General features: G+C 38.5%; 1 protein-coding gene, 2 non-coding genes and 1 pseudogene across 3 annotated transcripts; 1 reads left to right on the forward strand and 3 right to left on the reverse strand.

Annotated features, from left to right (window-relative positions):
- Positions 1-18,543: 18,543 nt before the first annotated feature.
- On the reverse strand, positions 18,544-18,615 carry TRNAM-CAU (transfer RNA methionine (anticodon CAU)). Its single transcript has one exon. It is a non-coding gene; the product is annotated as a tRNA-Met (tRNA).
- A 16,271-nt stretch (positions 18,616-34,886) lies between these two features.
- TRNAM-CAU (transfer RNA methionine (anticodon CAU)) lies at positions 34,887-34,958 on the reverse strand. Its single transcript has one exon. It is a non-coding gene; the product is annotated as a tRNA-Met (tRNA).
- An 858-nt stretch (positions 34,959-35,816) lies between these two features.
- On the forward strand, positions 35,817-45,358 carry LOC145016821 (dynamin-related protein 4C-like; annotated as a pseudogene).
- A 3,790-nt stretch (positions 45,359-49,148) lies between these two features.
- LOC145015217 (putative serine/threonine-protein kinase PBL23) lies at positions 49,149-51,441 on the reverse strand. The gene is made up of 5 exons (XM_078973664.1): positions 51,064-51,441; positions 50,782-50,963; positions 50,503-50,692; positions 50,000-50,394; positions 49,149-49,669 (listed from the first exon to the last, which is right to left on the reverse strand). Exons 1-5 carry the CDS (start codon positions 51,176-51,178, stop codon positions 49,433-49,435), a joined length of 1,119 nt encoding a protein of 372 aa, XP_078829790.1. The 5' UTR covers positions 51,179-51,441; the 3' UTR covers positions 49,149-49,432.
- Positions 51,442-72,089: the final 20,648 nt, after the last annotated feature.

Genomic DNA, 72,089 nt, shown 5'->3' on the forward strand with positions numbered 1-72,089 from the left:
CCAACTGCCACTACTCTTCTTGATCAAATGAAAAGACAAGCACATAAGCACAAGTGTACTTTCAATGAGGTTAAAACTCAAGTCACTACTTATTGGGGTGATCAGTTTATTGTGAATTTGGATGAAAAAACATGCACATGTAGATAGTGGGAAATTAGAGGCATGTTATGCTCACATGCAATAAGTTCAATATGGGACAAGATTAAACATGGAGCAAAGAATGTTCCTGAGTTGGAGCATTGGGTTCATCCATGCTACTCGCTAGTTATATGGGTAGAAGTGTACAAACATAAAATTGAACCTATAAATGGTAGATTGATGTGGCCCAAATCACCATGCCCAACTAAGTTGCTTCCACCCAAACATGTTGTTCAGGTATGTCTTCATATATCAGTATAACTACAATTTCTGAAGAACAACAATTTAATCTTATGTACATTTGTAGGTGGGTAGGCCTAAGAAGAAAAGGAAGAGGGCATATGATGAACCTGCTACATATGGGCATAAACTGTCCAAGAAGTGGACCACTGTCACGTGTGGAAAGTGCAACAACAAAGGGCATAATTCACGAACTTGTAAAGGACAAGGTGGCCCTAATGACAAAAGAATTGGAGACACAGGAGGAAAGAAGTAAGGATGGGGGTGTTGTTAAATGTTAGGTATTTCGATGTAATTTGCAACTTACGTTTATGGTTGTGTTAACACCTACATTTATGTAACAAACAATAGTTACTTTGGGCTCCTATTTTTGTATGGTCATGCATGTTGATCATGAATCTTTGTAGACATTGGTAAACTATGAAACAATGTGAAGTGCTTTTGTCATATACAATATGAAACGACCCAAAAACACGACCCAAAAATTTTTGTTTTTTTTTTCAATATAATCTAAACCATAATATACGTATCATAACATAAAACATACGCGATGTATCCCCAAAACATAGTAAAATATTGTGCGGAAAACTGTATCATACAACATCCATCCAAAACATCAAAAGACATCCCCAGGATAAAAAGCTATGCTGTGGTGTGTGCGATGCTGTCACCCCGAGCTCTTCCCTTTACTTGCGGAAGTACCTGAAATTGTAAGCACGAAGCTTAGTGAGCTCCTCCAAAATACCACATACCATACAATAACGCATAAACACATATTGGGCCTTGTCCCCTGCCTCGGACCGAAGTCCGGAACTAACTGCATCGGACCGAAGTCCGGAACTGACTGGGACCTTGTCCCCTGCATCGGACCGAAGTCCGGAACTAACTGCATCGGACCGAAGTCCGGAACTGTCTGACTGAACGTGGCATAGCATAACACATCAACTAGCATAACACATATACGACATGCTACATCGGGCCGTGGCCCGGAACACATAGTACTTAACACATAAAACATAGCACACAAATCTCGTTCGAACCACGAAGGCATCGAACATACCAACTACTGCATCGGACCTAAATCCGGAAACTACTGCTAACTGAACGGGCCGGCATTGTGGCCTTAGACCCGTTCCTACTGGAAGGAAACTCACCTCGTAAGCTGGCTGCTGAGTGTGTGGCTCGGGAAGCTAACGGCGGCTGCTCCTGAATCTCCTCGGCTACAAGTCCATAAACACACTCAATCAAATACTAAACACTGCGCTTGGGGTAAAATGACTCTTTTACCCTCGGTCAAAGTCAACTCTCCTTTTGGGCTGACTCGCCGAGTCCTACTCTCATTTTTCCCCTTACTCACTGCTACTCGTCGAGTCTGGCATCGACTCGACGAGTACCCTCTTGATCCAAGAACTCAGACAATCTTCATCCGACTCGCCGAGTCGGATGAACAGACTCGACGAGTTGTTCTTGATCCCAGGAAGATTGCCTTGGACTCGCCGAGTTGTATGAACAACTCGTCGAGTCCCTCCATCACTGAGTCTACCCTCAGCTCGCTGAGTCCACTTCCTGACTCACCTCGTCCACTCGACACTGATAAAACTGAAGGACTCGGGACTCGCGACCCGACTCGTCGAGTCGCCGCCATGCAACTGATTTTTACTTGATTTTGTTAGAATCCAATGCATACAATTGATAGATCTGAGTCCAATAAGCTGTTTTACCACGTAAAGTAAAAACAAAAGTGTGACGGACCGGAAGAACGACTCGACGAGCAGGTTGGGCTTGCTCCAGAGCCGGGTAAAACAGCTTGAACTATTGTCCTTGGGCATTCCCTTTTAAAGTGTCCCATTTCTCCACACTCGTAACAGGTTGGGCTTGCTCCAGAGCCGGGTACCTGGTTGATAGGTCGTGCTGCTGCCTTACAGAAACGAGCAGTGTGCCCCTCTCTGTCGCAGTTTTTGCAATGCATCTTTCGGCAAGCCCCAGTGTGATGGAAGTTACACTTGTTGCATTTTGGAAGTGTTCCAGCGTATGGTTTCATGGGAGTTGGTGTGGTGAGGGTTGTGGCAGCATGAACAGCAAGGATCTGTTGCTTCCTAGCGAGGCCTTGGGTTGATTGGTCCTTCTTGTTGTCCCAAAACTTTCTTTCGTTGTTCCCTCCTCTTGCTTGGGTAAGGGTGGTTGTCATAGTGTCATGGTGGGCATGATGGTCAATGAGTTGTTGTGCTAACTCCTTGGCGCTGTTGAAGGTAGTTGGTCTTGAGGCGAGCACGCTATCTTGAATTTCGGGGGACAATCCCCAGAGGTAACGCTCCAACTTTTTGTCTTCCGGGGTGACCATAGCAGGACAAAGGAGTGCTAGATCACAAAATCGGTTGGTGTAAGTTGTAAGGTCGGAGCCTGCCATTCTGAGATTCCATAGTTCTTGCTCCAGCTTTTGCACTTCACCTCTTGGGCAATATTCCTTCAACATCATCTTCTTTAAGTCCTCCCAACTTAACGAGTTAGCCACTGCAAGCGTAAGCGACTTAACTTTGCCGTTCCACCAAGTGAGAGCTCTTCCGATGAAGGTGAATGTCGCGTACTTGACTTTGCTCGCTTCGGGGCAAGCACAAATCTCAAAGATTGCTTCGGTCCTCTCGAACCATTGAATTAATGCGAGGACACCCCCACTTCCATCGAATGAATCGGGTTTGCCATTTGTGAAGTCCTTGTAAGTGCATTCCCTTGTGCGTCCTGCACTATTCCCGTGGTTAGGGTTTGTGGCTCCAGATCCAGCACCACCAGTGCTATTTGTGCCAATTTGTGACATTGCAGCTACCACGGCTGCTGTTACTGCAGCTTGGAACATTTCGGGATCAAACTGGGGAGGTGGCGTTGGAGGTGGTGGCGTTGTGCTGCCCGAAGGTCTGGGTCTTTTCCTTGGTGGCATCGTTCTGTCATGAGTTTGCAAAAAGGAAAACTGATCAGATGGTAAGTTCCTACTAGTAAAGACAAGTCAGTTGTTATAGAATTTGATTTTTCCTGCGTTATTCTTCGATTTAAGAATTCCTTATATATAATTCATAAAGGAAGTCCATATTAATGAACTTCACGAGTTAGTGGGTTTTGTGGTCTCTCTTAGATTTTTCGCGAGTGTGCTCAAGGCGATTGGTGCGGATCGTATGTATTCTTGTATTTGCATCAACCTCTGCGATACTATGGAGAGTTGTTCTACCCTGAATCTCGTTTCGGGCAACTCTATAGACTAGGATTGGAGAAAAAAAAAAATTATCTGCTGAGTTTCCTTCGTTTATGTTGTAGAAGCTTCGTTCTCTATTAAACGACATATGTTGGTCTTGTTCTTTGCTCCAGGTTTCCAAGCACTCTACCCAAGGAGGCGTCGGGCCTTGAAAGCCGGTCAAGGGTTGGGATTCGGAACAAGAGTCATCGGGGTTAAGTTCTCCACTTCAGGGTCGGGGTCAGAACCATCAGCATAGCCTTCAGCTTGGTGACCATCTACAGGGGTTGGGTAATCATTCTCTGGCTCCTCTCCGAGCCATTTGGTATTATCGTGGTTAGGGTAGTACGGGTCGTCGTGTGGATGGAAATCCAGCCATGATATCTTCGCGAGAAATGGGGATATAAGAAATAATTAAGCAAAAGTACTAATTGGCTAATTATACGATGATCTTTATCAGGTACTTCAACAAATTGTTTAGTGCATACTAATTATATGTATTCGGGACAGGATAGACCTTCGAATAAGCGACCCTAACTCTAAATCCCCAATCCAACGAGAACAGGAAGTAGAGCAAAGATCCACAGATTCTAAGTCTATGACGTCCTGGATACATAAAATTTTAATGTATCCACTAAGCAACTATTGACCTATTGATAAAGATCTATTTAGTTCTCGCAGATGTAATTTTAATAATGCCAAAATACCCCTATGGTATTCCATTGTGGTAGTGTTGGTAAGTTTTTAGACTTGTTGCCACATCACAACCATTCTTGGGCATATGCTAATCACTCCTCGGACCAGCATAGTTGATCAGGCTATGCTATTCCCAAGACTGATCATACATCCCCAGGCTTACTTGTGATATCCAACAATCATTACTTTTGTTTTGTCCTAAAATAATGCTGACCTTAGTATGTATGCATGCATGTATACTTTTAACAAGAGTTATTTATTCTTAAAGGTATAGTGGTTTTGAAATCTTAAAATCAGAGACCTTAGTCCCAATGCATTTATAGTTTGTATATCTTATGTGGTTCGATATACTTAGTTCACTATAAACAATGCTCTGATACCAATCTGTCACACCCCCAAACCAAGGATGGCGGAAACGTCTGGGGGTGGAGGACTTCATGTACAGTATCACAACAACGTGTATAATAGTGCTCAAAGTAAAAACAACCACCATATATATAATTGCAAAAGTTACACCAAAGTATATGTTTACATGTTTCAAAAGCAATTACATTATGATGACAAAATAATTTGTTGACGGTTTAGCGTCCCATCCTCAAAGCGATGAAGTTTTCCTGTTTCACTGATTTCCTGAGAATACAAGTAGTTTTAAAGAGTGTCAACACAAAGGTTGGTGAGTTCATAAGAGTTTTGTTTGAAGTAGAAACCGTTTTTCCTTGTAAAATCGATTTAGTTTGATTTCCAGAAAATCCAATATTTTCTTAGTTAAGTATGAATAGAAATAATCCTACATGATGCTGTAATGAACCCTAGAGTAATCCGTAGAGTTCCTCTATAATCGTCCAACATATAAAGTTATATAAGGCTTAACTTAGATAAAACGTTGAATATAGTGGGTCTGCCCTAGGTCCACAACCCAACGAGGAACAGGAGATGAGGCGGGCACCACCAATTCTAGGCCAATCAAGACTAAATTCTTATATGACTCAACATATACGCTCAGCGACTATAGTTGAAGTCTAACAATTTTAGAGGAAGTGTAGTTTTAATATCATAATAGCTTTGTATAGAGACCCGGCACTTTGTATTTGTACCCCTTTTTGTATAGAGACCCGGTACTTTGTATTTGTACCCCTTTTTGTATAGAGACCCGGTACTTTGTATTTGTACCCATAGAGATAAAAGGTGATTTTAAATCGACATAAAACTCATTTAGGTTTTAAAAATAAAATCCCGTAAACTTATGGATTGTTCCCTATGTGAGCCGTTATAATCATACTATGACTATGTGAACCTGCCACGACGTTCTCAGTGTCGCGAAAAATGAAATGACATTTGTCACCCGTAGACCTGCAGGTCCAACTGTAGCTAGCAGCAAGGTGTGGGGTGTCAATCCCAATATAGATCTATATACAAGTATCACGTTCTCCCTCAAGGAGATTCTGATTATAACTACCAGGAATTATATCCCGCACTCGGACGTACGGGGAGAGAGAGAGAGAAAAATAGAGAAACTCACAATATAGGATAACAAGTTTACGTGAAATGTGTGTGAATATAAAGATTTCTTGTATGAATGTACCCTTCTTGTACGAGTGCGTAGAGTGATGTATCATAAACTATACCTATTATAGTTTATCTAAAATGTATGTACTATGTATGAACTCCTTTATGGAAAAGTATTAGTGTTGTGAATTTATTGAACCATAGCTTAATAAATTTACGTGAAATGTGTGCGAATAGAAATCTTTCTTGTATGAATGTACCCTTCTTGTACGAGTGCGTAGAGTGATGTATCATAAACTATACCTATTATAGTTTATCTAAAATGTATGTACTATGTATGAACTCCTTTATGGAAAAGTATTAGTGTTGTGAATTTATTGACTATACTTTTTATAGTTTAATAGCACGTGTTCCAAAATGAATGAATAATATTTAATATGAATGTTTTAGTTTCAGTTCATAATGATAAACTAGCAAGGAAACACATTCAAATATTAGAACTTATGATTATACACTTTGCTCAACATAATACAAAGTGTTATGATATTTACATGCTGTTGGCAAAATTTAGCAATTCTGCCCTGTTTTGGAAAAATCATAGAAAAATCATACGAAGTCGAAAACTAGATCCGTAATTTCTGAGAGTTCACAAAATGTGTCTAGTTTGCTCATAATTTTTATCACAATTTATAATGACCTCTAACTTGGGTGAATAAGTCCATAATCACAGACTGGTCCGGATTGTTGTTTGAAATGATAGGCAGTTTTGTAAAAATCACCATAAATTGTAGAAAAATCGTATGGAGATGTGCAAGTAGCCATTTTAAAGCTAAAAACTTGAACTATTTGCACCTTGTATAGTTTTGAAAACAAAAGTGTTTAAGATGCCCAAAACAGTCTGTGAATGGAGTTGAACTTTTCTGATGAAGTCTGTTAGAAAAATTTAGATATGTTCTTAGTGTTTTAACTTGTATTCCCCCCCTGAAAACTTGAGAAAACATGAAAATGTAGGGGTATGAACTCACCTTAAGTGATTCCAGTAGGTAAGTGTTGAAGAAGGAAAGTGTTCAACCCAAGAACACTTGAAGAATCACTTGAAGAATCACTTGAAGATTCGAAGATCTAACACAATTATGAGAGAGTTTGTCTAAGATATCCATGATTTGAGTGGAAATAAATGAGATAATCATAAAGAGAATGGATTATGCTTACCAAATGTGGAGGAAAAACTCAAGATCAGCCCTTGAATCTCGAATTTCTAGAGAGAGAAAGTGAGAGAGGAAAGAGTTTGATCTTCTTGTGAAATGAGAGCAAATGAGAGAAGTGAGGAGAGAGGATGAATAATCAGCCCTCAAAAACGTGGGAAGGAGGGATAATTGAGTGGAAAAGACATTGATGTGACCTAGGTAAGGTGGAGAGGTGTGGTTAGTCAAAGAGTGGGTGTGGGGTGGTTGCTTGTGACTTTGGATAAGGCAAAGTCAACACTCCACCTTTAATAATTCATCCATTTGATTTTTATTATTTAAATAATGATTTTCATCAAAATATGTTTAAATTATGAATATTTAGAGTTTATTATGTTAAAATATAATTTCTGGAGAAAATCCCGCTTTAAAATCACGAAAAATGGGCTTAAAATGTTAAAAATATCAAAAATGGGCTAAAAATGGCAATTATGCGAAATCTGGCCGAGGCTCGGCCTCTTATGCTGAACCGAGAGAGAGAGGGAGGCGGAAACCGAGAGAAGAAGAGAAGGAGGGAAGAAGCCGAGAGGGGAGAAGGGAGAGGGTAGGAACCGAGAGGTGGGAGGGGACAGAGAGGCGCGCGAACAGAGAGCGAGTTAGCGAACAGAGAGGCGGAGGCGGACCGAGAGGCAGAATAGCGGACAGAGAGTGGGACGGACCGAGAGGGACCGACCGCTCGGTTGTGAACAGTACTCTCGGTTCCGGTTCTTGCTTCTTGGGCTCGGTCTCGGTTCGGTTCAGCATCAGGAGGGTTCGGCTCTACTTTCGGTTTCGGGTACTTGCTTCTTGCTCTCGGTTTCGGTTCTCTTGGCCACCAGAGGCTCGGTCTCTGGTCTCTTGGCCACCAGAGGCTCGGTCTCTGGTCTCTTGGCCACCAGAGGCTCGGTCTCTGGTCCTAAGAAGCCTCTCATTCCGGTTTCGGTTCCTAAAGCCTATTTTTCTCGTTTTCGCCCCGTTTTAAGCCGTTTTTGACCCGGTTAAGGGCCGGAATGACCCGAATGATTCCAAAAAGTTACGGGAAACTTTTGAGAGAGATTTGGGAGAGATTTCTCACACTTGGAGAGATTTGGGAGAGATTTGACATTCTTGGAGAGATTTCTCATACAAAGAGATATTTGAGAGAGATTTCACATACTTAGAGGGATTTGGGAGAGATTTGACATTCTTGGAGAGATTTCTCATACAAAGAGATATTTGAGAGAGATTTCACATACTTAGAGGGATTTGGGAGAGATTTGACATTCTTGGAGAGATTTCTCATACAGAGAGATATTTGGGAGAGATTTCACATACGTGGAGAGATTTGGGAGAGATTTGACATTCTTGGAGAGATTTCTCATACAAAGAGATATTTGAGAGAGATTTCACATACTTAGAGGGATTTGGGAGAGATTTGACATAGTCAGAGATAGAGTGAAAACGATTGAGAGGGGATCCATGTGTGACAAATGTGAGTGTCCGGCATCGCAATGCATGGTTCGTAAACCCTGTTAAGCCCTGATTAAGGATCTTACACATTCCCGATGAGTATGCATCATTGTTTTATCAGTTTGGCTCGCCACGTAGTACGGTTTTTAGGTTAAAGAGATCTAGTTGTACGTACTTTTCGATTCATGTTTTCTTATTAGAGTAGCGACTTGTTTAGTAGATACTGAGCGTAAGTCCAAGTACACAAGGGTCAGTTGAGCTGACCGGTTTGACTTGTTGACTTGATTTGACTTTGAATTGACCGGAATTTGACGGTTGTCACATCATCCCCCCGTTAAAGGGAATTTCGTCCCGAAATTTGCACTTCGAATGGGGATCTAGGAATTTAGAGGAAAGATGGGGATGACTTTTCGTAGTACAAGAATTTGATTATGGCGAGGAATAACTCGCCCGATTTCACATGATTACTACTATGCATGCTTTAATCGATGCTAGATTTATCATATAAAGAATTTCGGGATTTAAATGTCGATGTTAGAAACACGTACTGATATTTGCGGGCAGTTCCGGAGTGGTTTCTCCCTCGGTGATTGCAAACACCCTCCCACCACCACCAGCATCTCTTGTCCTTGGGCATTCCCTTTTAAAGTGTCCCATTTCTCCACACTCGTAACAGGTTGGGCTTGCTCCAGAGCCGGGTACCTGGTTGATAGGTCGTGCTGCTGCCTTACAGAAACGAGCAGTGTGCCCCTCTCTGTCGCAGTTTTTGCAATGCATCTTTCGGCAAGCCCCAGTGTGATGGAAGTTACACTTGTTGCATTTTGGAAGTGTTCCAGCGTATGGTTTCATGGGAGTTGGTGTGGTGAGGGTTGTGGCAGCATGAACAGCAAGGATCTGTTGCTTCCTAGCGAGGCCTTGGGTTGATTGGTCCTTCTTGTTGTCCCAAAACTTTCTTTCGTTGTTCCCTCCTCTTGCTTGGGTAAGGGTGGTTGTCATAGTGTCATGGTGGGCATGATGGTCAATGAGTTGTTGTGCTAACTCCTTGGCGCTGTCGAAGGTAGTTGGTCTTGAGGCGAGCACGCTATCTTGAATTTCGGGGGACAATCCCCAGAGGTAACGCTCCAACTTTTTGTCTTCCGGGGTGACCATAGCAGGACAAAGGAGTGCTAGATCACAAAATCGGTTGGTGTAAGTTGTAAGGTCGGAGCCTGCCATTCTGAGATTCCATAGTTCTTGCTCCAGCTTTTGCACTTCACCTCTTGGGCAATATTCCTTCAACATCATCTTCTTTAAGTCCTCCCAACTTAACGAGTTAGCCACTGCAAGCGTAAGCGACTTAACTTTGCCGTTCCACCAAGTGAGAGCTCTTCCGATGAAGGTGAATGTCGCGTACTTGACTTTGCTCGCTTCGGGGCAAGCACAAATCTCAAAGATTGCTTCGGTCCTCTCGAACCATTGAATTAATGCGAGGACACCCCCACTTCCATCGAATGAATCGGGTTTGCCATTTGTGAAGTCCTTGTAAGTGCATTCCCTTGTGCGTCCTGCACTATTCCCGTGGTTAGGGTTTGTGGCTCCAGATCCAGCACCACCAGTGCTATTTGTGCCAATTTGTGACATTGCAGCTACCACGGCTGCTGTTACTGCAGCTTGGAACATTTCGGGATCAAACTGGGGAGGTGGCGTTGGAGGTGGTGGCGTTGTGCTGCCCGAAGGTCTGGGTCTTTTCCTTGGTGGCATCGTTCTGTCATGAGTTTGCAAAAAGGAAAACTGATCAGATGGTAAGTTCCTACTAGTAAAGACAAGTCAGTTGTTATAGAATTTGATTTTTCCTGCGTTATTCTTCGATTTAAGAATTCCTTATATATAATTCATAAAGGAAGTCCATATTAATGAACTTCACGAGTTAGTGGGTTTTGTGGTCTCTCTTAGATTTTTCGCGAGTGTGCTCAAGGCGATTGGTGCGGATCGTATGTATTCTTGTATTTGCATCAACCTCTGCGATACTATGGAGAGTTGTTCTACCCTGAATCTCGTTTCGGGCAACTCTATAGACTAGGATTGGAGAAAAAAAAAATTTATCTGCTGAGTTTCCTTCGTTTATGTTGTAGAAGCTTCGTTCTCTATTAAACGACATATGTTGGTCTTGTTCTTTGCTCCAGGTTTCCAAGCACTCTACCCAAGGAGGCGTCGGGCCTTGAAAGCCGGTCAAGGGTTGGGATTCGGAACAAGAGTCATCGGGGTTAAGTTCTCCACTTCAGGGTCGGGGTCAGAACCATCAGCATAGCCTTCAGCTTGGTGACCATCTACAGGGGTTGGGTAATCATTCTCTGGCTCCTCTCCGAGCCATTTGGTATTATCGTGGTTAGGGTAGTACGGGTCGTCGTGTGGATGGAAATCCAGCCATGATATCTTCGCGAGAAATGGGGATATAAGAAATAATTAAGCAAAAGTACTAATTGGCTAATTATACGATGATCTTTATCAGGTACTTCAACAAATTGTTTAGTGCATACTAATTATATGTATTCGGGACAGGATAGACCTTCGAATAAGCGACCCTAACTCTAAATCCCCAATCCAACGAGAACAGGAAGTAGAGCAAAGATCCACAGATTCTAAGTCTATGACGTCCTGGATACATAAAATTTTAATGTATCCACTAAGCAACTATTGACCTATTGATAAAGATCTATTTAGTTCTCGCAGATGTAATTTTAATAATGCCAAAATACCCCTATGGTATTCCATTGTGGTAGTGTTGGTAAGTTTTTAGACTTGTTGCCACATCACAACCATTCTTGGGCATATGCTAATCACTCCTCGGACCAGCATAGTTGATCAGGCTATGCTATTCCCAAGACTGATCATACATCCCCAGGCTTACTTGTGATATCCAACAATCATTACTTTTGTTTTGTCCTAAAATAATGCTGACCTTAGTATGTATGCATGCATGTATACTTTTAACAAGAGTTATTTATTCTTAAAGGTATAGTGGTTTTGAAATCTTAAAATCAGAGACCTTAGTCCCAATGCATTTATAGTTTGTATATCTTATGTGGTTCGATATACTTAGTTCACTATAAACAATGCTCTGATACCAATCTGTCACACCCCCAAACCAAGGATGGCGGAAACGTCTGGGGGTGGAGGACTTCATGTACAGTATCACAACAACGTGTATAATAGTGCTCAAAGTAAAAACAACCACCATATATATAATTGCAAAAGTTACACCAAAGTATATGTTTACATGTTTCAAAAGCAATTACATTATGATGACAAAATAATTTGTTGACGGTTTAGCGTCCCATCCTCAAAGCGATGAAGTTTTCCTGTTTCACTGATTTCCTGAGAATACAAGTAGTTTTAAAGAGTGTCAACACAAAGGTTGGTGAGTTCATAAGAGTTTTGTTTGAAGTAGAAACCGTTTTTCCTTGTAAAATCGATTTAGTTTGATTTCCAGAAAATCCAATATTTTCTTAGTTAAGTATGAATAGAAATAATCCTACATGATGCTGTAATGAACCCTAGAGTAATCCGTAGAGTTCCTCTATAATCGTCCAACATATAAAGTTATATAAGGCTTAACTTAGATAAAACGTTGAATATAGTGGGTCTGCCCTAGGTCCACAACCCAACGAGGAACAGGAGATGAGGCGGGCACCACCAATTCTAGGCCAATCAAGACTAAATTCTTATATGACTCAACATATACGCTCAGCGACTATAGTTGAAGTCTAACAATTTTAGAGGAAGTGTAGTTTTAATATCATAATAGCTTTGTATAGAGACCCGGCACTTTGTATTTGTACCCCTTTTTGTATAGAGACCCGGTACTTTGTATTTGTACCCCTTTTTGTATAGAGACCCGGTACTTTGTATTTGTACCCATAGAGATAAAAGGTGATTTTAAATCGACATAAAACTCATTTAGGTTTTAAAAATAAAATCCCGTAAACTTATGGATTGTTCCCTATGTGAGCCGTTATAATCATACTATGACTATGTGAACCTGCCACGACGTTCTCAGTGTCGCGAAAAATGAAATGACATTTGTCACCCGTAGACCTGCAGGTCCAACTGTAGCTAGCAGCAAGGTGTGGGGTGTCAATCCCAATATAGATCTATATACAAGTATCACGTTCTCCCTCAAGGAGATTATGATTATAACTACCAGGAATTATATCCCGCACTCGGACGTACGGGGAGAGAGAGAGAGAAAAATAGAGAAACTCACAATATAGGATAACAAGTTTACGTGAAATGTGTGTGAATATAAAGATTTCTTGTATGAATGTACCCTTCTTGTACGAGTGCGTAGAGTGATGTATCATAAACTATACCTATTATCGTTTATCTAAAATGTATGTACTATGTATGAACTCCTTTATGGAAAAGTATTAGTGTTGTGAATTTATTGAACCATAGCTTAATAAATTTACGTGAAATGTGTGCGAATAGAAATCTTTCTTGTATGAATGTACCCTTCTTGTACGAGTGCGTAGAGTGATGTATCATAAACTATACCTATTATAGTTTATCTAAAATGTATGTACTATGTATGAACTCCTTTATGGAAAAGTATTAGTGTTGTGAATTTATTGACTATACTTTTTATAGTTTAATAGCACGTGTTCCAAAATGAATGAATAATATTTAATATGAATGTTTTAGTTTCAGTTCATAATGATAAACTAGCAAGGAAACACATTCAAATATTAGAACTTATGATTATACACTTTGCTCAACATAATACAAAGTGTTATGATATTTACATGCTGTTGGCAAAATTTAGCAATTCTGCCCTGTTTTGGAAAAATCATAGAAAAATCATACGAAGTCGAAAACTAGATCCGTAATTTCTGAGAGTTCACAAAATGTGTCTAGTTTGCTCATAATTTTTATCACAATTTATAATGACCTCTAACTTGGGTGAATAAGTCCATAATCACAGACTGGTCCGGATTGTTGTTTGAAATGATAGGCAGTTTTGTAAAAATCACCATAAATTGTAGAAAAATCGTATGGAGATGTGCAAGTAGCCATTTTAAAGCTAAAAACTTGAACTATTTGCACCTTGTATAGTTTTGAAAACAAAAGTGTTTAAGATGCCCAAAACAGTCTGTGAATGGAGTTGAACTTTTCTGATGAAGTCTGTTAGAAAAATTTAGATATGTTCTTAGTGTTTTAACTTGTATTCCCCCCCTGAAAACTTGAGAAAACATGAAAATGTAGGGGTATGAACTCACCTTAAGTGATTCCAGTAGGTAAGTGTTGAAGAAGGAAAGTGTTCAACCCAAGAACACTTGAAGAATCACTTGAAGAATCACTTGAAGATTCGAAGATCTAACACAATTATGAGAGAGTTTGTCTAAGATATCCATGATTTGAGTGGAAATAAATGAGATAATCATAAAGAGAATGGATTATGCTTACCAAATGTGGAGGAAAAACTCAAGATCAGCCCTTGAATCTCGAATTTCTAGAGAGAGAAAGTGAGAGAGGAAAGAGTTTGATCTTCTTGTGAAATGAGAGCAAATGAGAGAAGTGAGGAGAGAGGATGAATAATCAGCCCTCAAAAACGTGGGAAGGAGGGATAATTGAGTGGAAAAGACATTGATGTGACCTAGGTAAGGTGGAGAGGTGTGGTTAGTCAAAGAGTGGGTGTGGGGTGGTTGCTTGTGACTTTGGATAAGGCAAAGTCAACACTCCACCTTTAATAATTCATCCATTTGATTTTTATTATTTAAATAATGATTTTCATCAAAATATGTTTAAATTATGAATATTTAGAGTTTATTATGTTAAAATATAATTTCTGGAGAAAATCCCGCTTTAAAATCACGAAAAATGGGCTTAAAATGTTAAAAATATCAAAAATGGGCTAAAAATGGCAATTATGCGAAATCTGGCCGAGGCTCGGCCTCTTATGCTGAACCGAGAGAGAGAGGGAGGCGGAAACCGAGAGAAGAAGAGAAGGAGGGAAGAAGCCGAGAGGGGAGAAGGGAGAGGGTAGGAACCGAGAGGTGGGAGGGGACAGAGAGGCGCGCGAACAGAGAGCGAGTTAGCGAACAGAGAGGCGGAGGCGGACCGAGAGGCAGAATAGCGGACAGAGAGTGGGACGGACCGAGAGGGACCGACCGCTCGGTTGTGAACAGTACTCTCGGTTCCGGTTCTTGCTTCTTGGGCTCGGTCTCGGTTCGGTTCAGCATCAGGAGGGTTCGGCTCTACTTTCGGTTTCGGGTACTTGCTTCTTGCTCTCGGTTTCGGTTCTCTTGGCCACCAGAGGCTCGGTCTCTGGTCTCTTGGCCACCAGAGGCTCGGTCTCTGGTCCTAAGAAGCCTCTCATTCCGGTTTCGGTTCCTAAAGCCTATTTTTCTCGTTTTCGCCCCGTTTTAAGCCGTTTTTGACCCGGTTAAGGGCCGGAATGACCCGAATGATTCCAAAAAGTTACGGGAAACTTTTGAGAGAGATTTGGGAGAGATTTCTCACACTTGGAGAGATTTGGGAGAGATTTGACATTCTTGGAGAGATTTCTCATACAAAGAGATATTTGAGAGAGATTTCACATACTTAGAGGGATTTGGGAGAGATTTGACATTCTTGGAGAGATTTCTCATACAAAGAGATATTTGAGAGAGATTTCACATACTTAGAGGGATTTGGGAGAGATTTGACATTCTTGGAGAGATTTCTCATACAGAGAGATATTTGGGAGAGATTTCACATACGTGGAGAGATTTGGGAGAGATTTGACATTCTTGGAGAGATTTCTCATACAAAGAGATATTTGAGAGAGATTTCACATACTTAGAGGGATTTGGGAGAGATTTGACATAGTCAGAGATAGAGTGAAAACGATTGAGAGGGGATCCATGTGTGACAAATGTGAGTGTCCGGCATCGCAATGCATGGTTCGTAAACCCTGTTAAGCCCTGATTAAGGATCTTACACATTCCCGATGAGTATGCATCATTGTTTTATCAGTTTGGCTCGCCACGTAGTACGGTTTTTAGGTTAAAGAGATCTAGCTGTACGTACTTTTCGATTCATGTTTTCTTATTAGAGTAGCGACTTGTTTAGTAGATACTGAGCGTAAGTCCAAGTACACAAGGGTCAGTTGAGCTGACCGGTTTGACTTGTTGACTTGATTTGACTTTGAATTGACCGGAATTTGACGGTTGTCACAGTCAGGCTAGAACTCGCCGAGTCCCTCTTGAAAAACTCACTATAATTACCAATAAATCAACATACCAGGAACGGGTCGTTACACAATAGCATTTTTGTTAAGTTGTTGTTCTTGTCGAATAATATTTGGGATATTCAAAGTTTATGGACAAATGGAAACAATACAACACACATAAGCCATGACACAATAACCTTGTTATGAAATTAAACCATTTGATTATACAAAGACTATAACATTAAGACAACATTAACCACAACATAATTTCCTGCATTCAAACTCAAAACAAACACAAACACTACATAAACCATGCTACAATTTCTTGTCTTCAAACTCACAATAAGACCACCAGTACATTAACCCTATGACCATGACAATACTTCCTGCATTCATACACCACATTCAGACGCAACTTCAACCAAGCTTCAAGTAACAAATTGAAAAAAGACCCCAACTGAAGAGAATGATTAACTTTTACATTCTAGCTTTCATGATAGCTTGTTGAAGGGATTCTTGGAGCTTGTTCATAGACTTGAGTAACCCATGTATCACTTCCACCGATCTAGGGCACATGGGCTCATCAAACCACCCAATCCAACCACACATTCTCTCATTACGAAGATAAGACCAAAATCGACTTCCATGGTTGCAATATGACCAGGAAGTGACAATGGCAAGATCACGATTTCCACAAGCACATGTTGGCATTTTCCACAACTTTCTTTCTCTAACAGAGTAGTGATCGATTGAATTGGGAGGAAGAACAAGAAGAAGTAATATATACATTAATAAATTGTTCAGAAAGGGTCCTTTAGGGTAAAATGACATAAATACCCTCATGTGCAAGTCACATGGGGGCAACTTAACGTTGGAATGGATGGACATCCAACTCGGGGACCAAACGCATGCAACTTATCGTCCGTAGGTACTATTTAAGGGAAAATAGTATCGTAGGGACTACATTAAGGAAAAAACCAAAACCTAAAGGACCATTCACGTAATTTGCTCTAAACTAAAATAACTATGCAATAGTAAAGTATTAGAAAATATCAAACTTGATTGTATTAGAAAATATGTATAACAAAATATAAAAAAATATAATAAAGATTAAAAAAATAAATAATACATACGATTTTTGTAAACTCATGGATGGGTTCGGTTTATGCCACAAAACTAAACCGAAATGATAATACCAGTTTTTATAAAAAAAAATTAAACCAACTCCGTCTATTTTTGTTGGGTGTTCTGTTTAGTCGGTTTTTCGATTCTTAATTCGGTTTTTGCTCATCCCTAGACAAAGAGAAAAATGTTATTATGACTTAATATGGTATGTGAAAAAGGACGATAGATTTTAAATTTCGTATAAATTGTCGATTTGTGTTCTCCGTACATGTAACATATATATATATATATATATATATATATATATATATATATATATATATATATATATATATAACACGAAATTTATTAGAGAATGGCCAACAGGAAGCTAGACCACCAAAGAGTACATGAGAATAGAAACAAAAGAAATAGAAAAAACACAAAGTTGTAGAAACTAAACTAAAGCAAAAATTAAGAAGATGATGTTTAACATAACAGAAGAGCAAATGTAAACGAAAGGCAATGAAAAACTAGTAGAATCCGATAGTCTAATACTTCAAAGACTTAGTCACCAACATTGGTTAGCAAAGAAGGGTAATTACATTCCACTCCAATACTGCAGCAAATGCATGATCCATAGAGAAAAACGAGGAAAGATCTAGCATCAAACATTAGGTTTTCACTATGCGATCTCTGGCACAAATATCAGAGATCCAACATGTAAAATCATGTGACAAGGAAAAAATTGTCATTAGGGGCTTAATTATGGTATGTGAAGTGGATGAGAAATTTTAAATTTCAATATAAATTGTCTTTTTATATTATCCATATATGTAATGTGTGTCAAGTTTTTTTTTATTGTGAAGATCGTGATAAGGGTAAAAATGTAATTATTGCTTAATTTTGGTACCTGAAAGTGATGGGAGGCTTTAAAGATGAACTTTACCTCTCCCCTTTTAGTGAACAAGTTGGTTTTTAGCTTCTTGCTTTTTTCATTATAAATCAACATGCATTGTATGGAGATAAATGAGATGTTTAACCATAGTGTTGAATGAAATCCTGTGAAAAGATAATGTGAGCTTAAAAGTATGTATAATTTCCTATCATGTTAGAACACTATTTACATGAATTTGAATGTCTTTGAAGATTGTGTGCATTCATAAATCCTTGACAATTTAGTAGACGAGTTATTAAAATTGATTAAAATTAGAACATTTAAGTTATTGGTAGAAATTCTTGGATTTGAGTTTTTTAGTAACATTAATGTTTGATTCGTAAGGGCTACCAAGTTACAGTTTTACCCCTTGGTGTTTTGCTTCATGACCATTATGAAGGAAAACCTTTCTCATAACATAAAAGGATGCAACACCTTTATTATAATATGAGACATTTATATAGTATTTGATAAGAGAAATCACATCTTACAGGATCACATAAGCAAGAAAAAAACAGAAGGTTACAATCTTGACCTTAGAAGCGAACACACACACAAAAAAAGACATCACTTTTTACTTTTGTATGTTCACAAAAAAATATTTTTTTTCTTTTTCCCATCATCAATTGGGGCCATTAGTGGTCTAATGATATATATGTGACGTAAATGATATTTAATCTAATGATTATTAAAGTTTTTAATAAGTCCGATATTATATCTCAGAAAAGTAGTCTACATTAGCAAGTAAAAAATCAACAGAAAGTAAAAGGGCAAAAACAGGAAAAACGGAAATAAAGGGTAAGTTGAAAAAATATAAACAGATGTGGAAGCTTTTCTCTTGTATCAGAGCCAGGTTTCGATCCTGGGACCTGTGGGTTATGGGCCCACCACGCTTCCGCTGCGCCACTCTGATTTGTTGATAAATATGTCAAACTAATAATAATAATTAATAGAGAGACCTAGTGGTTCAGTTTTTTTCATCGATTAGTTTCACTGTTTTTGTTAGGAACATTGTTACCATTCTTATTCCATATAGTATACCATTAATTAAATTCCTTTCCGATATTAATTTTTTATATACCAAATTAAAGGCTCAAAATTTAGACTTCTCTCATGGATCTTAAAGAAAAACTAACGTGCCAAATTTGTAGGGTGTAGATGGAAAGAATGTTGTTACTTAAGTTTCCATTGATGAAACTAATGATCTAATATTCTAATTCCATGTTTCGGGTATGATCTTGTATCTTATCCCAATAAATTGACCCGACACCATTTTTTCATGAGCCCCAACTCCAAATGGCAGTACAACAAAAGTGATTTGTAGAAACAAATTTTTTCGTTTCTAGATGCTGTGATTTGTTTCTATAGGTTTTGGAAACAAAATTTTGTTTCTATAATTGTCGTTGCTATAGGCTCAATGCTATAGATTCCCTCCTCTTATAGAAGCAAAACTTTTGTTTCTATAGCCTATTTAATTTTCATTATTTTAATACTTTTCTAGTCAATAACTTGTTTTTTTATTTTTTTTAGAATCTCTATTGATACAACATTTTCTTTCAACATAATCATACTTCAGGTACAAAGTTTTGTTTCTATAGATTGTTTGTTTATTACTCTGCAAAAAAAAAAAAAAAAAAAAAAAAAAAAAAAAAAAAAAAGTTTCCACCGCATGTTCTAAATAAATATATTACGGTTTTTTTTGTCAAAATTTTGTACACAAATATTTTTATTTAAATATCCAGATTTTGTACCAAAACGTTTTAATTATATTTCTAGATTTTATCCTAAAACATAATATCATCCATTAAATCAAAAGCTATCAATGCTAATACAAAAGTTAACATCGAGTTTCATATAAACCAGCTAATGTATTAAAAAAACGAAATCATGCAATGTCTAAAATGTGAAATTACTCATCATCGCTAGTATTTTCTTGGTCATTTGTTTCTTGAAATTGACGAAATCTTAGTGTAGGACCATTGAATTGCATTGGCTTGGTAGTTGGGATTTTGATCTCCTAAAGCTTGTTGCATTTATTGCATGCTATAATACATCATTCTCATCACTCGTTGCATACCCAACATCTTCTCTTCCATTGCAACAATTGTAGATGTTGAAGATGCACCTTGATCAGTAGTTGTTTGACTAGGCTCGAGGTAACGAGATACACTTTTTAGCTTATGGCCAACCCCAAGATTATAACAACGACCTTCCCCGAGAGCATTTCTTAGGAAAATAGCCTCATCCACCAAAGATGATCAAATAGTTTGTTGTTGTGCCTCCAACTCTGCTAAGATCTCCCCCTACATTATAGGTGCATGAATTAATTGGTAAGTAATAATGATGGAAAAATAAAATCACATCCAGAATACATCATTCTCATCACTCGTTGCATACCCAACATCTTCTCTTCCATTGCAACAATTGTAGATGTTGAAGATGCACCTTGATCAGTAGTTGTTTGACTAGGCTCGAGGTAACGAGATACACTTTTTAGCTTATGGCCAACCCCAAGATTATAACAACGACCTTCCCCGAGAGCATTTCTTAGGAAAATAGCCTCATCCACCAAAGATGATCAAATAGTTTGTTGTTGTGCCTCCAACTCTGCTAAGATCTCCCCCTACATTATAGGTGCATGAATTAATTGGTAAGTAATAATGATGGAAAAATAAAATCACATCTAGATTAATTTGCCAAAAAGAAACCATCATATAAATATTTGTCCAAGTTTTATGTTCTTAACCCATTTAGCACACCAAATCAAAAACAAACAACAACTTAAATGATATATGTTGAGCTTATTATTAGAAAATAAACAAATGCCAATATCAGTACAAGAGTTAGTTTGAACAGGTAAAAAAGACAACAAAAGGGTAAACAACTAACAATAGGCTAAGCAGCTCATGAAAGAAAAAACCTTAAGATGTGTCTACTCCTAAGGGAAAAATGTCAACAAAAACCAAAGATGAGAATGCCAACCACCTAAACCACACCAGATGACTTTTCTTATGTATGGAGCACATACTCCAATAATGAACTAGAGAGAATGTATCAACAAGCAGAATGCATTCACACTAGTACCAAGGGCAAAATGAAACATCTCAAAAATGCAGACCAAAAATTCCGTTTTCAAATCATTATTAAAACCATAAATCATCCATAATCATAAATAAAATTGTGAATCATGTATCATAAAGTATCACAATATCTGTCACATATCAAAATCTCATATCAAAATATTAGAGTAAAACTCTCAGGCTGAAGACTGTGGTGTGTGATATGCGATCATCCCGAGCCCTTCCCTTTGCTAGTGGAAGTACCTGAAACCAAACCTGAAAATCCTAATAACGAAGCTTAGTGAGCTCCCCCAAACTACCACATAACATACATATATAACACGCAACTAAAGAGATACATGCCTGCCCACACTCATGGAGATACGGGCCCCACCCACACTCCGCTAGCTAGGAGATATGGGCCCCACCCACACTCCACTGACTCTGAGATACGGGCCCCACCCACACTTAGCTACTTTGAGATACGGACCCGCCCACACTCGGCTACTATGAGATACGGGCCCCGCCCACACTCAACTGTTATGAAATACGGACCCCCCCACACTCAGCTATTAAATAAACATACATGTATCACACAAACATGTATAACTAGTTCTATCAGTCAGACGTATATCTATAATCGAACTAAACTGTGAGATACGGGCCCCGTCCACACTCGGCTACTACCATATCATACTACGAGTCGGCCTTGGTGCCTTAGACCCATCCCTATTGAAGGGAAACTCACCTCGTATGACTGACTGCTGAAAACCTGAGTGAGGAATCCCTGTCTGCTACTCCAGCGACTCTCCGGCTACAATTTCCATAATAACACATAATAAAAAACTAATAACTCTTCATAGGGTAAAATGACCATTTTACCCCTGGTTAAAGTCAACACACTAGTCAAAGTCAACATTCTGGTTTGACCAACACGCCGAGTTCTATCGAGATGTTCAGTCGCGACTTGGCTCATCCACTCGTCGAGTCCCTCCACAGACTCGTCGAGTTGTACCTAACTGAATCGGGACAACACGACATCACTCGTCGAGTTCCATTATGGACTTGACGACTCCTTCTATCTGTTTGGCAAACTTTACGGATTAAGCCCCTATCTTCTAGATCCAAGGTTCTTAGTTCGTTTGTCCACTAGAAAGGCCTTTCTAAGGGTAAATTTTCCAACTTTACCCATCCATAACTCTTCTAAAAGGGTTTAGATAAAACCCTAATTCCTATAAGACATGCACATTGTCCAAAAGGCCATAGAGCCTCAAATACATGCATAAAAACCTAGATCTAGGGTCTTAACATATGTTGGACCCATAAAGTTTCGAGCTTTCCTTCCATACATAGCCTTTTAGGGCTAAAAGACCATAAACTTGCTCATATGCTTGCATGGGGATTCCATGGTCATAAAGTTTGCACCTTTATGCCATGGAACCCTCCCTAGATGCTAGATCTGAGATATGAGACACTTGGGACGTCCCAACTCCAAGGACCAAGGTTCTTGAACCAAAACATTCATAAAATGGAAACAAATAGATCTAAGAGAAGAATCATCAAGTTGGAAACTTGATTACTAGAAAATGTAGCTAATGGAGTGTAGTTCCTGGATCTACTCCTTCCCTCTTGAGTCTTTTATCTTCTACTTCTTCCATAAGCTTCAAAATGCACCAAATAACACTCAAAATGGCAAGAAATAGCTCAAGATCACTTATGGTGGATAAGGGTTTCGAATTTAGGGTTTTGGAGATGATGGAGGCTGAACTGGAGGCCAGATATGATGCTTAAATAGGGTGCAAACCCTAAGGATTAGGGTTTCATCCAGCCTATCCTACTCGTCGAGTCACGGCTATAACTCATCGAGTAGCTCACTAAAACCCTCGTATACAAACTACCTTCTACTCGACGAGTCAGGGCTACCAACTCGTCGAGTCGTTCTTTCAAAATAATATATAAATACTTAATTAAACGTGTATCAGGAAACCAGATATTACAATTCTCCCCCACTTGTCTTAGACTTCATCCTCGAAGTCTACTGTATCTGAAAACAACTCTGGGTAGTGCTCCCTCATCTCCTCCTCGAACTCCCCAATCCACTCCGAGCCCTTGCGGTGTTGCCACTGCACATTCACTAGCTCGACCCTCTTGTTCCTCAGCTCCTTCGTCTTGCGATCCATAATCGCCACAAGTCTCTTAATGTAATTCAGGTTGTCATCAACCTGAATATTTTCTAAGGGTACAACTGCTGAATCATCTACCAAGCACTTCCATAGCTGGGGAAACATGGAATGTGTTGTAGATCTAGCTAAGCTCTACTGGGAGATCTAACCGGTAAGCAACCCGAATCATCCGTACCAAAACCCTAAACGAACCAATGAACTTGGGGCCTAGCTTGCCCCGCTTCCGAAATCTGATAACACCTTTCCAGGGTGACACTTTCAGGAGGACCATGTCGGCCACCTGAAACTCCAAATCCGAACGCCGCTTGTCGGCGTAACTCTTCTGCCAACTCTGAGCAGTCTGGAGCCTGCTCCGAACCTGCTGGATCTACTCTGTGCTCTTGAGTACTTCCTCCGTACTCCCTATGACCCTCTGACCGACCTCACCCTAACAGATTGGGGTCCTGCATTTCTTCCCTTATAACATCTCGAAGGGAGGCTGGTCTATACTGTTACGGTAATTGTTGTTATATGAAAATTACGCTAACGGAAGATACGTATCCCAACTACCACCGAAATCCAAAATGCATGCTCGAAGCATGTCCTCGAGAGTCTGAATCGTCCTCTCACTTTGTCTGTCCGTTTGGGGGTGGAAAGCGGTGCTGAAGTGGAGATGAGTACCCATCTCGTTGTGAAACCGCTTCCAAAATATGGAAGCAAAATGGAGATCTTGGTCTGACACCACCGAGACAGGAACTCCATGACATGCCACTACCTCTTGCACATAAATCTCAGCTAGCTTCTCGGCCGAGATGCTCTCCTGGATCGGTATGAAGTGAGCGCTCTTGGTCAACCAATTCACGATGACCCATATTGAAACGACTCCACGTGCGGTCCTGGGAAGCTTAGTAATGAAATCCATGGTGATATCCTCCTATTTCCACACGAGAATGTCTAACGGCTGCATCTTTTCGTGAGGTCTCTAGTGCTCTACCTTGACCTTCCTGCAGGCCAAGCATCTCTCCACGTACCAAGCTACGTCCCGCTTCATGCAGGGCCACCAGTAATTGGGTCGAAGATCTCTGTACATCTTCGTCACCCCCAGATAGATGGAGAACCAGGATTTTTGGCCTCATCCATCAATATCTGTCGCACTCCGCCCCAGTACGGCACCCAGACCCTCCCATGCAGGGTCAACAGTCCCCTGTTTTCGTAATTGAAGGAGGCCACCTGACCTTTAATCCGCTTGCACTTTTGGCGCTCCTCCTTCAGGCCCTCGACCAGCGCCTCTTCGATCTGCTCCAACAATGAAGTAATCATTGTCATCCTCAAATAGATCTCTTAGATCGGGGCCTCTACCGCCTTACGGCTCAGGGAATTTGGCATTGCCTGGGTGATAAAGGATATCACAATCATAATCCTTAACCACATCTAACCATCGACACTGCCTCATGTTTAGATTCGGATGATCCATACGGTACCTCAAACTCTTATGGTCCGTGTAGATGGTACAACATACCCCATAGAGGTAATGCTGCCAAATCTTGAGGGCGAAAACCACAACCTACAGCTCTAAATCGTGCGTCGGATAGTTAGCCTCATGAGCCTTCAGCTGCCTCGACGCATAAGCTATCACTTGACCCCTCTGCATCAGAGTTGCACCCATACCAATGATTGAGGCGTCACAGTAAACTCAAAAGTTATCAACTCCGTCTGGCAAGGTCAGAATCGGTGCCTCGCATAATTGTTGCTTAAGCGTCTCAAAGGTTGCCTACTGCTCAAGTCCCCAACGAAAAACTACTGACTTGTCACACCCCAAAACCGAGAATGGCGGAATACGTTCTGAGGTGGGGGACGTCATGTGCACTATCATAACAATTGCATAATAGTAAAAACAAGCAACAACAACCATTGCATTAATATAGTGATGGTAAATACAAAAGTGTTCTGTACAATTAATGGACACCAAAAGTATAAACAAAAATAAAAGATGAGTCTTGTATACGCTCCATCTTCTCAAAAGCTGCACCAGTACTTGTCTATTTTTTACCTGAGAATACAAGTTATTTTGAAAACGAGTATCAACATAAAGCTGGTGAGTTCATAAGAATTTATTGTCGTTGCTTGTATAAAAGTGTTTACAATCATGTAATATAAAAGTTGTAATTAATGTTTTAGAATAGTAAAAATCCCTAGAAAATCCTATACTTTGCAGAATTGAGCATTTGTAAGTTAAATCCTTCGAGTGCGTAAAAGTATTTCCATTGAAACTTTCAGTTGTAAAAATAAGGTAATAAATTTCATTCAAGTAACGTAGATGAGGAAAAATATTGTCGGCTGGCTGTAGTAGTGTTGCAAAGTTCAATTAGTAATATATATTTATTTACTTCGGGAAGTTAGTTTGGACTTTAATTCTTAGTGTGTTAATTTGGATATGGATGTAATCTCTCATGTAACCAAACTGAGTGATAATAGAGAGTCCGATGACCTTCCCGGTCATACGTAATGTAGCGATGTTTTGTCACCCCTGGGCCTGGTCGGCTCGGGCTATAGTTAACAGTCGGGATGTAATAGTGTCCGTCCTGTATAGATCTATACATGTAGTGTTGCTTGCATTCCGGGAAGCTCTGGTTACATGGTATTTGCGCAGTAGAGTGCCGTATAGAGGGATAGTGTGTTATATTCTGGATTAGTGAATTCTCTTGTATTATAGTATAGTAAACCTTTAGTATAGTATATAGAGTGTTCTCTTTAACGTGCATTAACTTGTAATAGTAGTAATTATAGTGAGTATCATAGTGAAAGAGATAACGAGCAGTAGTCTTAACTATACCTATTATAGTTAAATAGAGTGTGGGATTGCATGCCTTTGATTTACAAAGGTATTGAATAAGATGAAGACTTTCATATCTACACAAATATATATGATATATAACTAAGAATTCAACGACAGTCGGACAGATAACGGTATACCCTAAGACCACAATCAAACAAGAACAGGAAGTAAGGCGAGCTATCGGTCCTAAGTCCTTCAAGTCTTACTTATATAAATTTATTGGTGTAGATATAGTTTAAAAGAAACGTAGTTTAAGAATAGTTTGAATTTATTTTAATAACAATTTAACATGGAAAATACGATTGATAATTATCTAAAACAGTTTTGTTGACAAGTAGCTAAAAGTATAGAAAAATCCTTTTTGATTGCAAATTATAAATCACATATGATTTGATACTATAACTTGTTGTATTTAACTTGTATTCCCCCCTAAAACATGTAAAAACATTTGAAAAGGTTAATTAAGTGGTATGAACTCACCTGAAGCGAGTAGATCAGGTGGAAGTGTCGGATGAGCGCTTGGTGTCAAGTGAAGACTTGAACACACTTTATGACCCTAGTAACATATGAAGACATATGTTTACATGTAATTAGTGACTAAGACACTAATTAAACACATATAGGCATCCTAATGTGAAGAAAAACTCTTTGGTCAAGTGATAGGAGGCTATTGGGTTGCAAGGAAGGAGTGTAAGGCCTCACTATGGAGTTTACTCCTCAAGTACTCACCTTAGGTGAGTTTGCGATTGAGGGACCCATTCCCCCATGAGTTTACGGCCGTAAACTCATGGGAGGAGTGTATTTGTGTGTCTTAAAGCCTCTTGTATCACTAGGAAGTTTTCCAAGGTAAATTCCAAGGTAAATTCCAAGGCTTGAGGGTTGTTTAGGGTTTAAAAGGGGCACTCCCTTGGAGTTTGCGGTCCTAGGACCACTCCTTGGGAGTTTACGGTCGTGAACCCCATGGTTTACGGCTGTAAACCCTTGGACACCCCTTATACTTCGTTTTTGAGGTCCTTATCTCACTCCTACAAGTCTCTATGTGAAGGTCCAAGGCTAAATAGGGGGTTTAAGGCTCAATTTGCATAATTTGAGGAAGTTTACGGCCTAAGAGTGTTCCTGGGCCGTAAACCCTCTTTCAAGCCTCCAAACATAATGTTCAATGTCTAAAACACTTCAATGGTAAGTTCTAAGTTAGCCTCTAAGCCTAAGGAAGAGATTTGGGGGCATTTTAGCACACTTTTAGGGGTTTACGGCCTCAGAAGGTTCTTGGGCTGTAAACTCCTTGTTCTTGGCCTTCTTGGATGATTTTAAAGCTATATTAACATGTAATGAGTTTTAGAACAATCTAGGGTAAGAGAACTTATAGTTTGGGAGCGAAAACTTGTGGATTTTTGGAAGAATCGGGCCTTGAAGAGAGAGAGAGAGTAGAGAGAGAGTGACTAGAGTGGTAAAAAGTCTAAGTTGGTGACCACTCAACCCTTATATAGGTTTAAGTTTGTGGCCAGGTGGAAGTCTACCCGATACTGACGTTAAACTAGGCTTATGGTCGTACCCGATTAAATGGTCGTATTTTAACTTGTTTGTACCTAAAACTTTTTAAAAGAATATTGAGGGTGCTTCCCGTGTTACTAATTTATTCCGATCCTTATGAAGTCATAATAAAAGTTTAAATTTTAATTTATCCGATCCCAATGTTAACGTAAAAGTTTAATACGAACGAGTTCTATTAACGGAAAACGAGTTACGGTGACGAAATAAATTTCAGGTTGTCACACGATTTCTTGGTCAGTCGGGTCAACGGAACTGCAATCTTGGAGAAGTCCTGGATAAATCTCATGTAATGCCTTGCCAGACCCAAGAAACTCTGAATCTCAGTTGGAGACCTCAGAATCTCCCACTGCATCATAGCCTCTATCTTGGCCGGATCTACCAAAATACCCTTCTGATTGACGAGGTGCCCAAGAAACTGCACCTCGTGCAATCAGAACTCACACATAGAGAACTTCGTAAAAAGTCTCTCCCTTCCCAGTGTCTCTAGCACCTCTCTCAGGTGCTCCTCATTTTGCTCCTGAGTCTTGGAGTAAACCAATATGCCATCAATGAATACTATTACATACCGATTCAACATTGGTCTGCACATGCGGTTCATGAGGTCCATGAACGCGGCTAGAGCATTGGTGAGCCCAAACAGCATCACCACAAACTCATATTGACCATAGCGAGTCCTAAAAGTTTTATTCTGCACATCATCATCCCTGACTCGCATTTGGTGATACCCTGATTATAGATCACTCTTGGAGAACCAAGGTGATCCCTGAAGTTGGTCAAACAAATCATCTATCCTCGTAAGTGGGTAACGGTTCTTCACCATTACCTTGTTCAGCTCCCGGTAATCTATGCATATGCGATGTGACCCGTCCTTCTTCTTCACAAACAGGATCCGGGATCCCCATGGTGAACTGCTCGACCTAATAAAACCCTTGTCTATCAGCTCTTGTAGCTGCATAGACAACTCCTGCATCTCAGGAGGAGCCAATCGATATGGTACCTTGGCTATCGGAGCTGCACCAGGGACCAGGTTAATCCTAAACTTAACATGTCTCTCCAGAGGTATCCCAGGAAAATCCTCTAGTAATACGTCCGGGTACTCTTGTACTACCGGTACATCATCAACTGTCACCTTACCCTTATCCCGGGTATCCATGACATAGGCGACATATCCTGCGCAACCCTGATATAAGTGGCACCTCACCCTCGATGCTGAACATAGAATCGGTCGGCATTGTGGCCTCTCACCTTGAATCACTAGCTCTCCCCTACTAGGAGTGCGAACTCTCACTAGTTGCAGCTCACAATCAATCACTTCCCAATTGGGGCTCAACCAATCCATACCCACTATAACCTTATTCCCTCGCAGGGGAATAGGAACCAACAAATAACCGTAGTGTACATCCTTTATGAACCCTCGCGACCCTAACAGTACTATCATATGCTATCTCTACATCAAGTGGTCAATCCATCCCCTGGAGCTCGACTAAATCATTTGCTAAGCGCAAGTGACACAAAGGATCAGGTAGCTCCTGAATCAAATAGTACCATGGCTGATATGTCGTTTACTAAGAACGATCCTATAACCAAATCAAGAGCTGCATGTGCCTCCTTTTTTGTCGACTAGAAGGCTCTGCTCTTTGCCACTGGCGCCTCAGCCCGGCCCTGACGGCCGTCTGTAATCCTTAATGTAGAAGGGGTGGGTGCCATCACCTTTCCTGCTGCTGCTAAACTCGAACATTGGGACCTCTTGTGGCTCCTTTGATTTCACTGAAAGCAAATCAGACCAGATAATGCAGTAGTAATAGTGGCAGAAGCAGCAGTACAATCCCTACTCACATGCCCTATTTGGTCGCATTTGAAGTAGCCTGAACTCCCCGACCTGCACGTCCCCTCGTGCGATCTACCACACTTGCCGCAATGGCCTCGACCCTGCTGGCCCTTCCCTCGGGAATTCATCTTAGGCTTCTTGCCCGAGCCCTCCATGCCAAATACCGACTCTGGCTTCCTTTTCCTATCCATCTATAAATCAATCTCTCTCTCACGAGCCCTCGCGATCATATCCTCCAACATTTTGCTGTTGGAGCGGCTCACAAACTGGTGGATATCACTCCGCACATCTCATGATATCGAGCCTTCTTCATCTCCTCGTTCGCCATGTACTGCGGAACAAGAAGGGCCCTCTCCCTGAACTTGGCAGTGATCTCCGCCATAGTCTTAGTAGTCTGCTCCAGATCCTGGAACTCCCTCGCTAGCAGTTGCACCTCTATCACAGGTGCAAACTCGGCCCTGAACCTGGTCGCGAAATCACTCTCATCGCATCCAATGTTGTATTATCACAAATGGCTCTCCCAACCTCCTCCCACCAGTCACGTGCCATGTCCTTCAGAAGATAGGATGCAAGCCTAACATTGTCCCCCTTGGGGCATCTTCTGGTGCTCGCAATGGGGTTCCAAGCCCCATAGTAGTCGGGAGCTCCAGAAGCCCTGAACTGTAACACCCGTAGATCCGGGCTAGACAATTTAGAGGAAATAAGTGTCGAAAATGAGTTTTCGACAAATGACTATTTAGAATAAATACTCTTAACCAAGTTGCAGAATAAATCTCAAGGGTTCTGTACATATAAATAACACCGAAATCTAAGTTATAACGAAGAAGTTATGGCTCGTCGAAGTTTTACGGTAAAACCGACATGATACCGGAAGACGTAAATAGTGAATTTACGATAGAGGACTTTTTTGCCTTATTGATCTAAAAAAAAAGTTGTATTATACATTAAACCAAGAGCATGCATAAAAAGAACGCCCAAATCTGACTTCGTATGAGGAAGTTCTGAATTTTCTAAGATTTGGCATAGCATTGCACGGTCCGAAACTCGAATTTTAGATCGAGCGGTTTTTGGCCTACGCAACCTAAATGAGATTTGAAGATCTCATTAATAGGAAGTCAACGATAAAAAGACAGATGGAAATGGAGTCCGTATGAAAGAGTTACGAATTTTTCGCGGTCATTTAACAGTATAATCTCCTCCTACTGTTAAATTTAAGATCGGTCCAGAATTAGACAACGGAGTCAAAATGAAAGTTGTAGATCTTATTTTTACCTATGCTTGGATATACAGAACGTCAGAAATGAAGTTCATATGCGAAATATATGGACGAAGCTTAGTCTCTACTCTTCGAGCGTGATGAATTCGATACAGTTTTGTAAATCCAAGATAGAATGAGAATTAGCCAATGGTGTCTAAATGAAAGTTGTAGTAATCATAAATAACAACACATGGATATAAATAACATCGAAAATGGAGCTCATATGTGAAATATATGAACGAATCTTAGTCTCTACTCTTCGAGCGCGATAAATATGATATAGTTTTTGTAAATCTGAGATAAAAATGAGAAATAGCCGATGGGCTCTAAATGAAAGTTGTACTGCTCATAAATACCAACACATGGATATAAAGAACGTAGAAAACGGAGCTCGTACGCGGAAGATACGAACGAAGCTTAGGGACTACTCTACGATAAAACCCCTATAAATAAGAGATGAACTCTTCATAATTTCTTCACACCATAACCTTTCTTTCTCTCTCTAACTTCTCTCTAGCCTCCCTAAACCCCTACCAAGTCTAGGGAACCTCCCTAACACCAGAAGGAAGCCCCAGATCGCCCGAAGGCTCCGAGAAGAAAAGCTTTCAGCTCGAAATGTTGCTCCAGCGAAGCCCGATTTTGATAAAAACCCGCTGTTCTGTCGAAGGAAATTGTTTTAAGAGTAAGGAAGCGTTGTGTGAGTTTGGAATCACCACCTTAACAGGTGAGTGCATGGTCCCTTTCATCTTACACATAGATATGAAGTATTTTATATAAGTACATGCTATGTGTGCATATTATCTGTATACTTGCTATCAATGTTGGATGAACTATTTTATACAAGTTTTATATGATTTAAACTGTATATGTATTTATATCTACATAATATGTTGGGTAAAACATGGGTAGATGAAATAGTTGTTGTGTGATAACACGATGAAAGACATCAATGTTGATAGTGATCCAGTCATCTAGTGGAGTATATATGACAACCACGGACTATACTAGACAGTCCAGTGGAACGCTAGCAGGCTCGTAACCTATAGGTGTTCTTTTAACTAGGTGCTCATTAGGGATTTTAAACTTAGTGTGTTCACTAGGTATTTTTAAACTAAGTGTGTTCACTAGTTATTTTTGAACTAAGTGTTCACCAGATGTTTTGGACTACGTTTTCACCAGTTGTAATCTATAAACCTTGTTAACGATGGACTTCGTGCCAATTCCTTAGGATGATCCTTAGGAATAAATAAACGATGAATAGTTGATTCTTAGGGTAGATCCTTAAGAGTAAAGAAGATAATGGGTATGGGTAATTGGGTTGATTAATTGTTTGAAGATTAAACATAATAATTATATTATTGTGGGTTGAAAACCCTATGTACTCACCAGGTTTCCCAACCTGACACATTCAGTTTATTTATATCACAGTGTTGATATGAAGTCACATTACACTGAGAAATTAAGGAGATATAAATCACTAGTGATAATGAATGTAAGTTTTGTTTATGCTTATGTTTTTGTATTGACGATGACATCCTAAATGTTTTAAAATGAATAAAAATACTTTTCTTTGGAATGCCTTGATAACATATTTATCATGTTTACTGGGAACAAATCTCGCAACATTTTTATTAAAAGAGGTACTCTGATTTTTATAAAGCATACACAAAATCACTTTTTTCTGGCCGTGAAAATGGGGATGTCACAGTTGGTATCAGAGCATTAGTTTAAGCGAACTAGGAATAAGGATTTATTTATAGACTTAAACTTAGAATGGTAAGCGATGATCGTGAGGAGTGTGTCTAATATATTTTAGGAAGTACACCTAAATAGACACAAGCACTAGCTCATTTAGGGAAGATGTCTAAATTGTTTTTGTGCTAAATGATTTGCGATGCTTTATGATGCTATCGCTTGATCGGATCTATGGTTTGTTGCCGATCGGATCTGGAAACTTTATGTGTTCAGATTTCTAAACGTTTACTTATGATATTAGAAGTGACATGTATTTTTTCGAGGTAATAAGGAGGAATACGCGTCTAAACCTTCCTCTATCTTTATTCTCGTCCTGGTAGACCAAACGATTGTTTTGGTGTGCAGAACATCATGGTGAAGAATCATAGTGAATTGAGTAAATGGAGAAAATGAGAAGGATTACGATAGTGAATGATACATATCAGAAGATATCATAAGAGTGATATCTTGCCTTTAGAATGCGTCTAATAAATAATATATCTAGTATGGGAGAAGTACACATTCGATTAGTAGAAAGAAAGATTTTTGGTAGAATCCATGAAGTTATCCTATCGTCTGACATTTCCATCAACAACCGAGTTGAAACAGAATTGATGATCGAAGATACGCATGGAAGAAGTCCTAGTAGATTTTGGACACATTTGTATGTGTCAATTTGTTTTTATATAATAACTTGGAGAACTACGAGGCTATACTTGAGACGAGTATGAATAGGTGTGAAAGGTAGTAGAGACCTATACTAACGGAAGCACATGACTCGCAATTGGATTATTATATAGTTATATAATTGGTATTTTGTAAGTTGCAATTTCGGCCTCGTATTATATTTTAAAGTTATGTTTTTCGTCCATTTTTATAGTATTCATTTTCATTAATATTTATTTTTATTAATTATATTAATTGTCTTTTAGTACTCTACCAAATATGATATATTTCAAATTTTATTTTTGTGCACCACTTTTATACATAACTAGGTGTGAGACCCGTATATTATACGAGTTAATTTAAAAAATGATTAAACTTAAAGTATAAAAAAGAAATATTTTTTAATGTACAATTTTAAAATAAGAAAGAAAAGAAACGTATTTATTACAATTTAATATCATATATATTATATTTAATATTTTATATATATATATATATATATATATATATATATATATATATATATATATATATATATATATGACTTTAATTAAAAGTTAAAATAAACCAAAAATTGAAAAGTGGATAATATTTATTTTAAAATTACCACAAAATGATAAGTATCAAAACTCATGAGAGATTCACAAGTGGCAAAAAAACTTTCATTTATTAATGATGATTGTTAAGATAGAAACTTTATTTTATACTTTTATGGTACAATTTGTAAAAGTTTACCTTGCGATCTCTAAATTTTTTAGCACCTTTTTTTTTTTTTTTTTTTTTTTTTTTTTTTTTTGAATATGATAAAGATTGAAAAACATTTGAATGTAATTATAGTTGTTCTGTTGTTTGATTTGGCTAAAGATTGTCACCATAAAACTGCATAAATTAATATCATTGTGTAGAAAATAACATTGTAGTTTGTAATTTTGGAATATGTTTGAAAGTAACTATGTTGAAAGTTGTCTTAAAATTTCTACTAAAACTTTATCCATATCGGCGTGCGTTTTTTAATATACTGGGCTTCTCCGTACATGTAATATATGCTAAATTCTTTATGGGAAAATCATGTGACAAGGGGGGGGGGGGGGGGGGGGGGGGGGGGGGGCTTAATTATGCTATGTGAAGTGGATGGGAAATTTTAAATTTCAATCTAAATTTTCTTTTTATATTATGCATATATGTAATGTATGTCAAGTTTTTTTTTTTTATTATAGAGATCTTGACAAGGGTAAAAATGTAATTATTGCTTAGTGAACAAGTTGGCTTTTAGCTTCTTGCTTTTTTCATTGTAAATCAACATGCATTATATGGAGAAAATGAGATATTTAACCATAATGTTGAATGAAATCATGTGAAAAGATATGTCAATGTATCACGTGAACTTAAAAGTACGTATCATTTCCCATCATGTTAGAACACTGTTTACAAGACTTTGAATATGTCATTGAAGATTGTGTGTATTCATAGATCCTTCACAATTTAGTAGATGAGTAATTAAAATTGATTAAAATTATAACATTTAAGTTATTGGTAGAAATTCTTGGATTTCAGATTTTGAGTAACATTAATGTTTGATTCGTAAGGGCTACCAAGTTATAGTTTTACCCCTTGGTGTTTTGCTTCATGACCATTATGAAGGAACACCTTTTTGATAACATAAAAGGATGCAACACCTTTTATTATGATATGAGACATTTATATAGTATTTGATAAGAGCAATTACATTTTACTGGATCACGTAAGCAAGAAAAAAACAGAAAATTACAATCTTGACCTTAGAAGCAAACACACACACAAAAAAAAAAAAACACCCCTTTTTACTTTTGTGTGTTCATTAAAAAAATATTTTTTTCTTTTTCCCATCATCAGTTGGGGCCATTAATGGTCTAACGATATATATATGTGACGTAAATGATATTTAATGTAATGATTATTAAAGTTTTTAATAAGTCCGATATTATATCTCAGAAAAGTAGAGTCTACATTAGCATGTAAAAAATCAACAGAAAGTAAAAGGGCAAAAACAGGAATAACGGAAATAAAGGGTCAGTTTTAAAAATATAAACACATGTGGAAGCTTTCTCTTGTATCAGAGCCAGGTTTCGATCCTGGGACCTGTGGGTTATGGGCCCACCACGCTTCCGCTGCGCCACTCTGATTTGTTGCTTAATACGTCAAATTAATAATAATAAATAATAGACAAACCTAGTGGTTCAGTTTTTTTTCATCGATTAGTTTCATTGTTTTTGTTAGGAACATTGTTAGTATTCTTATTCCATATAGTATACCATTAATTAAATTCCTTTCCGATATTAATATTTTATATACCAAATTAAAGGCTCAAAATTTAGACTTCTCTTATAGATCTTAAAGAAAAGCTACTGTGCCAAGTGTGGTGGGTGTAGATGGAAAGAATGTTATTACTTAAGTTTCCATTGATGAAACCAGTGATCTAATTCCATGTTTCAGGCATGATTTTAATTTAAAAAAAAACGTAAGGTTTTAAAATTTATTTGGCAATGGTTTTTTTTTTTTGTGGGTAGCAGTGACATATATAGGTGCACAAAAGAAACCGTTTTTTCTTAAGACATAAAAATCTTGTATCCGATCCGAAATCGGGTTTTAGGAAATCCACGTAAAAAATTAACTTGTATGGATTTATTTTACCTGTTGAATACGGGTCAAGTTTTCAAAAAAATAAAAAATAAAATGGAAGCTATATTTTTACCATGGAAAAAACGTAATGAGAAGATTTCCATGATCGCCTTTTAGAGTTTCGTAGCCTTTTTAAGTATTGCACAAAATTTGCCAATATTTCCAAATCTTTTATTTTTTTCGTTAATTCGTTGGATTCTTTGCTTTTATTTCCATGCTTTTAATTTCTCTTCAACTTATTGTTATTCATACATATAAAAGGTAACAATAAAGTCTTTGAAGCTTTAAAAGCATAACAAAATTAATTATAAATCTTACCATTTACAAATTGTCTTCCACCTCTCCTTCCGGTTCCGACAACAATGGCTGACAGCATCAACGCTGCCGTTCAAGTTACCAACGGAACCACATCAAACAACGGCGGTGAGATGATACATCCTCCGCCTATTATTTCATCTTATAACGACAAGATACGCCCCATTCTTGATGCTGTCGATTGTCTCCGTCGACTTAAAGTCACACAAGAAGGCATCGCTCTCCCCACCATCGTGGTCGTCGGAGACCAGTCCTCCGGCAAGTCCAGCGTTCTAGAGTCACTTGCCGGCATAAGTTTGCCTCGTGGACAAAACATCTGCACAAGGGTACCACTTATTATGAGGCTTCAAAACCATTCAGATCCTTTGCCTGAACTTCTACTTGAGTATCAGAAAAAAACCGTTAAGATCATGGAAGAAAACCAGATATCAAATGCCATTCATAAGGCTACAGTGGAGATAGCCGGAAACAACAAAGGGATATCAAATGTTCCATTAACTTTGGTTGTCAAGAAGAAAGGTGTTCCGAATCTCACCATGATTGATTTGCCAGGAATTACAAGAGTTGCCATTGGTGATCAACCCGAAAACATTTACGAACAAATAACAGGTACTTCATTTATTAATTAATGCACTTTTTTCAATGGTCTTGTTAAAGCAAATCATGCATGCAACCAACTTCAATTGATTCGAAACTTGTGTTTTATAATTGGATTCTGAATGTTTCAGACATGATTATGGAGCGCATAAAGCCAGAAGAAAGCATTATTTTGAATGTTTTTTTAGCAAGTGTTGATTTCGCGACATGTGAATCTATTTGCATGTCACGACGTGTGGACATCAATGGACAACGAAAACTAGCTGTAGTAACCAAATCCGATCTTTCCCCAGATGGCTTACTTGAGAAAGTTACATCAAATGATGTGAACATCGGACTTGGCTATATCTGTGTTAGAAACCGGATCAAAGATGAAACCTAAGAAGAAGCTCGAATCCAAGAAGAAAAGCTCTTTGAAACTCATCCCTTGTTGTCCAACATTGATAAATCCATGGTGGGTGTTCCTGTATTGGCTTGTAGACTTGTTGAGATTCAATCAACGCATCATATCGAAATGTTTTCCAGATATTGTAAAGAAGATCAATGAGAAGCTTAATGCTTCTGTTTTGGAGCTCAACAAATTACCCCGAGTTCTTAGCAGCATTGCGGATGCAATGAATGCTTTTATGCAAATCGTTGGGTCCCTCAAAGAAACTTTTCAAACGATTATGATCCATGGTGAGTTTGAGTATTTAGATGATAAAGAAATGAATTGCAATGCTCGATTGGTTGAAATGTTGGACGAGTTTTCAAAAGAACTCCATAAGAACATCATATTTCGTGGAAACTTTCTAGTTGAGGAGATACAGGTTTTAAAGGAAGCCAATGGGATGCGGTTGCCTTCTTTTCTTACACGTTCTGTGTTTATGTGCTTACTTAAGAGAAAACTGAATAGTATCTCAGATTTACCAGTTAGCTTTGTAAACAAAGTATGGGGCTATCTTGAAGATGTAGTAGTCAGCATCTTGATTGATCATTGTGGGAGTTATCCACAAATGCTTCCTTCCATAAAGAAAGCATGTCTCAATGTGATGTTACGAATGAAGGAGAAGTTGATAGAAAGGGTTATTGAAATGATAGAGATGGAGAAAGTCATAGATTACACGTGTGACCCCGATTACATTGCTTCTTGGAACAAGTTAATGGGTAAGAGTCGTGATAGGTTTTTGAAGGTTGTTACCATTTATGAGCTTGAATGGGAATTAGATGATTTTGATCCAGCTGAATTTGATATGGAAGGTTATGGGAAGATTAGAGTGGAACATCTATTTTCTGTTCCCTCAGATACAAGAAATCAAGCATTCGATTTAAGAATGAGAGTCGCAACTTACTGGAACATTGTGTTGAAAAGAATGGTGGATTGGATAGCTCTTGAGCTTCGTTTTGCGATACATAAAATGGTGAACACGGAGATGGAAAGGGAGACTGTAAATGAGGTGATGGTGCGTGGTGGTGGTATGGAAAAGATGCTGGAAGAACCAACATCGGTGGCTGCAAAGAGGGAGAGGCTTCGAAAGAGTATCAGTTTGCACCATGAATCAAAAGAAATAATCAATCAAGCGATGGATGGTATTTCAGCTGATTAGAGTTTTTAGTATGGGAATCAAAACGTTTTCTTTCCATGTGGTATTATACTTAGAGTTTGATTCATTAGGTTATTATGGTAACTAAGCATTTTGTTTGCATCTTACAAGTCTTAATTAGTTTTAACTAAACGGGTTGTTAGATGATTATGTGTTTTTAATTAATATATTTAACTTGTCTACCAAATGGCTTCTAGCCAACGGTACTCGGTGTTGCCCTCCTTCATTGAGGTTGAGGGTTCAAGTCACATCATAGATATAGGTGGATTTAAGGTGTAGTTAGGTTAGATTTGCCGTTCAAAAAAATAAAAAATTAACTTGTCTCATCTGTCAAGTGGCGTCTATGATTATCTGACTTAGAATTGAAAACTCAAAATAAATTCCACACCGATTTTCAACATGTTAATATATCTTAAGATTTCTTCAAGGTTAGTTATGTAAATAGTCATAGTTAGAGGGTGTTTCTGTAAATTGTTCTATTTAGCTTAGGTTTTCCGTTTTCCCCTTATTTCATACCGTACGTTCTCTTGCTAAGTGGCATGAACAACACAATCCCATCGATCGATTGCTTCACATTCTTGAAAGCTAACATGATATCAGAGCTTTAGGTAATCTTCATTGGCTCCTAATCTAGCATGAAAGTCTATAAGCTCATATAACAGACATACAAAGGCATCTTTCCTAAATCCTTAGCCCTAATCTAGCATACAATTCACAAATTCACAATTAAAAACATATCATAAACATGTATGGGTATTTTAGGAAAAGTTACTTGAGCTCGGATGATTGCATGAACCACACCATTTCTTATTTTAGAAAACCTTATCTTAAAATATGTTTCATTTTTGAAAACTTTACCAACTCCTCAGTTTGAGTTCAGACACACCCGAGATTGTGCCCGAATCCCTCAAACTAAGGCTCTGATACGAACTTGAAAGATCAAAAAATTATAACCCAAAATTTTCATTTTTAATTAAAGTAAAAATAGTTTTCCAAAACATTGTTCATACATCCCAATAGATAAATATCACAAATATCATGAAAATCAGAGTATATCCCATAAACAGAATACATATGGTGTGTTCAATGTAGTTAACCCAAGCTTTTCCCCTCGGAACCGGAAGTACCTGAAACATAAACTAAAAACCATAAGCACAAAGCTTAAAGAGTTCCCCCAAACTACCTCATATCATACATACAATAATCATATAATGGGTCCTGCCCTGTCATCAGGCCCCGCTTAGCATTGAACCCTGTCTGGCATCGGGCCCCACCCGACATCGAGCCACGCTTGGTAATATATTGGGCCCCGCTCGACATACATATAACATATATCAGATAATCATATACACATGCAATTATCACAAAGATACATTGCATACAAATGGCCATCGGACCCTAGCTCGACAAGCATATAAACACATACACATGCAATAGTCATGAAGACAGCTAGCATACTAACATAGTATAAGCATGGGCCTACATTGGTAGCTTCGACCTTCTAAACCTAGTGAGGAAAATCACCTCGAAAAGTTGAATGAAACGAATAATCCCTGGCTGCTGGTCCTATAGCTCCCCGAGCTATCACTTGCTACATAAAAACTAATTAACATTTGGGATCTACATTATAACCAAAAATCTCTACTTGGTTAGAAGACCATTTTACCCTTACCCTAGTTTGGCCCAAGAATGGAGCCCAAAACCACAATCAAATAGGCCCAAAAGTTAAACAGTCCACAAAGGCCCAAAATATGGCCCAATTTCTAATTGGGCCTAACTCCTTCATATGGGTTGTAGCCCAAGCCCCAATAACATAATTAGCCCAAAAGCTACCAAAAATCAGATGGCCCAACTAACCCTAACCTTCCAAGCCCAAACTGAAAGTCCAAAATTGAATTGCCAGTAGACTGAGTACGTTGGGCGTACTCAGCTGGTACGCTAAGGGTATTGCATTGAGGGCTTGTACGTTGTGTGTATAAGCTTGTACGCCCAACATACTCAACCATTTCAAACTAACTTCAAGATTAAGCTCGTAACCCGTTAAGACTTGGTCCAGGATGTAGATCTAACCCCTTTTTGCTGAATTACCATGTAAAGTTGCTAACTTTACGTCCATGCATGACCCTAAGAAGCTCCAAAGCTCAAAAAGGACTTAATGAATTAATAAGGCCCTTAAACTCCATAAATTTGGTACCTTTATGCCAAGGGAGTCCATGAAGACCTTGGATCTAAAAGAATAAGCCTTTAGGACGTGCTAATCCCAACACCCATCCAAACCATGGCTAAAAACATAACTATTTGACGAAAAGTGAGATCTAAACACTTAGCAACCAATAAAAGAACTTGATACCTCAAACTTCTTGCAAAATGAGTAGAGGTTTTGGATCCAAGACCTCCTCATCAGGCCAAGCAATTTCTAGCTTCTTTAACTCCTTCAAAAGACACAAAAATGAACACCAAAAGCTCCCCAAAAGATCACACACTCAACAATGGAAGATAGGACTCAATTTTAGGGTTTTTGGACATAAGAGGCTGATAAAGAGGCTAACACTTGAGACTTAATGACATTATATAGAGCTTGCACCCTAAGATTATGGTTTTTGGGATCTGACCACGCACGCTTCGCGTATCACTTCGTACGCTAACCGTACGTGCATGCCTCCGCGATCCTTATTGATCCACTTACACCTCGCGTACACCAGGCCTACGCCTAACGTACAGCCTCAACAAAGCCCATTCATGGAAGCCCAAGTCTTCTAAGCCCAACAACAACATTCATAATTAAAACAATAAAATAAATGATTAAATAAATAGCTAATACCGTGGAACCATCGGGTGTTACAATATCTTTGGGCCTCTCGATGATTTGATGTTGTCATTATAGTATTGGACCCAAATCTCGGTGATTTGATGTGTTCAATTAGTAGTCTAATGACGTCATCACAAACTGAGAAATCGGGAAATATAATATTGGACAATGAGATTGATTGACATCCATGTCTTGTGTCCATATGATATCATGAAGAACTAATGGATAACATATCACTTATCTTAGGACCCACATCTAATATGATTTTGGCATTGTGTTTGGAAAACACTATTTACTTGTTATTTGGAGTTGTACTTGCAATTATAGTTAGCAACTTATCCAAGTGGTAGATTGTTGAATTAAGGTGTCTAAGGTCCTAACTAAATTGTAATAATGTTGAAGAATAAAAGTAAAGTCCCTTTGACATTGCCATCATAACCAAGAAATAGCTTGGATTGATTAAAGGAGAGAGATATATGATTTATTACTATATTATATGATTGATATATTAATTTGAATAGCAATAATTAATTAAGAATTAATCAGAATTAATTTTGTGTTAATTAGAATTAATTAAAGATACAATGCATGAGTTGTAATTTTTTCAATACTTAAAATGAACATGATCTAGAATCCTCTTAGGGTAGGCGGTTTTTAGGTGCCCTAGATAAGGGTTCTGGAAGCCTCCATTTGATAACTAGGAAACTAGATAATTACTCGATTTGAAATATTATTATTATTATATCTTCAAATCTAGGGTTTCTAGGTAGGTATAAATAGAGCCTTAACCCCTTGGATTTTTGCTTACCTTTTCTAAGTGTGAATTTCAAAAATCTCCCTTCTCTCTCTCTCTCTCTCTCTCTCTCTCTCTCTCTCTCTCTTTCTCCTCTCAATCTTAGGGTTTCTTGTGTTGTGGATGTGAAACATTAGAGGCTTGCACATTATTCAAGCTAGATTTCCACATTGACAAGAAGATGTTTATTAGCTTTTTTGGATCTACAAAAGGTATATATTTCTAACCATGAATTTCATTCATAGGGTTTACTTTATGTTTTTCATATGTATGTTGCTATTAGATGTGAAAAAGATATAAATCCATTTTAGGTTGCATGTACCTTAAGTGTTAAGAGAATTTTTTGCATGTATATTTGATTTGTTACTTAAAATCCCCAATATGATCTTGGTATTATTCATTATTTTTTTTGGGATTTGAGGTATTGTCTGATGTTTCTGGAATATACTTATGCCAAGAAAAGTATATTTCTGATATATTGTCACGCTGGGGTCTTACAAGTGCAAAAGTATATTCTACACCACTAGAGCCAAATACTTACTTGATTTCGTGGAGTGGAACTCATCTTAATGATCATACTGCTTACAACCAACTTGTTGGTTACTTGGTCTATCTCACATCCAAACATCCCGATCTCGCATATGTAGTTCACATGGTTAGTCAGTTTGTGTCAACTCGTTATTCTTACCATTATGCAGTTGTCCTTCGGATCCTTCAATACCTTAAGGATACAATGTTTCATGGGCTTCATTATCCGTCTAAATCATCTCTAGTTCTTAACGCCTTTTCAAGTACAAAATGGGATGGTGATTTGACTGACAGACGATCTACTACAAGCTATTTTTCTTTCTTGGTGACTCTCTCATATCATGGAGGAGTAAGAAACAGTCTCTTACTATCCGCTCGAGTATCGAAACTGAATATCGAGCCTTAGATAATACAACTCAAGAAATAGTTTGGATACATTGGCTTTTGGCTGACATGGGTGATCCTCAATCCCTTCCCACATCACTATGGTGCGATGACAATAGTGCTATTCAAATTGCTCACAATTATTTATTACATGAGCGTACAAAGCATATTGAAATAGAATGTCACTTTACTTGACAATGTAATAATCGTTTCCCATAATGGATTAGTTGAGGATACAAGGGAGTCAAAATCATGGTTTTCGAGGATAACCATATGCCCCGACGTAACACATGGAGTGTCATGACGTGGCATGCCAATTAGATATCGTGTGTTTTTAGTGAGCACCACGATGTGATATAAAGGGTGTTATGATGTGGTGAATACTGCAACTCAAGCCTATGATTTTTAGGGTTTCTTTCGTATTTAAGGGCCTTAACCCTAGGGTTAGGACATTCTCTTCAGCTTCTATCCTCCTTAAAATAAACCCTAGCCTATCCTCTTTCCTTTTAAGCTCTTTAATGGTCTTTTGGCCACTTGAAGGTTGAAGTAAGGATTTGTGGAGCCATAGACCAACTAGCAAACTTATCTCTATCTCTTGGTCTACCTTATGGAATAGTGTAAATCACCAAGTTCCCAACTTTTTGGCGAATTTCCTATGGATCTATGTTTTGTTCCCTTTTCCTTCATAATGTATAGGTTTGAGTGGTAGTTTTGGATAAAGTTCGCAACTTTATCACCTATTGAGATCCTTTGGTCATCATATGTTCCAGATCTTGACTCTCTTGTTGTTTGGTGCAATGCATGATGTTTTGACTTTATTTCTTACCCCTTTTTGACCTAGCTTTGGGAGGGACATACATTGGACATGCATGTTCATAAAGTAAGGATTTTGATGGTTCTTTAGAAGGCAAATTCTTCTGGAAAGCTGGAGCAAAGGACTTAACGAATTAATTCATTAATGTAAAAATATGGCTTCTAGCCGTCGTCACGACATGACCAAGGAATGGTCACTAGGTGGCAAAACCCAACATCACGACTGTTTTGTCTTTGCATCCCCATGACATGACCAAGGGATGGTCGCGACGTGGCACTGCCTTTAACTTGGTTGACCGTTAACTTTACGGACCTTTGACCATTGACTTCTAGACTAGTTTTGAGTTAGGGTCAAACTTGGAGGATTTGGGTTGCTGATTGATGACTTATCCGTCTTGGTGTTAACTGTTTCGATGGATTGATTAGTGCAAGGAGTTCGTGTGTTGCTGTGCTTATCCAGTTATACGATTCATGTGAGTTTCTCGTTATGCCAGTATCCTATTGTATATCCTTTGCATGGTAGGATAGAGATGTTGTTTGAATAGAAGTGTGCTAGTGACCTAGGGTAAGTTCTTGTTATGCCTTGCAATTTAGAATACTTGGTGCTTTAGTATGCTAGATTGGTAGGGTCTTCACCGTTGATCGTTTGGTTCTATTGTGAGTTATGCGGTAGTGATAGCTTAGGTTCTATGCAGTCTAAGTTGGATATCCTGAGAACACTTGGTCTAATGCTTGATTATGATGTTATTTTCTGATTGTTCGCCCTCAGGTGGATCATTTGTTCAACTATCTATTTGATCCCTGACTACATGCAACTTTATGTCTTGAATGGAATCAGGAGGTGGCTTTGGGCAGTGGAGGCTGGGTTGGACCCGTGTACTCCCTGGGCGGGTCCTGTTATGTACAGTTGGATAGGGCCCACTATGTATGGTTGGTCTGAGTTTGTTCTGTATGGTTGGGCAGGGCTTGGAATGTGAGTTGGGTTGGGCTCATTACGTATGATATATATGTATGAGGCGAGGATATTTTGTTGCTCGGCGCTAGAGCCGAGATCTTGTGTGTATGTATTATATGTATGATGGAATATGTTGTATTCTAGGGAACTCACTATGCTTTATGTTTACGTTTATGGATTAAACATTTTGTAGGTCATTCATGAGAAGAGCCCGACAGTACTATAAACACGAATTGAAGATATTAATTTCTACAGTTTTGTAAATTCAATTCTAATAGTGTATGGTTTGAATCAATCAAATGTTACTCAATGTTTTTTGAAGCAAAGGTTAAATTGGTTATTATATTTTAAAATTGAAAAATCTCTTTGAAATTTTCGGGATGTTACAGACAACATGTGGTTCCTAAAACTGTTCATCTTCTCCCGATCTCTACAAATGATTAACCTGCAAACATATTTACTAAACCATATTTTCCTTGTGGTTTCCAACTCATACTTTCCAAACTCAAGTTGGACCATTCCTTCCCTACTTGAGTTTTGAGGGGGTAGGGTGGGGAGGGGGGATTAATGTATCTTAAGCTTTCTACAAGCTTACTCATGTAAATAGTCATACTTACAGGGTTGTTCTGTAAATTGCTCTATTTATCTTAAGGTTTTTCCCTTGTTTTAGACTGTACATTCGCTTGCTAATTTGTTTGAACAATAAATGACTTCAGTTTATCTCAAAATCTCATTGATCGACTGTAATGTATCTTAAGCTTTCTTCAAGGTTACTTATGTAAATAATCATAGTTAGAGGATGCTTCTGTAAATTGTTCTATTTAGCTTAGGTTTTCCTGTTCTCTTGCTAAGTGGTATGAACAACAAATCACTTCAGTTTATCTCACAATCTCATTGATCGATTGCTTCACGTTAACATACGACAAATACAAACCAAGTGGGGTAGTTGCATGAACAATTCTTTGCAGGATTTTTTTTTTTTTTTTTTTTTTTTTTTTTTTTTTTTTTTGGAAAGGAACAGTATGTATGTTGATCAATGTAGATAGGCTCGACTCAACTATGAGGGTTTTTTTTTTTTTTTTTTTTTATTTTTTTAATTTAATTTAATTTATTTAAAGAAAGGTTGATTTTAGAAAACTGTCCTAAAAGTAGATTGATTTCAAATTATCAAAAATAGTTTGTTTTGAAGATGCCCAAAAAACAATTGATCAGTTTCTATTCGATGTTTTATTTTACATATGAAACCTTTAACTATTATGTTATTTTTATTTTACATCTTTTATATTAAAAAGCTTATTTTTTGTTTTAAAAAGTTTCTTAGTTTACCCTTCTAATTTATAATCTCCTGACTTATATAATATTCACCATTTACGTATTTTTTTTTTTTTTTTTTTTTTTTTTTTTTTTTTAAATCTATACTTTTTTATCTTTATTATATGCCATAATTTTTTTTTATTAAAATATATAATTGAAATTTACTTTTTACTAAATTATATTGTTCGAAAAATCGAATCAGTACATTCAAACCGATGCCCAAATTCAATATATTACAATGTCACAAAATTACAATATTAATTAAACATAAAATCACAAGATAACATACATAAAAATTTACAAAATAAATACAAGATAATAAAAATTAGATGGCTCACTTCGCAATGAATCTTTGTTGAGAATTTAAAATAATTTATCCTATTATGAATAGGTTGATGACATAGTTCACATCCATGAGGTTCATCAAGATGATGAACATTTATCTTGTTATGTAATCGATTGCATTTCTTCGACCTCGGCCAACCGAACATTTTGAGTAATCTGCTTTAATCTCTCAATTTGCCTCCAACAAATAATCAACCTGAAGAAGTGAAGAAAATCCATAAGTATATTGTTGTTTACACATCATAGTTGTGTAAATAGTATTCACAATGAAAAGAGGGTTATTCCCTCTAAGACGACAAATTGCTAAAGCATGTGAACTTGTTAAAGCATGTGAACATAGGGAATCTTTGATCACTTGATTTTGAACTATGTTTATTTGCTAATATTCACCATTTTTGTCTAAAAATTACACCACTTTGACGATTCTTTTAAATCACATGTGCAAATGTAAAATATGATGAAAACGCTACACATAGTGCACAAAAGAAAGACCACAAGATAACACAAAGAAACGAAAGATCACGGGATGACACAAAGAAATGCAAGATCAAGAAGTAGAAAATGCTAAGCTAAAGATGGAAAGACAAATAATGAAGGTTGTCCAATATTTGGAAGATTAATAGCTAAATAATACGAACACTTTGGATAGAAAGACAAGGCAATGAGCAAAAAAAATGTTGTTATGCAGATTGACTACGAACTCAGTATTTTGATCACATCTAACTACACAAATTCAGTCAACTAAAATGGGAGTAGCAAGACAAAAAGAAATACAACCCGTCTTGTTTTATGTTTTCACTAATTCTGTCGTTAGCATTGCCAAAATATGCATTGAAGTTGGGCGAAAGCTGTTGTGGATATCCGAATATTGCATTATAAAACCCTATTTTTTCATCCCATATTGCTTGAAATCAAAACTCAACCCTTCTAATTAACCTATAAATAGACTATTAATTTAACACTTCAATGTTACCTTGAAATAAATAAGCGTTAAATCCTTTAATTGGGAGTAATTCATCCTTAATCTTTTAACCCGGCCCCTCGAATTCCTTCAATCCTTCAATAAAGAGTAGAGTCAGCAACAGTATGAGTGGCTAAGCATATGCAATCATTCCCCGATAAATATGTCTTAGGCTAAAAACTATTGTTATTTAATTTTCGTCTTTGTAATATGAGAATTACAGTTCATTACAATATCACAGTGTTTTTTGAAAAGTCGCATAGTCTATTGAGTGTAAGGTCAATACATATTCTAATAGGTAAATGTCTTGTTTCTTGTAGAACATTATTGATACTCTCATAGATATATGTCGTTAACAACCCATATCGACAATTTTCTTCATATAAAAGACAGCATTGACTTTCGTCAATTTGTTTTAAATATCGTCATGCTTCAAAATTGATTCTTCAAAATTGATTGCTTTTATTTGTTTCATATACATAACGAACTTTCTTTTTTATATGGCGTTGCTATTTTCCCAACAAAAATCTTTAAGGCTCAAGTTTTTGTAGTTGAAGTTATAAATGTGAATCATGAATACAAAGAAATTAGGATTGCAAATTTCAGAGAGCTATTTGTTTATGAAAGAAGGTTGTTGAAAACTGAAATCAGTAAATTGAATTTATAATGCCAAAATTAAAATAAGATTAAACGTTTACTCAATGACTACATCTATTTTTACATGCAGAAATGACTACTCAATTACTCTTACAGATGAAAATAAGTATATAATGTCAAAATTGAACAATTTTCTTTTTCAAATGATTAGTAAATGTTTATACATTTACCTTTACATATGAAAATTACTACTTAATTGCTTTTAGTTTTTTCCTACAAATGATTTCACTTTAAATTAGTATATTAATTATTAGAGTAAAAAAATAGTTGATATTGGTATTGAGTTGAATGTGTTGACGAGATTTTGTAATTTTGTAGTGACATAAGTTGTTTAAAATGGTACATAAGTTTTGATTTTATATTTTAATAAAAATAAAATTATATATCATATTACAAAGGTAAAATAATATATCTTTAAAAAAAAAAGATGTAAACAGTGAATAATATATAAGTTAGGGGATTGTAAAGTAGAATGATGAAATATGAAGCTTTGTAAAACAAAAAAATATATTTTTAATATAAAACATGTAAAATAAAAATAACAAGGTTAATATATATAAAACGAAACATTGAATAGGAATTCATGAGCATCCATTTTTTATTTTTTCTTGATACCCCCAAACTACTTATTATTTCTTACCGCTAAAGTAAAAACAATAATAATTTTTATTTTAACCGACAAATGTAATCTTCTCTTAAACTAATATTTAACTCCATTTATATTCATAACAGGATTTGAACCCCAACTTAAGAGAGGTAAGACAAGTAGCTATTTGGTAACTAATGAAGATACATAATGTTTTATTATACAAAAAGGGAAAATACATATTCCACATAAGCCTGGGCTTTATCTTTTATTTTAGACTGGTGGGTGTACGCAACATATTGTCACACCCTAAAATTGCCACTTTACCAGCCATGTCAAAATGGTGTTATAACACAAGTGTTATAACACAAGTACCACATGTTATAACGTGAAATGGGAGTGGTGTTCCCATGTTATAACATGGTGTTAAAAGGAAAAAGATGGTAAGATAAATATGTGCAATCAGTCAGAGGAAAGAAAGACCCACATTATAATATGTTATTATAATAATATCTCTTAACATAACACCAAATAACATGAGAGGGGACGTCATTATTTGATGTCGCATAGGCATAACGTCTCACCCTCGTTGCCCACTCTGTGCACTCTTATAATTACTTTGCTGCAGTTACCATCATAAAAATTTGATAACCTACTTAAAAGCTGGCTCACTTAATCAATTCCAAAATGTCAATACAAACACGTATGCCAAGCTTCGTTTTGGATTATTTTTGGAAGTAGTTGCGGTGAAGCATTATACACCATGGATACTCCACAAAATCACGTTGAAAATCCAATTTTATCCAATATATTCTTCTTTCCATTCATAGTTCCATACAGAAAAAGTATAGCAAAATTTCCATTACTTTTATAAAGATATGTATAATTCTAAGACATAAACCGGCTTAAAAAACATAATCTATCTAGCACGAATGCATTTAAAATTAATAAAAAAAATAATAAACTACACTATCTGAATAGTCCACATCAACCCGTCCGTTTTAAGGCATACCACCCACTAGGTTCCCATCGTAAGGGTGTTGATGCATTTAACTGTGAAAAAGTTAAGTCTTCAAGTCACGAAACACATAATTATCTCGACACAAAACTTTATAACAAATTAAAGCTTCTAACATTAACGAAAAATGGGAACTTCGAATTTACATGTTTGTACAGCTTGTTTCCTACACCAGGTCCTTCAACTACTTAGCGACGGAAAATCCTTTGCTATTCTAAAAAAAATCCATCGCTATTCTGTTGCTAACTAGCAAAAACAACGCCAGACGTTGAAGAGTTAGCGACGGATTTGTCCATCGCTACTCGTTTTTCTAGCAGCTTTCACTCCTCGGAACTACAATCACCATCTCCCGTTGACTGTTCTTCATTTTGTCCTGAAGTTAAGTACTCGAGAGCAGAGACCACTTGACTCATGACAGGTCGTTTTGTGGCATCTTCTTGAAGACACATTGCTGTTACGGCTAATGCTTGATAGAGCCCTTTCATCGGATATCTCCCTTCAAGCGATGAATCCGCCATCATATGGAACTTTCTTCGGTCTTTAAACAATGGTGCTGCCTGCAAATATTTAATATAAATGTAAGGAAAGGGTATATTTTTTTTTGGAGAGTAAATATACGACTCTACATATGTAACGTGATATCTCATAGCCACCGTTTAGAATTTTTAGGGGCTCAACACATGTCTAGTGATCTTATCTTTTTTAGAACAACTTACACACACTACACTACGATACTTCTAAATCTACACCTTTTGTCCGCTAATCATCTGATTTTTTTATATATGTTGGAGTCGAATTTCTCTTTTTTTTTTTGAAGATAAAATATAGGTTTCGACATAAAGGGTAGTTTCGTATTGTCGTATTATTTTGGTTTAGTTTAAACCTACCCAAGCAATCAAATTTTGCTCTTCGCTTGGTCCTGAACACTCGATGACTCGCCTTCCCGTGATTATCTCCAAAAACACCACTCCAAAGCTATAGACATCGGATTTTCGGGTCAATCGACCGGTCAATGCATATTCCGGAGCACAATACCCGTAAGTTCCCATCACCTTGGTTGTTATATGACTTTGCTCACCCGTTGGAGCTAATTTGGCTAATCCAAAATCAGAAAGCCTTGGATTCCACTCTTCATCTAGTAGAATATTTGAAGCTTTTAAATCGCGATAGATCACCGGAGGATCGGCCTTGTTGTGCAAGTATTCGAGGCCTCGTGCTGCTCCCGTTGCAATCTTGATTCTTATGTCCCATTCTAGCGGCTTTAGCTCTCCGACTCTCCAATCTTAACAAAAAAAAAAAGGAAGAAGTTATAAAATATAGACTCAAAGGTTCACATTTGTAATGGGACACATATAATGAAAAAGAAAAAGTGTTATGAATCATGACATACTGAAGAGGTGATCTTCAAGAGAGCCGTTAGGCATATACTTGTAAACTAAGATCCGTTGTTCACCATCGGAGCAATATCCGAGCAAATTGACAAGATTCGTGTGATGAAGAAGGCTCAACAACAAAACCTCCACCAAAAACTCCCGATTGCCTTGGTATCCATTTCTATCGAGTTTCTTTACAGCAATGTCCTATTAAATGCGAAAGAAAAAGAAAAACACAAATTATGATAGGATTATGATAGTTGATGATACGATGAATTAATGAATTTGGAACTTACGGTGTTTTTGTTGGCAATGTGTCCTTTGTAGACCCTCCCGAAACCGCCTTCCCCAATCAAAAAGTTGTAACTGAAGTTCTTGGTGGCAGCGGACAACTCCTCGTATGTGAAATATTGCGAAGAAATTTCCCTTTTTCCGTACTTGGCTATCTCATCCCTTATATAACTTCTTCTAAAGCTATCTGTATAATTTACATTCGATTAATCTCATTTAAAAACAACATGAATGAAACAGAAGAACACAAAGTTTAATACAAAAAGAAAAAAATAAGGAGAGGTTACCATTTCCACGAGAAAACCCGGGGAACGAGTCTTGCCTTGATTCTTTAAAATCACGAATGCCTTTCTTCCTGTTGGTTCGTTTCTGGTTGAAACAACACCAAAAACAACCCATCATTTTCTTAACCAATCAGGACGACGGCCTACCGCGCCCTGTTCGAGTCATTCACATGTTTCGTGATTTCTTTGATCCATCGAGAACTCACGATGGCGTTGAGACCTGACAACACCAACGTGTGTTCAGATAAATTAAATTTTAATTTATCTGAATAACCAAGCGGAATTTCTTTTAGCTCCTGGCCTGGAAAGAACCAATGTTGTTCGGTCAGGCGTTTTACGGAGCTAAGAGAAATTCCGATTTTGTTTCTTGTTTCGTGTAAGTCAGATTTGAAATTGTTAAGACAAATTAATATTTTGACATGGTCAAATATATTACCTCCTCATATTTAGCTGGCCATCCAATTCTTTTTAATATATAAACGTCTGACTTATAATTTTAGCAGTTCTAAATCACTAAACAATTTGTATAATCTTTATATATAATGAACGTCATTAGACGGTGTTGACACTATAAGCCAACTCCAATCTTTAATATAAAAAACCATAAAACAGTAATTTTCAATAGCATGTATTTTTTCAACTCCCATACTCTAAAAAATATTTTGAAAATGAGTTATATAAATGTATTAATTAACTATTTAGTAACAACAAGTAATATAATACTTAAAACAATAACAATTATAATACAATGAATAAGGGAACAAAAACATAATATGATATGCAATAGTGGCGCTTGCATCGCCGCTAAAAAGTACGTATTGTTGCCACTAATACCTTTAGCGGCAGGTCGTTGCTAATACTCCGTTGGTCGTCGTATGCCTACCGTCGCCACTAATGGCATTTATTTTATGCTTTTTAAATATTTAAAACCGCTACGAAACATTAACCATTGAAAAATCGAACGAGTCATTATATTTAATAACACGACATTCGATTCAAAATATTAAATTACTAAGTTATAACCCTTGGGAACCACGGTTATAAAATAAATTAAATTTTTGTAAAAAAAAAGTTATAATTACGAATCAATTATTATAAATAAATTATTAGTAAATATATATATTTTCTAGTTATAGAAAATTATAATTGTTGTTTTAAATGAATATGTGAAATATATTTTGAATATATATATATATATATATATATATATATATATATATATATATATATATATATATATATATATATATATATATATATATATATTTGTGAACTAATGAAAAAACAATAACAATAATATATAATAAAATATATATAAGAGCAAATATAGTTGTTTATATTGTTTTTATTTCAAAATTATATTATATATAAGAGTGAATGTTTGAATTACATTACAACTTTGGTAAGAAAATGATGGGTTTTATGTAGGAATTCATAAAATTGAAGGGATTATATAAATGTGTCATCATTGTTGTATGTGATTGTTAGCCCTAATAATAATAATAATAATAATAATAATAATAATAATAATAATAATAAATTAGGTAATAAGTATTACAATTTAAACTTGTGACGACGGTTACATTTGTGTAAAAGGGAGGAGGCAATTAATGACATTTTAAAATTTTAACTATTGAGGAAAAAGTAAAGAGTGACAAGTGACAATTTCTTTTTTGAGACAAAATCAAAGAGTGACAAGTGACAATTTAATTAGTGAGAAGTTCTAAATGATTGACACATGGCAAAGTAGCTATTCTTTTATTAGATAGGGAGATTAATCCAAACATAGTGCAAAATCTCTTATAATCCAAACAAAACATTACATAAATCCTAATATTAGCCACTCTTCATCGTCGCTCCCCTCGTTTCTGTAACAGCCGGATTTTTTCAGGTATCTTGTATATTTGTGTTTTTGGTGATTTGAGAGGGGACTCGGCGAGTTGGAGCTTAGACTCGCCGAGTAGGGACGTGGATCTGGTCGCGGGATCGCGCCTGGACTCGGCGAGTCCAGGATATGGACTCGGCGAGTCAGCGCTGTGTAATGATACCCTAATTTCTCGGGTTTGAGACCTATTTAAAGGGCCTAATGGCCGTCATTTGTGCTCACCAGTCCCTTGAGTGAAACCCTAATCGAGTGTGAGCATTTGGAGCAAAGTAGGAGGCCATTATTGATCTTGGAGGTGCCATTGTTGCAAGGAAGGAGAAGAACTAGCCAAGGGAAAGCAAGTGGAGCCACTTCTGAGAGTTTGGAGTCCAGAGCATCACTATTGTGGTAATAATTTCGAGTTATCTTCTTCCTTGTTGATGTTTATCTAGATTTAGGGTTTGTTGAACCCTTTTGTGGCAAGATCTAGTGCCCTCTTGGTCCCTTATGAGGTTTGAACCATAGATCTGGACCCTTAGAGGTCCAGAGTGTCCCTTTACCCAAGCTTTTTGGGAATCAATGGAGGCTTTGGATTGGAATCCTCATGCCTTAGGTCAAAACTCCATTTATGAGCCATGGGGTGTGTTATGGGCACCAAGATAGAAGCTTTATGTGATGAATCAGTCTAGGGAGGCCAGATCTATAGATTGTGGAAGCAGATCTGACCTTAGAAGCAAGTTGGAGTGGTTGCATGGCATGGACTCGCCGAGTCTGTTCATCAGACTCGGCGAGTAGTTTGAAGATTGCCTTGGGATTGCTCAGTGAGTGGTCCAATCGAGTCATGGGCAGACTCAGTAAGTCAGGGTGAGTTAGAGAGGGACGACAAGTGGATTGAGTCGAACTGGGACTCGCCGAGTTGTTCTTGAGACTCGGCGAGTTGAGTCGGGGTGGCCCCGCGATTCTTCCAGGTGAAACTCGTCGAGTAAGGGGGGGAATACTCGACGTGTAGGAAGGGAATTTCAGAGGGTTGGTGAAAACGTCTAGACTCACCGAGTCCGATCAAAGTTGACCGTTGGCCATTGACCGTTGACCAGAGTTGACCTGTGTTGACTTCTTAGGGATAGTCAACCTTAGAGATATAAAGTGTTAATTAGAGACATATGATGTTATAGGAGGATTAGAGCTCGGAGGATCGAGCACGAGGGATTTCCAGGATTCGTGAGATACCGAGATACGCGAGGTGAGTCTTCTCACTATACTTTACCTTGAGTAGGTAACCAGAGTTATGTGATAGAGTATTTGTATGCTATGTATGTTATGTGTTGTACTGCATTATTTCTATGTGATTTATGTGGTGCATGTTTATCAGAGTTAGAACCTGAGGGTTCACAGAGTTTGGGTGCACGGACCCACAGAGTTATAGCCTCGAGTGGCTATTATGTGTTAAACGTGGTATTTTGGGGAACTCACTAAGCTTTGTGCTTACAGTGTTTGATGTTATTGTTTCAGGTACTAGTGACGACCGCGGGAAGGAACCGGCTTGATCCGTACACACACACTCGGAGTTTTTACATTGTGATCTTGGGATTTTGTATTGACCTATATTGGATAATTAATATGGTTGTTTGATGAATATTAATCGAATTATGTTTTATAAGAAAATTGAAAATTTTGTTTTGAAATTTACGGTGTTACAATTTGGTATCAGAGCCTTGGTTTGAGGGATTCGGGTACACCTTCGGGAGTATTTGAACTCAAACTGAGGAATTGGAAAGATATTTTCAAAAGAAAACCTAACTTTTCTAAGAGTAAAAGATTTTCTTAAAAAAGAAACAAATTCTAGGAAGAAACGTGTGTACGATCAGTCAGTGCCCGAACGGTGAATTCCCAAAATACCTTTATATTATGTAATATTGATATTGATATGATGTATCTGCATGCTAGAGTAGGCTAGGTATTGCTAATAGGACTAGAGTGGCCTGATTGTGATGCCTTAGCCTAGGGAGGGGTGAGCTACTATGAGATGCTTGAGAGTGAGTAGGTAGCAGCGAGGGGCTTATGAGAGATCTATTAGAGAGTGGTCTACGCATGATAGAGTACTTGGGATTTGGGATCCGAAGAGGAAGATTTGGGGTGTGTACTGAGATGGTGTGGATAGTAGTATTGGGCCCGTACTACTGAAAGCACCGGGGCGGTGCACAGTCCAAATAAGAAACTTTGGGATACCAAGAATCAAGGAAGGGTGGATTGTCGAGTGTGAGAATGCTCAAGTGAATTCTAATTTATCACATGTTGTATTTCAGAGGTTGATCATGGTGAGGACACGTCATATGCCGGAGGGTGCCGGAGCTAGTGATGAGGAGATTCGATAGTTCATTCATGAGGAGGTGGCTGCGGTCATCAGGGCTGAGATACCAGAGATGTTCGGGTCTATTAAGACCGCGCTGATTGAGACATTTGACGAGCGTTACGTCGCTCTTCTGAGGCTGCTGTTGCAGCGGCTACCGCAACGATCGCTACGGCGAGACCCCAGGGAGGTGATGCGTCGCTGTTTCGGGAGTTCAGCAACACCAAACCACCAGAGTTTGATAGGACACAGTATCCGGTGGCAGCTATGAGGTGGATATATGATATGGAGGGGTGCTTCTTCACTTGCTCATCTCCTGAGCATCTGAAGGTTCGGTTCGAGCTGAACCAGCTTCGCTTGGGAGCGAAGGACTGGTGGAAGTTTGTGACGGTGCATTTTACGACTGCTGAGCTTTCGGCAGTGACCTAGGAGAGGTTCACTACCATGTTCCGGGATGAGTACGTTCCCCAGGTGGAGAGGGAGCGTTTGGCACAAGAGTTTCTGACCCTCAAGCAGGGTACTGAGTCAGTTACAACGATCACGAGGATGGTCCATGAGAGGGCGATGTTCTGTCCTGAGCACGTGTCCACTGAGCAGGCACGTATGAGCCGCTACCTGAGCATTTTGAGACGGGATATTCGGGAGTTCGCCGCGAACTCCTCGTATCGGACATTTGCTGAGCTTCAGGCAAATGCCTGGAAGAGGGAGATTGAGCTTGAGACACAGGCCAGGGAGGAGGCGGAGTCTCTGGGGAGGGATCGGTGGCCGGCACAGTCTCAGCCGGCAGCCAAGCGGGCCAAGCCCGCTGATCCCAAACCCGGGAGCCAGAAGGGCCGCACTTGCGGGAAGTGCGGCAAGGGTCATGATGGAGTCTGTCGAGTAGGATCTTGCTACAAATGTGGCAAGGAGGGGCATATGGCCAAGGACTGCCCCAAGGGGTTTGCAGTGTGTTTTCATTGCAACCAGACCGGACACCGGAAGGCGGAGTGTCCGCTGTTGCGCGGAGCATCTCAGGGATTTGCCCCTGCCGCCATCAGAGCTACAGAGAGTCGGCCCGTGAAGGCCGAGGCACCGAGAGCTCGAGGGGGAGCCTTTCAGCTGACTGTAGAGGAGGTTCGCGCTGCACCCGACGTTGTGGCTGGTACGTTTCCTTCTATATATTTATTTTGGTGTTGAGATATTATGCTTATATTATGTTATGCATAGGTACCTTCCTTGTGAACTCTGTACCTGCTTTAGTGTTATTTGACTCGGGTGTGAGTCGGTCTTTTGTATCTTTGGCCTTTAGTCAGCATATTAGGGTTAGTCGTGAGGCATTGAGTCGGCCTCTGCGGGTTTCCATAGCTGCCGACAGAGTGATTTGTGCCACGGAGGTCCTCCGGGGATGTGTGTTAGAGATTTTTGGGGTTGAGTTTCCGATTGATCTGGTTCCTATTGCGATGGGTGATGTCTGTGTCATTGTGGGCATGGACTGGTTGAGCCGATTCGGCGCGGTTATCGACTGCGAGCGTTAGCTGGTGACCATACGAGATCCTAGTGGGGGAGTTCTTTCGGTGTACGGCGAGGGTACACGTTCTGGATCAGCCTTTTGTTCGGCCGCTAGGGCGAGGCAGTGTTTACAGCAGGGCTGTAAGGGTTTTGTGGCGTATGTGATGGATACGCGAGTGATCTCCGAGAGACCGAGTTTAGTGGATGAAGTTCCGGTGGTGCGTGAGTTTCCAGATGTTTTTCCCAAAGAATTACCGGGTGTGCCTCCCGTGAGGCAAGTGGAGTTCAGTATTGATTTGGTTCCGGGAGCTGCGCCTATCGCTAAGGTGCCTTATCGTCTTGCACCTCCAGAGATGCAAGAGTTATCCTCGCAGCTTCAGGAGCTGCTGGAGAAGGGGTTTATTCGACCGAGTAGCTCGCCGTGGGGAACACCCATTCTGTTTGTGAAGAAGAAGGATGGCTTGCATCGAATGTGTATTGATTACCGAGAATTGAATAAGCTGACGGTCAAGAACCGTTACCTGTTGCCGAGGATCGATGATTTATTCGATCAGTTACAGGGAGCATCTTGGTTCTCCAAGATCGATTTGAGGTCGGGCTATCATCAGGTGAGAGTGCGGGACGAGGACGTCCAGAACACAGCGTTCAGGATGCGATATGGGCATTATGAGTTTGTGGTGATGCCTTTTGGGCTCACCAATCCCCCGGCTATATTCATGGATCTCATGAACAGGGTATACAGGCCGATGTTGGATCGGTTGGTGATTGTATTCATCGATGATATTCTGGTATATTCGAGATCTAGAGAGCAGCATGAGGAGCATTTGAGGGAAGTTCTTGGGGTTTTGAGATCGGAGAAACTTTATGCAAAGTTTTCTAAGTGCGATTTCTGGTTGCGGGAGGTCCAGTTTCTGGGGCACCTCGTTAATCAGAAAGGGATATTGGTCGATCCGGCTAAGGTTAATGCGGTGATGAGTTGGGAGGTGCCAAAGTCACCCTCTGAGATCAGGAGCTTCCTTGGGTTGGCAGGGTACTATCGGAGGTTTATCAAGGATTTCTCCAAGATCGCAGTGCCACTCACCAGATTGACCCGGAAGGGTGTTACATTTTTATGGGGTCCCGAGCAGCAGACCTCCTTTGAGACGCTTCGCCAAAGGTTGTGCGAAGCTCCGGTATTAGCTCTTCCGGAAGGGATGGAAGATTTTGTGGTATTTTGTGATGCATCGATTTTAGGGCTGGGAGCGGTGCTGATGCAGAAGGGACATGTGATAGCATATGCATCGAGGCAGTTGAAGCCTCATGAGACGAGATATCCCACACATGATCTAGAGCTGGGGGTAGTGGTGTTCGCCCTCAAGATTTGGCGTCACTACTTGTATGGGGTTCGTTGTACGATATACACGGACCATAAGAGCTTGAAGTAATTGATGGATCAGCCTAACCTAAATATGCGGCAGAGGAGGTGGTTAGATGTGGTCAAGGATTATGATTGTGAGATCCTGTACCACCCGGGCAAGGCTAATGTGGTAGCTGATGCGTTGAGCCGCAGGGCGGAGAGTACTCCACTGCGAAATGTATGTTTGAGATTGACCGTGATAGCTCCAGTTCTGGATGCCATTCGTGGGGCACATGCCGAGGCTGTGCATCCGGAGATGCAGAAGAGAGAACGGGTCGTTGGGTTGGTTTCAGAGTTTGTTTCGGATAGTCGAGGGCTTATGACTTTTCAGGACCGGATTTGGGTACCGTTTGTGGGCGGTACGCGTACCACTTTGATGGAGGAAGCTCATAGATCGAAATTTTCGATCCATCCCGGGGCTACGAAAATGTATTTGGATTTGAGGAAAGAGTATTGGTGGCCTTGTATGAAGAGGGACGTCGCATGGTTTGTCGAGAGGTGTTTGACCTGTCGAAGGGTTAAGGCCGAGCACCAGAGACCGCATGGCAAGTTACAGCCATTGGAGGTTCCCGAGTGGAAGTGGGAACAGATCACTATGGATTTCATCACCAAATTTCCGAGGACTGCCAGAGGAGTTGATGCAATTTGGGTGATTGTGGATAGGTTGACGAAGAGCCCTCACTTTCTTGCCATCAGTGAGAGTTCTTCGGCCGAGAAGTTGGCGGAGGTTTATGTGAGAGAAGTGGTATCTTGGCATGGGGTGCCGATCTCGATTGTTTCGGACCGTGATGTGCGTTTCACTTCCCGATTCTGGAAGAAATTTCATGAGGAGTTGGGTACTAAACTGCATTTTAGTACCGCATATCATCCCCAGACAGACGGCCAGAGTGAGCGGACGATTCAGACGCTTGAGGACATGCTTCGAGCATGTGTATTGGATTTTGGGGGTAGCTGGGATACGTATTTACCCTTGGCGGAGTTTTCCTACAATAACAGCCATCATTCAAGCATCGGTATGCCGCCCTTTGAGCTGTTGTATGGTAGGAGGTGTCGGACTCCCATTTGTTGGGGTGAGGTTGGGCAGAGGGTGATGGGCAGTACAGAGATCGTGATTCAGACGACAGAGCAGATACAACGGGTCAGACAGAGGTTATTAACCGCCCAGAGCCGACAAAAGAGTTATGCGGACAGGCGCCGGTCCGAGCTTGAATTTCAGGTCGGCGACTTCGTTCTCCTGAAGATTTCTACTTGGAAAGGAGTGATTCGGTTCAGGAAGAGGGGCAAGTTGGGGCCCCGGTTTATAGGTCCATTTCGTGTGTTTTGCGAGGGTAGGCCGGGTAGCTTATCGGTAGGAGTTGCCAGCAGAGTTGGGACAGATTCACAACACTTTTCATGTGTCGCAGTTGAGGAAGTATATAGCCGATGAATCGGTAGTGGTTCCGTGAGAGGATATTCAGGTGGATGCAAGCCTGAATTATGCCGAGAGACCAGTGCCCATCAGGGATCGGAAGATCAAGGTTCTGAGAAATAAGGAGGTACCTCTGGTGTTGGTTCAGTGGCAACACCGGAGGGGATCAGAAATGACCTGGGAGCCAGAGCGTATGATGCAGGAGCAGCATCCGGAGCTGTTTTTAGAGCGAGACTTCGAGGGCGAAGTCTAGTCCTAGTGGGGGAGAGTTGTAACAGCCAGATTTTTTCAGGTATCTTGTATATTTGTGTTTTTGGTGATTTAAGAGGGGACTCGGCGAGTTGGAGCTCAGACTCGCCGAGTAGGGACGCGGATCTGGTCGCGGGATCGCGCATGGACTTGACGAGTCCAGGATATGGACTCGGTGAGTCAGCGTTGTGTAATGATACCCTAATTTCTCGGGTTTGAGACCTATTTAAAGGGCCTAATGGCCGTCATTTGTGCTCACCAGTCCCTTGAGTAAAACCCTAATCGAGTGTGAGCATTTGGAGCAAAGTAGGAGGACATTATTGATCTTGGAGGTGTCATTGTTGCAAGGAAGGAGAAGAACTAGCCAAGGGAAAGCAAGTGGAGCCACTTCTGAGAGTTTGGAGTCCAGAGCATCGCTATTGTGGTAATAATTTCGAGTTATCTTCTTCCTTGTTGATGTTTATCTAGATTTAGGGTTTGTTGAACCCTTTTGTGGCAAGATCTAGTGCCCTCTTGGTCCCTAATGAGGTTTGAACCATAGATCTGGACCCTTAGAGGTCCAGAGTGTCCCTTTACCCAAGCTTTTTGGGAATCAATGGAGGCTTTGGATTGGAATCCTCATGCCTTAGGTCCAAACTCCATTTATGAGCCATGGGGTGTGTTATGGGCACCAAGATAGAAGCTTTACGTGATGAATCAGTCTAGGGAGGCCAGATCTATAGATTGTGGAAGCAGATCTGACCTTAGAAGCAAGTTGGAGTGGTTGCATGGCATGGACTCGCCGAGTCTGTTCATCAGACTCGGCGAGTAGTTTGAAGATTGCCTTGGGATTGCTCAGTGAGTGGTCCAATCGAGTCATGGGCAGACTCAGTGAGTCAGGGTGAGTTAGAGAGGGACGACAAGTGGACTGAGTCAAACTGGGACTCGCTGAGTTGTTCTTGAGACTCGGCGAGTTGAGTCGGGGTGGCCCCGCGATTCTTCCAGGTGAAACTCATCGAGTAAGAGGGGGAATACTCGACGTGTAGGAAGGGAATTTCAGAGGGTTGGTGAAAACGTCTAGACTCGCCGGGTCACTGTAGCACTCGCTGAGTCCGGTCAAAGTTGACCGTTGACCGTTGACCAGAGTTGACCTGTGTTGACTTCTTAGGGATAGTCAACCTTAGAGATATAAAGTGTTAATTAGAGACATATGATGTTATAGGAGGATTAGAGCTCGGAGGATCGAGCACGAGGGATTTCCAGGATTCGTGAGATACCGAGATACGCGAGGTGAGTCTTCTCACTATACTTTACCTTGAGTAGGTAACCAGAGTTATGTGATAGAGTATTTGTATGCTATGTATGTTATGTGTTGTACTGCATTATTTCTATGTGATTTATATGGTGCATATTTATCAGAGTTAGAACCTAAGGGTTCACAGAGTTTGGGTGCACGGACCCACATAGTTATTGTTGGATTAATGTCTAAGTCCATAACTATAATTGGTAAGACTTGACCCGACCCGGCATGGTCCATTTGGGTTGCATACCATCATGCACTTGGATAGACTATAATGAGAGAAATAAGACACTTATGGTTATTAATATATTATAAGTTCTAGTGTATTAATAATAAGAATAATAAGATTATTTAATTAGTATTGATCAAGAATTAATCTAGGATTAATTAAGTGATCAAATGAAGACTAATTAAATATATGGGTTGATTGTGTAAATCATCCATACTTATATAGTGGGCTAATGCTCCATGGATAATCAAGTTGGGCTAAAACCCATAGGATGGTCCATGGATGCTCCATGGTGTATTTGAACCCATGGATCCAAGGAAATGGAAAGCCATGACAATTAAGGATTTACCCTAATTGTAACACTATATAAAGATATTATTCTTGACAAAATCGGCCACTAGTGAGAGTAACAAAAGGGCTAGCCGATTTCATGAAGTGTAGAACTCTCTCAAGTTATTCTAAGTGTTTTGATGATTGTGATTCCATTTGAGGCTTCCACACTATTGGGGCTAGGCACTCAAGCTTCATGAAGACTTTCTACATCAAAGAGGTATGTATTCTATCTTGTTACACTCATTGTTTTGTATGCTAGATTAGGATAATACCTTGGATATTCTTATTTGCATGTATAATAGAGAAAACATAGATCCAAGGTATTTAGGGTTGCATGTACACTTAGGAGTGTTAGAATGCTCAAAACCCAACAGTGGTATCAGAGCCTAGGCTTGTTTTCTTGTTATACTTGCAAATGGAGCTGAAAAATCGAGTTTTGATGCTGTCAGCCCAGCAGACTCACCGAGTCCATGAAGGGACTCGACGAGTCCAAGGCAAAATGCATCCAACTCGCCGAGTTTTGTTCATGCACTCGACGAGTTGGACCCCAGACAACATATTTTCGAGGTTTTTGGCTAGAAATGGACTAGGAACATTACCCTACGTTGTTTTTGAACTTATAAACTTGTTTTTTAATGTGGTAATGTTCATGCTAATCCATTTTTAAAGATAATTGTCAATAGATTCATGTTTTGTATTAGTTTAAGGTTTAGACTAATTACATGAAGAAGTTTGATATGAATTATCTTGTTCTTATGAGTTGCTTAGATTAATAGAAAAGTTAATTGAAATAGTTGTTTTCAATCCATTTTAATCTAAGAGTTGAGTATAAAATGTGTTTGTGTAACTTGTCCTCAAGTTACATGAAGAGTCACATTAACGACTCATAAAACTCATAAAAGTTGGTAATGGTTACAAAATGAAGAGTCTTGTGTCATTGAATTTTTTTTTATGACTCCATAACTTATCCTCAAGTTATGGAAATTCAAGAGTCACTTCATTAATAAATAAATTAATAAATAAAGTGTAACCTTAATTAATTCCATAAGTTATAAAAATAAAGAAAAGTTAATTCTTTTATTAGTTTAAAGTCTTCCATAAGTTATGGAACTTGAAAAGTTTTTGGATTAAAACTACTTTAAACACATAAGTTATGGAATTAATTAGTTTTGAATAGTTTCAAAACTTGCCCTCAAGTTTTGGAATTTGAAAAGTTTTCTCTTATGAATACTTTAATTCCAAGTTAGCCCTTAGAATTTAAAAAGAGATAAAATTCAACACTTATACTATTTATAACATTAATGGTTAATTATTATATATATGTATAAGACCAAGTCGTTTTACCGTTAGTAGGCCTCATTCACGAAGACGGTCTATAAGGTGGGTATAAGGTTGTTGCCTATAAAATGGCGACTTAATGGGTGTATACTCTCACCCACCGCTTGCTTGACTGGTGGAGGGTCGTTAGCCGAACGGGTAGGACAATGACTTTAAATTCTCCCTTTATTAAAAGTATTAATGATAAATACTAAAGTAACTAAAATCTTAATAATTCCCAATCTTAGTTACTTTAGGAAAAATGTGAATTTGGTGCTAGCCCATGGAATTCACACTTTGTACCTTACCAAGTCGTTGGTGGAGCGTATGTGGTTAACCGGCACACTAACTTGGACTAGTAAGGATCACGAAGGGTGACTTAATGTTTGTCATAGATCAATGGAGCGTGTGTGGTTAACCGGCACATTGATTAGGTGGTAATATTAAGGGTACCAAGTGAATTGGTATGGTTATTCACACCTTGTTTTGTGATCCTCGGCATCCCAGTCACAAAATTTGAGAGGGCACACTCGCGATTGAAACATGCCATTGAAAAGTTCAATGAATCTCAAAAGATCTAGGAATTTCAAATCCAATTAAAACCTAATAAATTATTTCGTTTTTCATGGTGGAAATTGGTGAATCGTCATTCGCCTACCTTCAAATATTTTATGGCTTGGATTACGACATCCCTCTTCCAAGTTATAAAATATTGTGTTGGGTCCTAGCCTTAATATTTCATATTGGGTGTCATATTAAGGACTTTAAATCAACTATCTTGAATATCTCCAAAACATGTCTGGTTTAGACATTTATGATCTTCCCAAATCTCTTGAAGATGATGTTCCTCAACATCATGCTTCACTTCCTCTATCTCCTCCAAATTTTCTCCCTCACCCACAAGTTCTTGAAAAAGTTTAAGGTCACTCGAGCCCTATTGGAAAGTAAAGGTCTTGGTGTGGTCACATCTTGGAGATGTAGTCACATATTGACAAGCCGGGAGAGTTGGGTGTCAAAGTCTTGAGAAAGTTGGTGGTTCAATCACTTTCTAAGTCACATAGTGAGTTCTTTTGGAACACCTATGAAACAGACTATGACAAGACCCTTAATGATCTTATCTATTTGTTAAGATCAACTTCCTCAAAACTTGATGGACATTGACAATAGTGACACAGGAAATCCAGAAAAGCATTCTCTTCCCAATGGAAAGGGACCGGCCATAGTCAACTCGGTTGACCAAATGGTAAAGAGAAAAACTAAGTCTGTGATAGTCCCGTGTACCATTATCAAAGGGTCCATATGTTTATATTGCCAAAGAAAGGGGCATTGGTTGCAAAGCTGCCATAATTTACCTAAGGATGTTAAAGTCGATAAGATTGACTCTACTTCAGGTAAAGTCCACTGTCTAACTCTATTAAGTTTCTATTATGAGATTCTTGATACATGATGTGACTGGGTCACATGGTGATGTTTTAAGAATCAAAGAAAAGGTAAAGAAACTTAAAGAAAGAATATGCTGAATCTGATCGCGTAGATGGATTTCTATCACATAGTTTGAAGATCGGATTCTTGAGCTACTTCTTAGGAGTTATAATATATTGCTTGTGAATAGATAACAACAAGTTTTTCATGTGGATTGTAAGGATAAGTTTTTCCGCAAAGTTTTAAAATAAAAGAAAAAAAAGGGTTTTAATTTTATTTATTTTAAAAATATCCTTACAATGGCATCTGTGGAAAATTGTTGCTTATATGTTTCCAGTAATAGCAATATTGGTAGTGTCTGAATTTACCAAATGAAGAAAGTTTTTCATCACCCAAGTTTCAATTGGACAGAAACTTGGAATCATACAAGTTGTATTGTATGATGAATGAGAATTTTCATCTTTGAAAAATTAAGACTAATTCTTTGATCACATGTATATGTGAGTCATTTGAAGGACTAAGGAATTAGGTACACTGGATGTGCGCTGGTCAAGGTCCACCACAAAGATTGATTTGTCATGATTTACTAAAGATTAGTAAATATGATTATACTTATAAGGTTAAGTATAATTTAGTAACATTGGAAAGGTTCCAATGTATGGCAGAGCGAATAAGAAGAATCAAATTAGGCAAAAGGATAAAAGTTTCTCAAATATGAAAAGATGGGAGAGTACTTTAGTATCAATTTTATGATCATCTTAATGATTTAGAAACCATATCACAAATTCATACTCTAAGGACGTCTTAGTGCATTGTTATGGCTAAGAAGAGAAGTCATGAATTGTTGGATTGGTTAAGATCAAGAAGATGAGTCATACTTCGTTCCAAAACAATTCTTAGAGTCATACTCCAAGATTGTAACCTTGAGTGACATAAGGTAAGGTTTAAAGCACTTATCAAATGTAGTGTGAAATGTTTCTACTCATGTACATTTAAGATTGGTAAGTTGTGATGTCTTGGATGAGACAAAGACCAACTAAGACCAATTGTGTGAAGTGTTAGTCTTCATAAGAATCCGCACTATCCCTTGAATATTTGTTTTGAGTCAAGGAATGGTTCTTGACTAGGAAAACTTATATGTCAAGGGGACAGTGGGAGCCTTAAAGATCCTGAAAGAGTTTCAAGATTTAATCAAGAGTGAAACCTGTAATTTATCACTAGCACACGACTTAAGGTTTGCAACCTATCGTGTTGACATAATTCTTAAATCTGTACCTACTTCAAATAAGTTGAATTTGCATCTGAGTTATCAGAGTTCAACTTGGAAGCATTGGTGGGCCTTGTGTTACCAAGGTGACAAGAAACTAAGATTGAATAAGTTTAATCCATGTAGGGCTGAATTTGTCACTAACCTTATCTTGTGATTATGGTTTTGACAAATTCGCATGGATCGGAACTCATACACTATAAAATCTAAGTGTCATAAGGTTTCTCTCCGATTAATGAAAATGATGGTGAGGAAACGCTTTCACTAAGTAGATTTTACGTAGATAGCAATTGTGTTATTTGAATTTTCAAAAGTCGTTGGTGGAACGCGTGTGGTTAACCGGCACACTAACATGGACTTGTGAGAAATGGCAAATGCCTAAGCAATTGAGACTATGATTACGGCATCCCTTTTCATAGTTCTGAAAATTGTTTAGACACACATGTGAGCTATCTAAGAAAGGGTGTATGAATCTAAATTTCAGAAGTCCAGCAGATTTCTGAAAATATGTCAGAGCTAGTGGGAGCATAAGTGTTATGCTGATAATCATCATGTTAGTGGGAGCATGATTATTATGATTAGTATTTCAAGCTAGCAGTGTTAATTATAGAAAACAAAGTTTCAATCCGTGAAGTTGCAGGGGTTGAAAAGTTGTTTTGCTATAATTAAGGGAGAGGAAATTATACTTCATTTCAACTCTAAAGCTTAGATTGATATTTTAATCATCTTTAGTCAAGAATATATATGAATTTTGTGTTGGAATGGTTCAACTTGAAGAAATTCTATATATATTGTATTTTCAAAATTCGATTATGATTACGGCATCCCTCTTCATAGTTAAATTTTGAAAACATGGCAAATAAAAAATATTGTAGCAAAAGACTGGTCTAGTATCATGTCTTTATGTCAAACATCATGAATCGTGTCCCATATGCTTCGGATATAGGATCGATTTCACGTGCTATAATATTCATCCTTTCTAAATTTTCCAAATGCTTAAGGCATTTAGAAGGGAAAAGTCTAGAATTGGATATGACTAAAGTGATTAAGCAATTGTCGAGGACAATGTGAGGTTCGCCAAAGATTGGTTGCTCAGGGACATTTGGAAGTCTAGTGTTAATTTTGGTAGGACCATATTGACATTTTCTGAAAAGAGGTAACTCTTGTTCGGAAGTGATAGTCAAATGGGACTATGGAAATGTCTCCATAGGTGGAAGTTATTCAATCTATGTAAGATTAGGAAACTTAATGCAAGAAGGATGTTCCCAAGGAGCTGATGTCCTTTGGAATGCTCTGTAATGGTTGTTGTCAAGTCTTTCTGACTTCGTGCATAATCATTACAAGAGGATCAATGCATATAAGTTTAGAATCTAACAGATTTCAGTAAATGACATGAATTTGGAATTCTTGCATTTACAAAAAGGATTTGGGATTGTGAAATGAGTATCATTGGAATCATGTTCAATTGATCTACATCACAATGTAAGGATCATAGACAAACATAGTGTGCATACTTGGGGTTGGCATAACTATTGTTTAGAAAAACAAAGTGTACATGCTAGGAGCATGGGACGACTGTTGTTTTATTCGAGTCTTAAGTTGATTATTTGAAACATTGAATAATGTGTAATCAATATGGTGATAAATAAAAAGTGGTTTTATTTATATTCAAAAGGGTTCTGAGACCATATTAGATTCGATTATTATTGTGTTTCACTTTGCATGTTTTGACTTCCAAAATAGCTAGGTTATTCTTTCCTAATGACTAAGTTACTTAAACACTCCACAGTCGTTCATATGTTGGAAGTAGGTATGAATCAAGACTGTCATGAATCGGGTTTGTAGATGGCTAAATGGGTTTAGTCATGGCAATGGTTGCTACAACATTCATGAGTGCTCATAAGTTATCAGTATTGGAATAAACCCACGCTCACTTGTATCACTTCATGGAATTTATCTCGAGTGATCGTGAGACGGTAATATCATATAAATCTTCAAACCTAGAGATATGAGTTGTTACCTATGAGTTGGTTGTGCATTGATTGCACGTAAACGCATCAGTAACTTGATGTTATAAAATGTGCCTTTGTGTACAATTCAACAAGTAGTAGAACAAGCATATGAGGCGAAGTTTATCTGTTCCTTCTAGAAATAGAAGCGATATCTGGGCCCCTCGATGATTTTGTTGTGACCTATGTACCGGCCGGTCAGAACTGAATTGATGTGTTCGATTAAGTTCTTTGTCAAACAAATCGAAAATCAGGAAACAAACTGCTGGACAATAAGTACGACGTTGTTCCATGTATTTGTCCGGCTGATATCATGAGAACAGAGGATTATATGATCCCTTATCTAATGGACAAGTCATTGACAAGGTCAGAGTTCATCTACAAGGTCAGAGTTCGACAGAAGCTTTTGAGAGCTACGATTGCCAGTTGGTTCCTGAAGTCATACGCAATAATAGTTTTAGACTTATCCAAGTGGGAGACTGTTGGATTAATGTCTAAGTCCATAACTATAATTGGTAAGACTTGACCCGACCCGGCATGGTCCATTTGGGTTGCATACCATCATGCACTTGGATAGACTATAATGAGAGAAATAAGACACTTATGGTTATTAATATATTATAAGTTCTAGTGTATTAATAATAAGAATAATAAGATTATTTAATTAGTATTGATCAAGAATTAATCTAGGATTAATTAAGTGATCAAAAGAAGACTAATTAAATATATGGGTTGATTGTGTAAATCATCCATACTTATATAGTGGGCTAATGCTCCATGGATAATCAAGTTGGGCTAAAACCCATAGGATGGTCCATGGATATATGCTCCATGGTGTATTTGAACCCATGGATCCAAGGAAATGGAAAGCCATGACAATTAAGGATTTACCCTAATTGTAACACTATATAAAGATATTATTCTTGACAAAATCGGCCACTAGTGAGAGTAACAAAAGGGCTAGCCGATTTCATGAAGTGTAGAACTCTCTCAAGTTATTCTAAGTGTTTTGATGATTATGATTCCATTTGAGGCTTCCACACTATTGGGGCTAGGCACTCAAGCTTCATGAAGACTTTATACATCAAAGAGGTATGTATTCTATCTTGTTACACTCATTGTTTTGTATGCTAGATTAGGATAATACCTTGGATATTCTTATTTGCATGTATAATAGAAAAAACATAGATCCAAGGTATTTAGGGTTGCATGTACACTTAGGAGTGTTAGAATGCTCAAAACCCAACAGTTATAGCCTCGAGTGGCTATTATGTGTTAAATGTGGTATTTTGGGGAACTCACTAAGCTTTGTGCTTACAGTGTTTGATGTTATTGTTTCAGGTGCTAGTGACGACCGCGGGAAGGCACCAGCTTGATCCGTACACACACACTTGGAGTTTTTACATTGTGATCTTGGGATTTTGTATTGACCTATATTGGTTAATTAATATGGTTTTTTGATGAATATTAATCGAATTATGTTTTATAAGAAAATTGAAAATTTTGTTTTGAAATTTACGGTGTTACAGTTTCCTCCGGTATCATTTGGTGGTGGCAACGATCGAAACCATTCTTCAAGTGTCGCAGTACATGTTGGGTCTTTAACTATAACACCCGGAATCTAAAAGCTTAATTGTGGAAATTAATTCACTTTCTTAGGGACCAACACGGCGAGTTGATGGTGGGAAACCCGACATGTTGGAGGCTTTTGGGACACGTGTTTTTATGAACCAACTCGGCAGGTTGGACGCTGATTGAGAAACCTTAATTTTTAGGGTGTTCAACCCTATTTAAAGGCCTTAAGTTCTTTGGTTGGCCTCCTTAACAGCCTACTCTGTCCAGAAACCCTAAAATCGAGCCTTATCTTCCATTGTTGAGTGTGAGAGCTTTGGTAGAGCCTTGAGAGTTCATTTTTGGTGTTTGTTGAAGGAGCTAAGGAATTAGGAGTTGCTTGGCTTGAAAAAGAAGTCTTGGATCCAAAATCTCTATCTCATTTGCCAATTTTTGAGGTATCAAGTTCTCACATTGCCTATTAGTTGCTTAGATCTCTTCTTGGGTTGGATTTTATGCTTCTTAGCCATGGTTAGGTGGATGTTGGGGATTAGGATGTCCCAAATGATTATTCTTTCAAATCTAAGGTCTACATGAACTCTTTTGGCATAAAGGTGCCAACTTTATGGATTTAAGGGCTTCATGCATTCATTAATTCTTTCATTTAGCCCTTTTTGAGCTTTTTAGCTCCTCCTAGTCATGCTTAAGCGTAAAGTTGGAAACTTTACGTGGCCATCTAGCCTTATGGGGTCAAATCTGCATTTTGGGGTTTTGTATTTGATGATTAAGTGCTTAATGATTAATCCCTCACTCTTTTAAGTCTAGGGCTTGGGTTTGGGCCCATTTACAAGGTTCCTAAGGGTAAAGTTGGCAAATTTACCCTTCTTGATTTCATTTTGGTCCAGATTTGAGCTTTGGAGCTCTTGGATTCGATGAAGGCAACTTAATGCGTTAAGATGTTGGTTCTTGGGAGAACTCGGCGAGTTTGTTGGTCAATTTGGCAAGTTGTCTTGGTTTTTCCCGATCTGTGTAGTTGATGGAGAAACTCGACGAGTTGAAGGACTACTTTGCGAGTTTGGTCAACTAGGACTGTTCACTTTGACTTTCAATTTATGTCTTTGATCAAGTTTGTCCCAAGGGTTACTTGAGGTAATCTGAATTGTAATTTAGGGAATTATGGGCTTAGGATAAGGCCCATATGGGGTTGGGCCCAATTTGGAAAATTGGGCCATTGGTTGATTAGTGGGCCTATGGGTCTTTCAGATTGTAGTTTGGGTCATGGATTTGGACAAGGCTAGGTTAGGGGTAAAATGGTCTTTTTACCTTAGGTATGAAGTTGTGGTTATGGATTGGAACACAATTGCTAATTGGGTGTTATTTTTTGATTTGATAGTTCGGAGGCATCGCCAGGGCAGCAGCTAGGGAATTCTTTCAGTGAGCTTCTACATTTGAGGTGAGTTTCCTTATCGGGTTTAGCGAGTCAAAGGCACCAATGTCGGAAAATGTTTATGTTGTGTTGTTAGTATACTAGTTGTCTTTACTCTTGCATATGTCGGTGTTTATATGTTTTTCTGGCTAAGGCTCGATGTCGGGCGGGGCATGTTGAATATTTGTATGCTATGTATATATGTGATTATTGCATGTGTATGTATTTATTTGATATATGTTATTGTATGTTGGGTGGGGCCCGTTTTACCGAGCTCAGCTCAATGCCAGGCGGGGCCCAAAACTAGGCGGGGACCGGCGCCGGATGGGGTCCAATGTCGAGCGGGGCCCAATGACACGGCAGGGCCCACTATGTGTTTACTATATGTTTATTGTATGTATATTATGTGGTATTTGGGGAAATCACTAAGCTTCGTGCTTGCAATTGTGGTTTTTGGTTTCAGGTATCTCAGGTTCAAACGGGAAGGGTCCGGCTTGATCGCAGCACATACACCCCTGTTTTCTACAATATGTTATTTTGGGATTTTAGCTCTGATAATTGTTTTATTTTGAAACTCTTCTAAATGTTGGATTAAAGCTTAATGAATGTTTTGGGCATAACAAAAATGAAATTCTTACCCTTGATTTTTGGAATGTTACAAGTTGGTGTCAGAGCCTTGGTTTGAGGGATTCGGGCATACTCTCGGGTGTATCTGAACTCAAACTGAGGGTTTGGTGAAATTTTTTTTAATAAAAAAATAAACATTTAGTTAAAAAGTAATTTCTAATCAAAGGAAGGGGTGTGATGCGTGCAATCAGCCGAGCTCAAGTAAGTGGTTCCTAGAATACCCATACATGTTTATTAAGATATATGTTATGATTATTAGAATTGCCTGTCAGATTAGGGCTAAGTATCTACTCAGTATTTCATGATAAGAGAGATAGCTTTTATATGCCTGATTGTATGAGCTTTAGTATTGCATGCTAGTCTGTTGACCTAAGAAGTGGATTGAATGGCTTGATTAGAGTATGTTGGTTAGATTTTCCATTGCCTGAATGTTGCTTGCTTTGTGCTTTATGGGACTCTCAGTGATGTTAATTAACTGCTAAGTGAATATGCTAAATCACATGTCGCACATGTTAAATAATATTAAAGAGATGGATTTGACCATATTACGTAGCTCTCTTTTGAGTCCAACCGTTCTAGGGTTGAGTCTTTTACTTGAAGGATTATCTGATCTCTGTTGCATGTGACTATATGCATAACGAAGCTAGTTGACATTGGTGGGAGTCTTTTTGAAGCTGAGGGTTGGTTGAGGTTGATAACCTAGGAGAGTCTAGGATATGCTTCAGTGGGTTTAGTGAGTTTTTGGTGCATCAGTTTGAAAAGGTGACTTAGAGGATCCGGGAGGATTTTTTAGGAAAGTATGGATAGGTGTGGAAGA

This window comes from Lactuca saligna, chromosome 9 (assembly GCF_052625555.1).
Source record: "Lactuca saligna cultivar CGN05327 chromosome 9, ASM5262555v1, whole genome shotgun sequence".
NCBI classification, from domain to species: domain Eukaryota; kingdom Viridiplantae; phylum Streptophyta; class Magnoliopsida; order Asterales; family Asteraceae; genus Lactuca; species Lactuca saligna.

Excerpts from the sequence above, each read along its gene's own strand:
- LOC145015217 (XM_078973664.1), bottom strand. The coding sequence starts at position 51,178 with ATGATGGGTTGTTTTTGGTGTTGTTTCAACCAGAAACGAACCAACAGG. Across the intron at positions 50,964-51,063 it reads CGGGTTTTCTCGTGGAAATG|ATAGCTTTAGAAGAAGTTAT; the intron begins GTAACCTCTCCT and ends TAAATTATACAG. Across the intron at positions 49,670-49,999 it reads AGCAAAATTTGATTGCTTGG|GCAGCACCATTGTTTAAAGA; the intron begins GTAGGTTTAAAC and ends AAATATTTGCAG.